Source organism: Acomys minous, assembly GCF_964271855.1.
Source record: "Acomys minous genome assembly, chromosome: 7".
Lineage (NCBI taxonomy): Eukaryota > Metazoa > Chordata > Mammalia > Rodentia > Muridae > Acomys > Acomys minous.
In genome coordinates, this window is record NC_140488.1 from 6,880,509 (window position 1) to 6,952,348 (window position 71,840).

At 44.5% G+C, this 71,840-nt stretch overlaps 2 protein-coding genes, 1 long non-coding RNA gene and 1 pseudogene across 6 annotated transcripts; 3 read left to right on the forward strand and 1 right to left on the reverse strand.

The window, feature by feature from the left end:
* Positions 1–17,680: 17,680 nt before the first annotated feature.
* LOC311601940 (melanoma-associated antigen 10-like) lies at positions 17,681–21,017 on the forward strand (the record flags this gene model as incomplete). The annotated part of the gene is made up of 4 exons (XM_084789697.1): positions 17,681–17,686; positions 18,987–19,073; positions 19,598–19,700; positions 19,899–21,017. 4 exons carry the CDS (start codon positions 17,681–17,683, stop codon positions 20,525–20,527), a joined length of 825 nt encoding a protein of 274 aa, XP_084645823.1. The 3' UTR covers positions 20,528–21,017.
* A 5,762-nt stretch (positions 21,018–26,779) lies between these two features.
* On the reverse strand, positions 26,780–40,321 carry LOC311601311 (uncharacterized protein). 3 transcript variants are annotated; one of them, XM_084788711.1, is made up of 6 exons: positions 40,190–40,321; positions 39,018–39,148; positions 37,984–38,057; positions 36,239–36,326; positions 35,840–35,960; positions 26,780–26,836 (listed from the first exon to the last, which is right to left on the reverse strand). In XM_084788711.1, the coding sequence occupies exons 1-6, from the start codon at positions 40,236–40,238 to the stop codon at positions 26,811–26,813; spliced, it is 489 nt and encodes a 162-aa protein (XP_084644837.1). In that variant the 5' UTR covers positions 40,239–40,321; the 3' UTR covers positions 26,780–26,810. The 3 variants fall into 3 exon arrangements, with proteins under 3 accessions (XP_084644837.1, XP_084644836.1, XP_084644835.1); XM_084788710.1 differs by lacking the exon at positions 26,780–26,836 and adding an exon at positions 31,420–32,055; XM_084788709.1 differs by lacking the exon at positions 26,780–26,836 and having other exon boundaries at positions 35,446–35,960.
* Positions 30,197–43,643, forward strand: LOC311601324. Its single transcript, XR_014780501.1, has 5 exons — positions 30,197–30,478; positions 38,565–38,769; positions 39,299–39,366; positions 40,318–41,784; positions 42,947–43,643. It is a non-coding gene; the product is annotated as an uncharacterized lncRNA (long non-coding RNA).
* A 10,021-nt stretch (positions 43,644–53,664) lies between these two features.
* On the forward strand, positions 53,665–54,763 carry LOC311601542 (actin, cytoplasmic 2-like; annotated as a pseudogene). Its single transcript has one exon. The product of its transcript is annotated as an actin, cytoplasmic 2-like (transcript).
* Positions 54,764–71,840: the final 17,077 nt, after the last annotated feature.

Genomic DNA, 71,840 nt, shown 5'->3' on the forward strand with positions numbered 1-71,840 from the left:
ATAGCCCTGTCCTGCTCTTAGGGTGATCCTGCCCCCTCTCAGGTCAACATCCAGAGCCCAGCCCAATTTTGGAAATGGTCACCTAGCCTCCAACCCTGGCAGCCCCTTACCTCCACACTGCAGGATCCATAGCCACGCCCGCAACACCTCACCAATTCCTGCTTCCCTAGTAATCAGGTGGATTCCTGACACCCAGGTTGGCCCTCATAACCCTGCCTGAGTCTGTCTACCTCCCTGCCTCAGCTCTAAGTACTCCTGAACACCGCCCCTCCCCCACCCCTAACAGGACCTGTACCCAAGGGATTCTACATAGCACAAAGTGTCCTTCTCTAGCTCTTACTAGGTCCAGATCCACCCACCCTTCCACCCTAACATACAAGCCCCGCTCACCACTATTGACCTCAGCAGTCACAGCCCCACCCACAAGACCAGCACCAGTCCTCCTGCTGCAGGGCACACTATCCTTACTTCCAAGTTTTCTCATAGACTCCTTCTCCATTTAGCCCTGGCCCATCCCCTGACACTCTTTTTTGACTTCCTTCAGGCTTGCTGATATGGAGCCGCGGCCCTACCCTCTTTAGAGGTTCTCAGGGTGAGCCGGATCCAATAGAGTCCCTAATGGTTAGAGCAGCCTGCTTCAGTGTTCTCATAGACTTCATGTGTGCAGAAGAACAAGCCTTTAACCCCACCCCTTGGGAAGCAGAGGCAGGGTGAAAACTGAGTTCAAGGCCAGGCTTATATTCAGAGCGAGTCCAGCACAGTCAAGGATACACAGAGAAACGCTGTCCCTGGAAAAATAGAAAAGAAAAGAAAGAGAATAGTGAAAAGAAAAAAAAAAGAAAACATGTGTTAGGGGCTGGACAAAAGTAGCTGAGTGAATGTTTGTAAACTTCCCTCAACAGTTTACAGGAGCAGCTGGCTCAGGCCTCACAATGGTACTCTGTGCTACTGTGCATCCCATCACCTAGGGTGGGTGCCTTTAGGACTGAACCTGGATGCATGGCCAGGACACTGTGAGCTGGAGGCCTGTGCTGCCTGGTGACCACAAGGCTGAGCCCACCCATGGACCCTAAGAACGAAAGCCTTGGAATCCACTTTAAGAGAAGGAATTCAGGAAGTTCTGTAGCGGACTTTGTGCCCTTTGCCCTGCTGTGGCTGTGGTCTCCCTATTCAGGGTCTGAAGCAGTGCTAGGCCAGCCCCACCTCCTGCCACCCTCTCTTCCTCCTTCCTCCTGAGTGTGGAGGCAGGCAGGTGACAAGCTCTGTGCTGCTCCTCCTGGGCCATCCCCTTCTTGCCATTAGGCTGTGAGTTCAGTGAGAAGGCCCAGGTCACATGCCCTGTGTGCCCTGAAACTCCACTGACATTGATGCTCTGCTGTTTCTCAACAACATGCCCGGCAGTGGGGTTTTGCTTAAGGACAGGCCATGCAAACCTGGGGTTTCGTGCTCTTGTGCCTGTCTGTGCAGTTTGAGAGTCTGGGGTCAGGGAGGGGAAGTGGCATTAACTGGACAGGAAGGAGGCTTCTAGAGAAAGGCCCCCAAAAGGTAGTGCCAACAGAAGTGGCCATGCCTGAGGGAACACAGAGGAGGAAGTGTCCCCTTGCCCTACTCAGGTGTCACAACTGTGTGAGTTGACATCAGCATAGAGACAGTCAGTCCTCTGATTGTCCTGCCTGCTGACTCACTCTGAGGTCACTGCCTCCAGGACCAACCCTAACTTCAGCTGAGAAGCACTTACAGAAGAGAGCATGCTGCCCCTTTTGGTCAACAAATTCTGGGCTATTAGGTCCAAAGACATCTAGTTCCCCTTCACCAAAAGGAACTGCTTCCCTTCTGTCAGGCAAAATGGGCAGATAGCTGTTTCTGATGTCTATGACTACAACAAAGCTCATGCTGGCTTCCTGGCTACTTTAGTATAACAAATGTCTGCTTAAAACTCAGTTAGATACAGAAAACACACAGGAAGTATTACTAAGCATGGTTGCTGGGACCTCATTGAATGACTTACTTTGTGATTATCAGATTTTACCTGGGTAAAGCAATCTTTATTTTCTTTTATAGATAAGGTTTCTTTCTTTCTCTTCTCTCTCTCTCTCTCTCCTTATTCCTTCTTTTCTTTTTTTCTGAAGATAAGCTTCCTCTGTGTACCCTTGTCTGTCATAGATCCACATTTTAAACCTGGCTGGCCTCAAACTCACCGAGATCTGTTTGCCTCTGCCTTTCTTAGTTCTCAGATCATAGGCTTGCACCATGACACCTGGCCCTAAAGTGACTTTTTATTGTTGAAAAAAAGGTACCACTGCCCTTAATCCCAGCACTCACTCAGGGGATGCCAAAGCAGGTGGAACTCTGTGAGGTCAACACCTGCCTGGAATTCAGAGTGAGTTCCAGGACAACCTGCCATAAAACAGAGAAACCCTGTCTCGTAATAAGAAAAGGCATGTTTCTCGAGTCAATTTCCACACACCCAAAGTTCCTATCTGGTCTAGCAGCTCTCTGGAAAGAGCCATCACCTCAGGCATATGAGACTTCCTGGGTTGCCAGAGAGGTCAGAGCACTGGGTTTATGTGAAGGCTCTGAGAAACCTCCAAGATAATAACACAAAGACTCTGAGATAATGATCACTGACCAAGGCAGCTTCACAGCTTAGCTGCTGTCACTCCACATTCCGGTTAGATACAATGGGTCTGCTAAAATTCTGCTGTGCACTATCCCTTTTGTTCTGACCCCAATTCCTAGAAGGTAGGTCCCCAAGAGCCCTGACAGAGAGACACATGGCCAGAAATGTACAGCCTCGTCCCATCTAATTGTTATGGTGTGACTAACTGAATTCTGGCTCCTTTTAGCTGTCCAGAAGAGTGAGGAGGGCAGGTCTCTGTCCATGGGTCCACAGCTTCTCATCATGAGGCCATGTTTGCTGTGCCCGGAACTCTCAGCAGCCTACAAGGTTGTGTGGAGCTGAAATCAGTAGCTCAATCGGTACTCACCAGGCTGCAGCTGAGGCACCAGAACCACGTTCCAGGCCCCAAAACCCATACTAGAAGCTCATACCTAGGAGAGAGGAGGAGGAAATATTCCAAAATGGACTTCTCCTCACTTGGGGAGGACGGTGTGACCACTGTGGGCTCAGAGGAGCCGGGGTGGAATGGTGCTGAGAAGGCAGCTAAGTAAAGGCCCTGTCAGCTCACTCTCACAGTGCAGACTCTAAAGGCAAGGCAACATTGAGCCACTATTGGCTTGCAGAACATGGCCCACTCCGTGCTGTTCCCAAACCCATCCAGACTGTCATGCCCTCATGATGGGGATGGTAAAGAGGACCTCCCTCCTGCGGTGCCCCTAATCTTGCTGACATGGCCCCAAGTATCTCATTATTTAGGGAAATGGAGAACTGCAAGGAAATGCCCTCTGTAATAAATATCTCCTGCTGTACTGTGGATTGCACAGATAAATAGCACTTAGCGTCTGTGCCCCGCCCCCCACATCATGTGTGCTTCCTCATATCGTTATTTCAGCCCAGACCCACGTAGTGTATGAACAGCATCTGAGGTCCAGGTACCAAGTCCAGGGCCAGGCATGGAGTCGACACTGATGCCCTGGCAAATGTGTGGTAAACAGAGAAAGTCCCCAGTCCTTCTGCAGTGCAAGAGCTCTGTGCAGAGGTTTCCCCAGCAAGGAAGGCTGGCTCCCACCCAGCTATTTCTTCTCTTACAAATCCTAAATGTAGCTCTGATTCCTTGAGGTTGAGGAACATGTATTTGGTGGCCAGGTGAGATGGCACACAGCTGCAATCCCAGCACCTTGGAGACAAAGACAGGCAGATCTTTGTGAGTCCCAGGACAATCTGGTCTACAACGGGAGTCCAGGACAGCCAAGGCTCCAAAGAGAAACTCCATCTCAATAAGCCAAAAAAAAAAAAAATTAAGGGGAGGACATTTTGTAGCAAGCATTTGCAGGTTCCTTTACAAAGTTTCTAGTGTCTGTCTTCCTCATGTGTCAGGCAATTTCCTACCCAGAAGCGATGAGAGGAAAGGGCTGCGCCTAGCAACCCATGGTACAGTAGTGTCCATCTCTTAGCAGACAGGCAATAGTTTGAGGTGTGCTTACACGGGCTAAGGGATGCTTGGCTGTGACCTTGGGCTGCTGATCAGAAACTTCTTGGCAACATCTCCAGAGGGCAGGGACCCAAGAGAATGGAATCTCTTGCTTCCAGATAACTGACTAGTGTGAGGAGACACCACCAGGTCAGTAGCTATAGCCTTCTGCACCCAGTTTGCTGAGGGCACAAAACTGCCGCTGCTGTCCATGGAAGGGCAAGGCTGACCCAAGGATGTAGAAGCCTGGGTTTCCGGAATAGTGCCAAGGGTTAGCTAGCATAGTACGTAGACTCTGAGCTCACCTTTAAGATGTTTATTCAGCACCACGAGATTTGTTTTAACGTAGTAAGAACTGAAACTGGCCTATTTTCAAAAAATGGTGACTTTTCCCAGTCTTTAGTGGACTGGGATATCATGAGCTTGTTTTGTTTTTGAATGGTGCGCAGATTATACTTGTGTTATCTGTGTATTGCTCCTCCTTGTCCATCTCTTCTTCCTCTTCCTCCCCTTCCGCGTCTTCCTCCTCAGCGACCTCTCTTAGGGATACGGTTGAGAGGTAAGATTTCATGATGGAATGGCAAGTGTTCTACATAGATATCACGTACCTGAGGTATGCTGAGGAGCTACCTGCTGCAGGCACTGCCCCTTCCATCTTACCAGTATCCGATGGAGGAAGTGTCCCATGATCAGATGTGCCCTCTCTGCTCAGGCCACTTGTCTCCTGAGGTGGGCAGTTGTCAGGGTCACTTACAGCGATGTTGCTCTTTTTCAGTGTATGAGAAGGCCCTGGGGAAAGGCTGCCTGCTGGTGTCTGTTTGTTGGGAACCCCCTGTTGGGACGTCATGCCATCTTTCTTGGCCTTATTTATCTGAGGGGAATGTCTGGGAGGTGAAATCCTCTTCCATTTTTGGATGTGGCCCCGCACTTGTGAATGGAGATTGTGCCTCGCTCACCACAGCCACATTAGTCAATTTGCTCCTTCCAATATTCCCCAGGAGCTCTGGCTTGTCCCTCTGGAATTGGAGTAGCCATAGAGCTAAAACAAAATGGATTAGGCTAGCCAATTTGAAACACAGCTGTACTGAACACATGACATCCTACTGGTCTTTTTTTGTGATGCAGAGAATGACAGAAGTGGCAGGCGAAAGGTATGCTGTGCTGTGGCAGGACCAGTAAAGAGAAATGACTCTTTATTTCTCTTTATAAGGTGGTGATACTGTTGGACCCTAGAGTCCACTCGGGTAGTAGGGGGTCGTCACAGGAGACCACTTGAGGACCACAGTGTTGATGCAAAAGCACAAGGTTTATTGCTCAGCACTCACCCGGGAGGGGGGTGGCACAGCACGAATCACTGTTAAAGACTTTTTAAAGGCTAAAACCACAAAGGTTAGGAGGGGCTGCATGCCCTATGTTAGGATTGGCTCTGGTGGTCGCTAGGGGTGCTTGTCTAATTATTATTGGCTACTGCAGGGGTTGTTGGCCTCGGGAGCTGTTCTTGGCAAAGAGGGGTGATGGGGAGACTTCAGAGAATTTCCTTAGTTGAAATTGTTTTTCTTGGTTGGCCACCTTGATCTCAGAACCTGAAGCTGAGCTGGCCTTCAATTCTTTTTGGGTCATTTTCCCAAGCTTGCCTGGGTCATGTTTCCAGGCTGGCTGATAGAGGGGCCTTACAATACATGTATGTGACATAAACTGGCTTCTCCTCTGCCTACCTGACTGCCTGTCTTCAGACATCTAAAGGGACAAACTGGAGTGCATTGTCAAAGTCTTGTACCCTTTAGTAAACAACACTGTCTCCTGAATGAGGAGCTTGAAGCACATTGTTAATGGGGTGTGTAGATAGGAAGAGTTTCTCTTCACAAAAAGTGGGAAACAAGGAAAAGCTTTGTAAGTTACCATGATTTTCCAGTCTTCTCCAGAGCAGAGCTGGCAAAGAAAGGTCTTCCAGCTTTCCTTCCCAAAACTCTTCCGGGGGCTCCTTCTCCAGCTGCTGCTGCTGCTAGGAAGGGATATCTCAACCCTGAGCACCTGAGGAGCCCTGGATCCCAAGCATTGCTCATCTCTCTCTTCTTCCTCATCCTCTTCTTCTTCTTCTTCTTCTTCCTCCTCCTCCTCCTCCTCCTCCTCCTCCTCTTCATCCTCCTCCTCATCATCATCCTCATCCTCCTTTATCTTCTTCTTAATATTATTTTCTTTAATCGGTTGGTTTTTCAAGACAGGATTTCTCTGTATGGCCTTGGCTGTCCTGGACTCCCTCATATTCACAGAGATCTGCTTGTCTCTGCCCCCCACAAGTGCTGGGATTACAGGCCTGCACCACAGCACCTGGCTTCCAAAATCTACTTATCACCTCTTTTCTCATGACCATGTGACAAAGCAGCAGCAGGACAAAGAGCCAGGCCTGCTCCCTTGAGGCTCTGGTCTTTTTATCCCCTCTCTAGTGTCCCCAGAATTAAACTATCTTTAGTTGGCAGAACTGCAGCCCTGCCAAGCACACAGGAGGCAAATAGTCTGTTGCTGTGGACAATCTGAAGCAGCCACATAGCCCAGGCCTGGGATTAAAACCCAAAGATATTTACATACTATAATTGGGTTTTTTAAGACAGCAAAAATCTCATTACATCTTTGTCTAATTAGGCCAAGCAGGTTTATAAGAAGTACTACATCTTATACACCAATTCCAGTGGAGAGATGGGACAAAGTCAGCAGATGTTATCATACAGTGGGACACAGTCAGCAGGAAGTTGTGCAAAGTTACACAGGGGAATCACAGGGGAATCACAGGGCACCTCCAGAGCATTATAGACTGAGCACCTAGTGACCTTTGTTCTGGTAATCACAGCCCCTTGTGATCAGAAGACTTGAGGTCACAGGATGTGGAGCCACAGCTCCTCCAAGGCCCCTGCCCCCCGCCATTACCAGCTTTACTATGCATAATTCTGGTTTTAGAGAATGAGCTACATTCCTTCCTTCCCCATACATCAGTGCTTCTGGGTGGAAAGCTCCCAAGGCCTGGCCCCAGGCTATTACTGGCTCTGATAAACAGGATCCTAATTTTGAGAAGAAGGATATAGTGCCTTGTCCATAGGTCAGGGCCTCAGGGAAAGCCTCGGTTGATCAGGCCAGGCCTCAGAAGTTCTCTCCTTTTTAATTATTATTATTTATTTTTAAAGTCCAGATGAGTTTACTGGTGTCTGAATATTCAAGAGACTTCTATGTCCTCCAACCAACAAATACCTTTCAGCACTGTGAAAAGAATTATCAATACATGTATTCTAATTACAATATTGAATGGAGGTGGAGGGTTGTAAAGCAGATTAAATCCTGTAACTAGTACAATGTATCTTTGGCTAGGTTTGATGGGAAATCTATACAATTAAAGAGAAACAGCTGATACAAATATTCTGGAAACATTCCCTACTTCATGGAGCAGAGGGACTTTCCAAGTAAATAATATATGTGGAGGGCTAACATAAGCACTGATTCCAAACACGTTACAGTTGTTTTTCCTCTCTAAAAGTCCCATAGATGATCACGAGGTCCAGAGCTTTGGCTAACGGCCAAAGGTCTAGTTAAGTCTTTTTTTTTTTTTAGACATTATAATAGGATGGGGTTCAATGAGGGGATCTCAGGATATCAACCCCGACCAGGTGGGCATGCCCAGGACAATTCAACCAGCCCCTCCTGTTGTCCATCCAGAGGCACAGAGTCCTTTAGAACCACAGACCATGTTAGAGCCATGGAACATAGCACCCAAAGGGAGATGGTGCTTTGTAAGCAGAGCATTGGCTCTTTATTGCAACCTGGGGACTATCTATCTGCTTAGGCAACCTGTGGGTTGTTAGAAACTGGAAAATTCAAGTGATGAATGAAATGGTCTTTTAAACACTATATATCAGTCTCCATGGACCCCAAAGCCATAAATTGGTCATTAAAATGCAAGGGACACATTAGGGACCTCCCAATGACAAACAAATAAGGATAGTTGATTATATGCCAGAATCTTTCAAGAGAGCAGTGAAAAGCAGCACATAAAAATCACCCAGAAGATCAGTTACATCAGTCTGATACTTTCAGCTATTATGTAATGAGAGTCAGATATTTTAAAACCTTTATTTGATATACTTCACAGCCTGTTTTTAATTGCTTAACTTGGACCTTATGAACTTTAACAGCATAATATTGCCTTTAATTTTTGTTCTTCATATGTCTTATATAGCTTATGCATCCTCTTTGTACTTTAAATAACTTAATTGGGATTTTATAGGTTATGAGAAGGCCTCTTGGTGTTTTTTTCAAATATATATCTCTCTCAATCTTTAAATATACAATCCCTTATTTATCAAAATATTTTTAGTTTATCTGCATCACATTTTTTTTATTTATTCCATGAGATTTCATAGTACTATAGAGAAAGCCCCATCCCACCTTTATATAAAATTTCCTGAGAATGCCTGCTTGGAACAACTAACTACTCCTTAAGAAATTGAGACCCAACAGAGGCTACCTACCTTTAGCAGCTCCTTATCCCTAGCAACTTTAACTTTGCTGTTGTTGTTGAAATTTGTCAGCCATAAACTGTTAGTTTTTGGAAGTACTACACTGCTGTTATGTATCCTGTAAAACTGTATCAAAATTAAACTAATCAAAACATCAAAGTCATAACATAAACATTTCTTTGGGTCCAGGAAATTGATCTCATAGGTAGTTGATAGGGTGGGTGGAGAAGAGAGGAAGGATACATTGTAACTCTCTTCAAGGACATGTTACCAGCTCACTTTTAGCCTTTATTTTTTTTGTATTTATCTCTTAGTCTGCTATGTTCTCCTTGTCCCTGTCACAGAGCCAGAAGGCTATTCTGACTGACTGACCCAGGAGACGGGGTTAAAGGATGTATGGAGAAAGAAAAAATACCTATGAACCTGAAATGGGAGGGTCAAATCCCACATTCTAGAGTCAGCCCTTTGGCTTAAATGCCACAGGTCATTTTGAGAGCAGCAGGTGCTCTGCTTGGATTGATGGGAGCTCATTAGACCATCTGGCGTACAAGAGTGTTTCCAATTAGAAGTTGTGTAGAAATTGATCAGAGCAGGACAGAAGATAGAAAAAGGACTTGAAGTAGAGACCCTTACATAAAGGTACAGACACTTCACAAAATAGCCTCGAGCCCTAGGGTCCCATTGGCCCTCAGTCCCTGCAAGTAGAGTCCCTTATATAAAGGTCAAAGAATTCCACAAAATGGTCTCAAGCCCTAGGAACCCAGAGCTCCTGAATCCCCACTTTTGCTGCTGTGTCTTAGGTGGACACCTTCCTCATGTCCACTTCCCATTGCAATTCTTCCTTAGTCAGGCAAGATTCCTCTGAGCCAACTCCTGAGTCGAATGTGCAGGCTTTATTAGCTGTAGCAGTGGCCATAAAACTATCACCATAGCTAAGGGATGCGCCATTGGAGGCCTCACAGAGGAAGATGCTCCTGCCTAGATTCCCCTGGCAGATACTGCACTGCAACCCTCTCTTTTACTCTTTCAGTTTCTTTTAGGTCTCCTGTGCTAGGTGACTGTTACCGAGGAGCTGGGCAGAAGGGATTGTCCACCCCAAACATAGAAGACACATAACAAAGAAGAATTCCATTTAATTTGGCTTGTCGAACCAATGAGTTTAGTGAGGTCACCACTGCACTGTGGATAACTCCAAAGCAGCTATTCCATTGGAGAATTCTGTGCTCAACTTATAAGCAGGCACACTATGGAAGCATTCCACTCAGCTTCGTAAGAGATTATAACACAGAGAGTCACCCAAAGCAGGGACACGGTAAAAAATGTATACCACTGAGGGCTTCCTTCGGCCTATGCACAGGTACATATGCTCTTCCAAACATTCTTACCCTAGGCAACAGTTTCATTAGGTGAAAAGAGGAGGAGTTTATCGACCAAGGGCCCCTTGAGGATCCCATGATGCCTTTTAAGTCCATGTGTTCTTGAGGCCTCAAAGCTCACCTTTCCTCTTTTGAGGACCAGGCCAAGGCTATGATGTGGGTGGTCACTTTTTGAGGAGGGGTCAGAAGGCTGAATCCTCACTTGACCTTCATTTCGCAGAGAACACCTGTAGCAGTGGGGCACTGTGACCTGCTGAGATAGAGTAGTGGGTGGGGGCTGTGGTTGCAAAGGTCAGGGAAGGGCAGTGGGTTTCAACCTTCCTAATGCTGGGACTCTTTAACACAGCCCCTCATGTGTTTCGTTGCTATTTCACAACTGGAATTTTGCCACTGTTACAAAAGGAACCACAACATAGTTAGCTGGTGTGGGGGTCGCGACCCATGGGTGGAGAACTCTGTCTGTAGGGGTGGTGAAGCGTTGTACATTCTCAGGGAGAAGCTGTGAGTGCTGAGCTAAGGAGCTGTAGATGTGTGTATGTATGGCGGGACAGAAGCTGTCTCTCCTCGGGTAGCCAGTGCTGGAGGTGTTGTGAGTGGGGCTGTGATGACTTAGGTAGTAGTGGAAGGCAGGGCTTGATGCTGAGGTGCAGCTGAGGTTGATGATGTTGGCATACTGGGTAGAGCTAGGAGCTTTGAGCAGTGACAGGTCTGCCTCTGGTCTTGCCAGTTGATGGACACATTGAGGGCTGGGTGAAGTGTAAAGTATTGACAAAACTACTGAATGCAGTGGAGAAGAGGGAGCCTGTTTGTGTGTGCTGCAGCAACTCTTGTGGATGGGGCTGTGAGTGCTTTCCTAGGTGGGCTGGATTTAGACTGGATATTCCTAGGGAGGGCCAATCGTCTTACCTATCTCCTTTTTGGAAGGAATATTAAGTGTTCAGGAGTCCAGCTCTGGCTATCTCAAGTAGGCATATTTGGAGTTATTAACAAAGTTATGCCCAAATTTTGAGAGACTCTCTGAACAGAATACCCAAGAGCCGAGTCCAAATGCAGTGGCAAGGATGTCTTTATATTGCAGGGTCGAACCAAGGACACACCTCCAATGCGCTGATGCCACAGGTGCAGGGAAGTAGCCTGGAGTATCAGTTGAGAGGGCTTATTAAATAAAGGTTTTAGACAAGGAAATGGGTTCTACAGTATAGGATTGGATTACATCTGGGCAGAAAAGCTGCAAGCAGAGAGTTACAAGACTTAGAGTTTCATGGTTGGGTAATAGGTGTAGGGCAAGTTGGCCTATAGAAAAGATTGGCTGAAGCAGTCATGGGGGCATTAGGAACTTTGGGCCTGGCCTCTCCTAATTGGTTGGTGCTATGTGACAGACCCCAGCTGCTCAGCTTGAGGAGCAGAGAGTGTGTTTGGACTTTCCCAAGGTGAGCTGATTGTGTGGCCAGTGAACATTTTTTCTGTTTAGGCAAGTGTGTGCTTAGTCTGTAATCTGGGTTCAGCTTTCGGATAGGTTGAACACAAAATGGAGTTTCCTTTGTAAAATGGAGTCTCTTTTTCAAAAGGGAGTTTGTTTGGTCCTTCCAAACAGGATAGTTTAGACTGAGGGTTTTATTTTATATTTTAACCCATTTGTGAGTGTCTGCAGATGCAGGCAGATACCCTGAAAAGGTTATTCCGTATTTGTCATATAAGCCATTCAGTTGTAGAATAATATAATTATCCGTATCCTAGATGGCATTAAACAGGAAACTATAAAAACCCAACATCTATAGGAACTCAGAAAATGGTAACATCAGGTTGTTTCAGTTCCCTGTAGGGATTATGAATGATATTCAATAAGACTACAAGTCCTGGCTCAGAGACCCTGAGTTCAATTTCCAGCTACTAAATATGTGGTTCACAACCATATATAGTGAGATCTTGTGCCCTCTACTGGAGTGCAGGCACACATGCTGTCTAAATAATAAATATATATTAATAAGAATTTTTTCGTTAAGATCCTAAGGTACAGCTTATATTTTAGCACTTTGAAGTCACATAGGTTTTTTTCTAGGGCTGTTTAGCTTTGTTTTCTATCTTTGTCCTAGTGTCAGATGGTCTCCTGAACCAGGCCAGGTATATTCGAGGACATTTTAAAACAAGCGTGCTTGGGTTGGGAGACAGAGTGTCTAATCCAACTCCAGAGCCAGCTCTTTAATAGAGTATTACAGCATGAAGCAATAGAATTTCCACCAAAATTAATGAAAAGAGATGGGGAAGAATACGCCATTCTCATTAAAGGAAAAGCCTACCAAGAGGGCATTCCAATTCAGAACATCTTTGACAAATATACAAGGACACCCAGATTTATTTTTTAAAAAACTGAAACAAAAAGCAATAGTAAAATCAGAACACAATTTTTATTAAAGATAAAATCATACAACGATGTAGACACCTCAATTGTGGGAGAATTCAGTGCCCTACTCTAGGCAATGGACAGACAACTGAGGCAGAAACAAAACAGAGAAATAATGAAATCAACATATGGAATGAATCCAGTGGACCCAATGATTATCTACAGAACTTTTCACTGAAGCACAAAAGAATAGTCTTTCTCTTAGCACCCATGGAACCTTCTCGAAAGTGGTCAGTATATAGTCGGTCACAAAGCAAACCATATACAAAAAATTGAAATTACCCATTGTACTTTCTCAAATCACCATGGATTAAGATGGATCTCAACAACAGAAATAAGAAAAACCCTACACAATCATGGAAAATGAGCAACTCCCTACTCAGTGACAACTAGGACAGGGAAGAAATGAAAAAGAAATTAAAGACTGTCTAAAATTCAATGGAAATAAAGGCATAATATAGCCAAGCTTATGGGGCACAATGAAAGCAGTACTAAGAGGAAAGTTCGTAGCACTAAGCGCCTTCAGACAGAAATTGGGGACATTCCATACTAGCCACTTAACAGCTCCTCTGGAAACTGTCACAACAAAAGAGGCTGACACACCCAAGAGGAGTAGATGGCTCCAAATAATCAAACTCAAGCTGAAGTCAACAAATTAGAAACAGAGAACAAGAGTAAGAATGAACAGAATCAAGGGGCAATCCTTTAAGAAAGACAACAAGATAGACAAAAGACACACACTTAGCCAAACTAACTACAAGGCAGAGAGAAAATATCCAAATCAACAAAATCAGAAAGGAAAAACAGAACATAACAACACACACTGAGGAAAAAAAACCCAAAGAAATATCAATTCTTACTTCAAAATGCCATAATCTACAGAATTGGAAAATCTAAACGATATGGACAATTTTCTTGGTAGATTCCATTTACCAAATCTAAATCAAGAAGACGAAAACAAGTTAAATATCTCCAAAACCCCTAAGGAAAAGAAGCAATCATTGAATGTCTCCGAACCAGGGAGGAGGGCAGGAAAGCCTCAGGGCCAGATTTTAGCTGAGAATTCTACCAGACTTTCAAAGAAGAGCTAATACCAATACTCTTCAAACTATTGCACAAAATAGAAACACAAGGAACATTGCCAAATTCACTCTATGGGGCCACAGTCATTCTGCTACCTAAAACACACAAAGAACCATCGAAGAAAAACATTTCAGGCCAATTTCCCTTATCAACATTGACGAAAAAAATATTTGCAAACCGAATCGAAGAACACATCAAAGATATCACCTGCCTATTTCCCTCACCCTCACCCTCTCCCTGTTGGGCATGGAACAATATGGAATCCCCATCAAGTCCCAGGATACTGGAATACTTGTGTCACAAAAGGGCTTTGAGCCCTTCCCCAAGTCCCCGGAATGCTGAATAAACCTCAAGGCTCCTTCCTTTCAGGAACCTCATAAATTGGCTCGTGGCCCCCCCACGTCATGGTTTCAGATATCCCCATGGATGTAGATGAGGATGCAGAGGTTTGAGGGGGCTTATGACCACAGGCACTGTGAAATTTGCTTTAGGACCCAGCACAAGATGCACACTTGCTTCACCCTTTAGGCCTGTGTGCTTGGGCTCTGACGCCCTGACTTGCACATTGACCAAGAAAGTCATGTGGCATCTCCTCTCTAGAAAACTCTGAAGTAGACCCCGTGAGCTGATTTCCACCAGGAAGGACTAGAGGGAGGGGAAGGGGCTCGTTCCCACAAGAAGACCTGCTCTGGGGCAGCACATACCACAGCCACTGAACTATACACCTGGGGTCACCCTAAACACAGCCAAACTTCCACAGCCCCCCCCCCTCGGGACCTAGTTATATCCTGTCATTCAGGCAGTCCTCTTTCCCATGAGGAATGCTTCAATGTGGCACCTTTGCAATGGCCCTAGTCAAGGAGCATATGGGGCTTGTGTGTCCATGTGGTTCCTGTTTATCATTGTGGACCCCACTTGGTTCTTGGCTGACCAAGGCTATCAGCTGCCTCATTAGGGGACCACCTCTCCTAAAGTACTCATCTCCCCTCAGTAAGCATGGGGAGCCTATCTCCCTTCCAGGAACATCACAAAATGGTGCTTAGTTTCCCAAAAACCAGAATGTGTGCTGTGAAGGGTGGGGGAGGGCCTCCAGACTGGCCCTAACAAGGAGGCATGGTCCATGCTCCAGGCACCTCAGATAATAACACTAGCACCCCCACTGCAACCATGGATGAAGATACTGGAATAAATATATACTGTGTGTCTTGTTGTAGGAAAAAGCCCCTTCCCTTCCCTCTTGTCCTTCCCGGTCGAAATCAGCCTGTGGATTCTACTTCAGAATTTTCCAGAGAGGAGAGGACAGGTGGGTAAATTTATTATCTACCTAGATGCATGCTGCTTCCTGTGGTCCTTGACCCAGAGAGAAGAAACCTCCCCTTGCCCTGGCTAGCAGACCCAAGCCGGACCAGCATGAGGTACTCATTTCTGTTCCCCATGAGACCTGCCCTCCTCGCTCTTCTGGACAGCTAAGAGGAGGCAGAATGCAGTTAGTCACACCATAACAATTAGATGGGGCGAGGCTGTACATTTCTGGCCATGTGTCTCTGAGGCAGGGCTCCTGGGGACCTACCTTCTAGGAATTGGGATCACAACAATAGGGCTAGTGCACAGCAGAATTTTAGCAGACTCATTGTATCTAGCCTGAATCTGGAGTGACAGCAGCGTGGCTGTGAAGCTGCCTTTGGTCAGTGATCATTATCTCAGAGTCTTTGTGTTATTGTCTTGAAGGTTTCTCAGAGCCTTTGCATAAACCCAGTGCTCTGACCTGTCTGGCAACCCAGGAATTCTCATATGCCTGAGGTGATGGCTCTTTCCAGATAGCCTGTAGATCAAATAGGAACTTTGGGTATGTGGAAATTGACTCCCAAGAGATGCCTTTTCTTATTTCGAGACAGAGTTTTTCTGTTTTTGGCCTGGTTGTCTTGGAACTCACTCTGTAGACCAGGCAGGTCTTGGTCTCACAAATTTCCAGCTGCTTTGGCAATCCCTGAGTGAGTGCTGGGATTAATGGCAGTGACACCTTTTTTGTGTAACAATAAAAAGAGATTTTAGGGCCAGGTGTCATGGTGCAAGCCTGTGATCTCAGAACTAAGGGAGACAGAGGCAGGCAGATCTAGGTGAGTTCGAGGCCAGCCAGGATAAAACATGAGTCTAGGATATACAAGTCTACACACAGGACAAAAGAAGGAAGAGAAAAAGAGTGAGAGAGAGAGAGAGACAGAGAGAGAGAGAGAGAGAAGAGAAGAGAAGAGAAGAGAAAAGAAAGAAACCCTATCTATAAATGAAAATAAAGATTGCTTCACCCAGATAAAATCTGATAATCACAGAGTAGTAAGTCATTCAATAAGATCCCAGAAACCATGCTGAGTAAACCTTCCTGTGTGTTTTTTGTAACTCACTTTTAAACAGACATTTGTTCTACTGAAGTAGCCAGGAAGCCTGCAGGATGTTTGTTGTGCTCATAGGCATCAGACACAGCTATCTGCCCATTTTGCCTGACAGAAGGGAAGCAGTTCCTTTTGGTGAAGGGGAACTAGATGTCTTTGGAACTAACAGTCCAGAATGTGTTGACCAAAAGGGGCAGGATGGTCTCTTCTGTAAGTGCTTCTCAGCTGAAGTTAGGGTTGGTACTGGAGGCAGTGACCTCAGAGTGAGTCAGCAGGCAGGACAATCAGAGCACTGACTGTCTCTATGCTGATGTCAACTCACACAGTTGTGACACCTGAGTAGGGCAAGGGGACACTCCCTCCTCTGTGTTCCCTCAGGAAAGGCCACTTCTGTTGGCAAGACCTTGTGGGGGCCTTTCTCTAGAAGCCTCCATCCTATCCAGTGAGTGCCACTTCCCCTCCCCAACCCCAGACTCTAAAACTGCACAGACAGGCACAAGAGCACCAAACCCCAGGCTTGCACGGCCTGTCCTTAAGCAAAACCCCACTGCCGGGCATGTTGTTGAGAAGCAGCAGAGCATCAATGTCAGTGGAGTTTCAGGGCACACAGGCCATGTGACCTGGGCCTCCTCACTGAGCTCATAGCTTAATGGCAAGAAGGGGAGGGCCCAGGAGGAGCAGCACAGAGCTTGCCACCTGCCTGCCTCCACACTCAGGAGGAAGGAGGAAGAGTGGGTGGCAGGAGGTGGGGCTGGCCCAACACTGCTTCAGACCCTCCAGGAGGGAGACCACAGCCACAGGAGGGCAAAGGGCACAAACTCTGCTCCAGAGTCTCCTTGCTTTCTTCTCTTCAAGTGGATTCCAGGGCTTTCAGTGTTAGGGTCCCTGGGTGGTCTCAGCCTTGTGCTTACCAGGCAGCACAGGCCCCTAGCTCACAGTGTCCTGGCCATGAATCCAGGTTCAGGCCCAAAGACCCCCACCCCAGGTGAGGGTATGCACAGCACCACAGAGTACCATTGGTCAGGCCTGAGCCAGCTGCTCCTGTAAAACTGTTGAGGGAAGTTTACAACCATCCACTCAGGTGCCTTTGCCCAACCCCTGACACATACTTTCTTTTCTTTTTCTTTTTTCTTTCTTTCTTTTCTTTGTTTCTTTCCGTTTTTTCTGAGACAGAGTTTCTCTGTATAGCCGTGGCTGTCCTGGACTTGCTTTGTAGACCAGGCTGGCCTCGAACTCACAGTTCTCAGCCTGCGTCTCCCTCCCAAGTGGTGGGATTAAAGGCTTGGTCTTCTGCAGACATACAGTCTGTGAGAGCAGTGCAGCAGGATGCGCTAACCATTAGGGGCACCATTGGATCAGGCTCATCCTGAGGACTTCTAAAGGGGGCCGGGGCAAGGGTCCATAACAGCTGGCACAGAAATAAGTCAAAATGGAGTGTCAGGAGATGGGTCAGGGCTGAATGGAGAATGAATCTATGAGAAAACTTGGAAGTAAGGATAGAGTGCCCTGCAGCAGGAGGACTGGTGCTGGTTTGTGGGTGGGGCTGTGACTGCTGAGGTCAATAGTGGTGGGCGGGGCTTGTATGCTAGGGTGGAAGGGTGGGTGGATCTGGACCTAGTAAGAGTTAGAGAAGGAAACTTTGTGCACTGTGGAATCCCTTGGGAACAAATCCTGGCAAGGGTGGGGGAGTGCCGTGTTTGGGAGTGCTTAGAGCTGAGGCAGAGAGGTAGACAGACCCAGGCAGGGGTGTAAGGGCCAAACTGGGTGTGAGAGGCCCCCCTGATTACTAGGGAAGCAGGAAGTATTGAGGTGCTGGGTGCGTGGCTATGGATCCTGCAGTATGGAGGTAAAGGGCTGCCAGTCTGGGAGGCTAGGTGATCACTTACAAAATTGGGCTGGGCTCTGGATGTTGACCTGAGAGGAGGCAGGGTCACCCTAAGAGCAGGATGGGGCTGTGTAGGTGTATACTAGTGTGGGGTTGTGAGAGCTGACTGAAGAGTGGTGGACTGAGCTCTCTTGCTGATCCAGGGCTTGATTGAGGTCTGGCCTTTCTCTGAGTGCTGGATTGTGTCAGTCTAACTTTTGGTCCTTACTTAATGTTGCCCAGAACCGCTGAAGGAGAAGGGGGCCCAGGGCTGTTTCTGCTGTGGCAGTTGACATGGGCTGGGCTGTGTGAGTGGTGAGATAAGTGAGCAGGGAATGCAGAGCACCAGGCCAAGGCTATGATGTGAGTGGTCACTTTCTGAGGAGGGGGCAGAAGGCTGAATCCTCACTTGACCTTCATTTGGCAGAGAACACCTGTAGCAGTGGGGCACTGTGACCTGCTGAGATAGAGTAGTGGGTGGGGGCTGTGGTTGCAAAGGTCAGGGAAGGGCAGTGGGTTTCAACCTTCCTAATGCTGGGGCTCTTTAACGCAGTCCCTCATGTGTTTCGTTGGTATTTCACAACTGGAATTTTGCCACTGTTAGGAATGGAACCACAGATACATAGGTGGTGTGGGGTTCACGACCCATGGGTTGAGACCATGTCTGTGCAGGGAAGTATTGTACATTCCCAGGGTAAAGCTGTGAGTGCTGACCTAAGGAGCTGTAGATGTGTATCTGGGGTCCTGGACAGAAGCTGTCTCTGCTGGGGTAGCTTGTGCTGGAGGTGTTGTGAGTGGGGCACACTTACATAGTAGTGGTAGGTTGGACTTGATGCTAAGGTGCAGCTGAGGCTGATGATGTAGGCATAGTGGGCAGAGCTTGCAAGCTGAGGTAGGAGCTTTGAGCAGTTACACGTCTGACTCCTGTCTTGCCAGTTGATGGACACATTGAGGGCTGAGTGAAGTGTAAAGTGTTGGCAACTACTGAATGCAGTGGAGAAGAGGGAGCCTGTTTGTGTGTGCTGCAGCAACTCTTGTGGGTCCGGCTGTGAGTGCTTTCCTAGGTGGGCTGGTTTTGGACTGGACATTCCCAGGAAGGGCCAAGCATCTTACCTATCTCCTTTTTGGAAGGAATATTTAGTATTCCCGAGTCCAGCCTTTTCCTCCTGAATGCTGGGACTAAAGGCAAGTGCCGCCAAGGCAGAAACACTTTTGGCTCTTGAGTCACCCCTGCTAGGCATTTCCAGAGCTGATTCATCTTGACTTCTCTCTCCTCTCTCAGGAAGATGAGCCTTTGGTGCATGGAGTACCGCTGGAAGCAAGAGGGAGCCAGGCGTGTTTGACAGAGGAGGTAGGTATTGGCAACAAGGTAAGCTGTCATGGTCACTAATGAACATGTGAGAAGGCCCCATCCCCCAGAGAGAGGACTGCATAAAGCATGCATGGCTCTGTGCTGATGCCTAGGGAACCCTAAGTGGGAACTGCCACTCTTGCCGTGGAAAACTGATTTTCCAGGAAGGGGAGCTAAGATGCACTTTGGATGGACTTTGGAAGCTCCGAACAGAGCAGAGAGGAGGCCAGGCCAGGTGGCCATCACTGCAGATTCCACCACAGGGCATGATGGCACGTGCTCCAGGCTCAGCCATCATGTCAGGGTACAGTATTGCCAGGTGTGGGAGTGTGCCACAGTGAGAATCCTTGCACTCAGAGGCACACGCAGGACCAGAGTCCTTTGGGCATAGGGCACCTCCCAGGCAAAACCCTGCAACAGGTTTTGAGAGCTGCCCAAGCTTCAGGTGTCAGATTCAACTCACCCTTTCTCTTCACCCCCCCCACAGGCCTGTGAGTCTTCATCCCTCTGAGCTGCAACAAGTCCATTCCTGTGTTCCCAAGGATATCAGCACGGATCCAACTGACAGCAGATACACAAGCAACCTCCCAGACAGCTCTCAGTCCCAAAGCAGGGCAAGGGCCCTGGAGCATGCCCACATCCTAGGTGCTGAGGCAGATGAGGTGGAGGCCACCGCTACCCACTAAGGGTATCTGTCTCTTGAGGATACACAGGACACTCCCTCGTGGCCTCAGAGAGCCTCCTCTCCTGACTATGCTAGGGGCCCTGTCAGTAGGGCATCATCTGTTGAGTCTTCTGTCAGCCAAGCTACAGAACTGGCTGATCCACACTCTCCCTCACAAGGTGTCCTCAACAGAAAGAGGATTAATGTGGTTCACTTCCTTCTCAAGTACACTAGGAAGCAGCTGACATCTAAGGCTCAGATTCTGTACATAGTCCTCCGCAGTTACGAGGAATACTACCCTGTCATCTTTTCTAAGGCCTCTGATTGTTTGAGGCTGCTCTTTGGCCTGGAGATAGTGGAAAGAAACACCCTTGACCACATCTACTCTGTTGGCCTTGCCCTTGGGATCACCTACTATGGGACTCAGCATGGTTTTCCAGGCGTACCCAAGACAGGCCTGCTACTAATCGTGCTGTGCATCATCTTCATAGAGGACAACTGTGCTAGTGAGCAGGCCTTGTGGCACGTAATGAACAACATGGGGCTGTATGCTGGCAGTGAGCATTTCATGTACGGGGAGCCCAGACATCTCATCATGGAGCATTTTGTGCAGGAAGGGTACCTAGAATACAGGCAGGTGCCTGACAGCAATTCTCTTTCCTATGAGTTCTTGTGGGGCCCAAGGGCCTGCGCTGAAACCACCAAGATGAAATTACTCAAGTTTTTTGCCAGCATCTTTAAGCAGGATCCCAGAGCCTACCCCTTTAGATATGCAGAGGCTTTGAGAGAGGAGATAGACAGGGTCTAGGCCAGGAGGGCCGGGCAGATGGCCCTTCTGGCTCTGCCATGCACACGTTCTACTTCCCACACGGGCAGTTCCCATCCAAACCCAGCACAGGCAGAGTCAGTCATCTAAGTACCACACCATCATGTGACACAGGGTGGGAGGAGCTGTGTGAACCACTCTCTTCTGTTCTTCCCTCTACTCTGTCCTGTCTGGGTGGCTTGAGGTTGTCTTGTTGTTATAGAATGTTGCTACCTTTACTACAAGGCTCATGAACCTGGGATGTCTTAAGTCTGCAAATGGATTTAGCAATGCCCTTGCTGTTGTTCATCCACTTCAGGAGAAGGGTATTATTGTGTAAACAAATGAGAATGACTTCCTTCTAAGTTGTACCATTTCTCAAGCTACCATGGCATTCTAAGTGGATGTTCCCAGGCAATGGGGAAGGCCTTGGCCTTTCCCTGACAAACAGAATAAAATGATCTCGATTGCTTCCTCAGTTTTCGTCTCCTGTTCTGGGCAACTGCAGTGAAGGCAAAGGGAAGGTGAAAGAAATTTCTTCTGCATGCTCTCACTGGGCACCAGCTGCTCTGTGAGAGGTCCTGGGTTAGCAGGCAGCCTTAAGGCTGGTCCACCCTCTTCTAGGAAATGGTGTCACTCAAGTGCCCCAACCCTGTCAGGAGGACAGGTGAGAACTCCCTTCACAGCACAAGTACAGCAATGTTGCCGAGGGGTCACATTCAGCTAGTAGCCCCAAGTCGGTGAAGTAAACCAAGGCCCTTATTGGTCTCAGAATTATAAACCAGGAACAGGGTCTGGGGCGGTGTGAATGACTTAGGGCTGGGAGAAGGGAAAACTGCTCCAAGCTGCTGTGCTGCTGGACTTGGTATGGCAGAATCGGGCTGGGGTCTCCTTGGTGACTGAACACTAGGATAACACATACAGTCCGAAAGGGTGTATCCCCATCACCCCAAAACAGAAAGGAAAAGTGTGCAGGCAGGAAGCCTCTCCTGGTGTTAGAGTTACAGAGGACACAGCACGTGTAGGGCATGGTTCACCTCTGCCCTCTGCACGTGTTCCTCCTCACAAACAGGGTAGAATCATGGGAAGGTGAGGCCTAGAGCTCCTAGGCAGGGCCTCTTCCACCTCTCTAGTCAGGAGAGACAGAGATGACTCCTAAGGGTGTATTAGTGTGTTGTCTACATGTGAAGTGTTCTGCACGTGTCCCTGGTATCTTCAGAGGACAGAAGACGGTGCCACATTTCATGGAACCAGTGTTCCACATGTTTGTGAGTTTGCATGTCAGTGATAGAAATTCAACCTTCCTCCTGCAATACCAGGAAGTGCTCAGCAAAGCTCTAGCACCAGGCCAATTTGTTTTTTAAAAAACAAACAAACAGACAAAAAACATTTCAATCCCTGTATAGGAGAGGTTGAGGGAGGACTCATGCATGCCTCAGTGCTGGTGGGGAGCCAGAGGATATATCTCAAGTTGGCTCTTCCTTCCACCTTGTGGTGTTGGTACCTAATTGGCTTCTGCTGCTGCTCTCTCAGGAAGATGAGCCTGGCTTCTGCTGCTGCTGCAGTATGCAGTCCAAGCTGGCTGCCTGGGAGATTCTGGCCCATTCTCCTGCCTCTCCTGCCATCTTGCCAAAGGAGTGCTAGGATTCCTGCATCAGGTGCTAGCTGCTGCATCCCACTATTTATGCAGGTTGCAGGGAGGTAATCAGACAGATCCTCAGGCATGAGCAGCTACCACTCTTATCCTGTGATCTGTCCCCCCAACCAGAAGATAGCATTTTAGCTCAGTTCTCTAGTGCAGTGGTGACCGAGATCTTAACATGTGTCCAACAAGCAGGAGGATTTAGTAAAGTTTATTCAGGAAATTTCATTCTGGCTGCTTGGCTGTCCCCTGCCCCTCCTTTCTCTGTGGTTCTCTCCCCTCAAGGAACTGCACCTAGAGGTTCACAGTCAGGTCCCCACTTCCCAGATGAGGAACTGTCAGGCATCCTAGCATTGGGAATGTCCCCTCTTCACATGGTTTTGTGAGGTTTCTCAAATGGAGAAAGCCACTCTGATCTTTCTGAATTCAGGTAGGCACTTTGCAAGGACCCTAAAGGTATCTCTTTGAGCACCAGTGGTCTGGAAGTCACACAGCTTCGTCCCTGTGGTCAGCCTAGCTCCAAATGCCTCACACTGTATAGATGAACCCCCTTTCCTTCCATTCTGGGGAACCCAGCAGAGACATCATTTTCAAGTACTCCCAGAGGAAAAGATGAGTGAGTAGCTTAAAGGGTACGCACAGGTCCTGAAAGCACACTGTGGAAGCTCTGGTCTGGTTACAACAACTTCAAATAATCTAGGACAGATGGTCTGGTGAGCTGCACCCAGCAGCTACCAACATGGGGCAGTGAGCCCCCTCCTTTCCCGATCAGGGGCCTCTGTGGATAGAAGGCATTAGAGAGGTTCCCAGAAAGAAAGAGGCCCCAGGACTTAGAAAGAGGCCCCAGGACTTAGTCAAGACTGAAGATTAGACACATGTCCATGGCCACTGACAGTCAAGTGCAGTGTGTCCTGCTGTGGGTCTGACAACAAATCTCATGTGACTTAGAGGAAGAAAGGGCAGCTCCCCAAGCTTCTGCATCCCCATCTGCATCAGGGACCTTGGGGGTTGGGGTGTCTCAGAGCCATTTTGTGAAATTCCTGGAAGGAGAAAGCCTCAATTCTCTTTTGAAGCATATGGGCGAGAACTTAGGGTGGGCTGAAGGGGCTTCTCTCAGGATAGGTGGGCCACAAATAGTGCTGCTTCATGGCATGGTTAGCAGGCCAGCCAGGAGGGCTGTGTCCAGGGGCTCCTCCTTGGGGATTTAGCACAGGAGCCTGAGAGCAGACTGTGCTGGCTCTGGTCCAGAAACAAGCACTTCAGATCATCTGGGTCACATGATCTGGTTTCCCTGAAAGAGGATCCCATCATCCCCAGGGAGAGAGTCAGACCTGAGAGTGGATGGCAGAAGACAGTGCAGAGAGAGGGCCCCACAGCTGTCCCCTTGTGGTGAGGGAACACTGTGCCAAACACGTTCCCAGTTGCTGGAGTCAGCCCTTTGCCCAGTAGGGCACTGAAGACAAACACACAGGAGCTATTTTTAGAGGTCCAGTTATCCCTGACAGTGGCTTTGCATTCGGCATGTATGTAGGACCTGAGACACGACAGCAGAAGCCCCACCCCATCTAGAAGGCACCCAAATGGTATTTCCACCTATGTGTACTTGGAAGAGCAGGCCGATCCCACTCCTCTCCAGACATTCAGTGCATGATGCCATTTGGGGACTTCAGAAAGAGAAGGGGACCAAGTTTCTGTCAGTCAAGTTGTGTGCTCTGAGTGCTTCCGGGAAACTGATCCACAGATTGACATGCATTGCAGGCAGACAGGCAGACAGGCAATGCAGGCAGACAAGCAGACAGACTGGGATAATCAAGCTACTGTGTATAGGTTTATCAGTGGTGAAGGAAACTAAGGCTGACTTGTATGAGTGATTGCCTCCGAAAGCGTCCTCATATGCCTTCTGCGACCTCAGGGTCAGCACATGTGGGGAGGGTTATAAGCAATGATTGTAGTTCTGAGTGTTTAGAAGATGCCTCAGCACTGACATACAGGAATGAGATCCTCGTCCACCCTTTCGGGTTCACCAGGGCAGGGGTGGTGGGATGGCCAGGCTATCAGGGCCAACTGACAGCACAGGTTGGACCTGAGAATCACTTTCTAGATAGAGTCTGTAGATAGTGGTAATGCAGCCTGCCACTGAGCAGGCCCCATGTTCTTGGTCTACACAGCACAGGAGGGCTTCCACATTCCCTCAGCCACGGGGGTCCTAGATGTTGTTCCTGTGGGCATCTGTCAGCGCTGCACCGTCCAGCAGAAATAAGACACCAACAACCAGACTTCTTCTGGAGATCTTTACTCAGGATTAAGCTCAGTGGGAATGGCCCCGAAGAAGGGAAGGGCCAAGCTTAAGTACAACTCAAGGGCCAGTCAGCTCATGCCAGGCGCCACCTCCTCATAGGTCAGAGCAGGACTGCTCGTCATCAGATCACCAGTTACCCTTGCACAGCCTTTTGCTATATAAGGACTTGTTTATCTTAGATAGCGCTCACCATCAGGATGGCAGAAGCCTATGCCATATTAAGGCACGGCACCTCAGAGACCCTGAGTTCAATTCCCAAGAACTAACCATGTGCTTCAGAACCATCTATAGTGACATCTGGTGCCCTCTTCTGGCGTGCAGGCACACATGCTGTCTAAATAATAAATACATGACAAAGCAGGTAGCCTGAGCAATTCAACATCAAAGACTGCTTCAGCTACTATTTCCTCAAGAAATTGCATGCCTGTTGACTTTAAAAAGGGCTATTCCCAAGGATCAATCCAAAAAAGACTGGACAAAACAGATACCGCTAGCTTTTGCAGCGCTTGGCCAACATCTTATTTTTCTATGGTTACCCAAAAGATGTTTTCCCCCAAACAGCAAAAAGTAATTTTAAGAGAACGATGTCCCCATTCCCAGTATGTGGGGTGGTGGTTTTTGGTGGGTTATCGATGTCCATTTTTGCCTAGGGAGGTTAGTTGTAAGTTAATAAAAGTTTCATTTAAGGATTTCTTCTATCATTCTTTCTCCCTTATTTTTCTATCTTATCTAACATTAGGGAATAAAGGGTGAAGAAGGGACAATATAAGGAAAGAATATAAGGTAGGGTATAGATTTATAGAATAAAAAGTAGATTATTGAATCTGCTGGCCTCAAATAATTTATATTGGTATTCAAATATTTCATATTGGTATTGAAGATTGACAGGAATTTAAGTTTTTTTCTTTTTCAACATTTGCTTTATGTATTGTATATGGTATGTTAATGGAAACTTAAATTGTATATTGTACACTGGTAGAAACTTAAGATCATTTTGTTTGACATTTATGTAATGTTTTATACATGTACAACTTATTTGAACAGGTGAAATATAACTGGTACAACTTGCTCAGTACGGTCAGAGATAGAAATTGTTAGTTGGTCACTTATAAATCTGACTAGATAATAAATTACTTAATTATAGAATAAGCTTTATTAAGTTTTTTGTATATGTTTCCAAAGGAATAGGTTGATGACGGATAGAATAGATAGATAGATGGTCTTCAAACACTTCAGAGATCCAAAGAAAATGGCATTTAATAATAAAGGGCTTTTATGACAGAGAGACACATCTGTTCCTGGCAGCACCTCGAGTCTAATCACGCAGCCATCAAGAAAAGATAGTGGCAGACAGCCACTGGTCTGAGGAACTTTGCTTATCTCTACAGCTGATGACAGAATGACCGTCGACTATGATCAAGCCTGAAACTGAGAAATTAGCTGCCCAGCTTTGCAGGGATTACGTGGGCCAATCCTCCAGGATTCCTGCTTCAGAGCAGTCTGTAAGATGCTTTGGACTGGCTAGCTGAAGGCTGGGATGCCCCAACAATGGAGAGGAACTTGTGACAGTACAGAAGCAGTCTTTAAGATGCTTTAGACTGGCTGGCTGAAGGCTGGGATGCCCCAACAATGGAGAGGAACTTGTGACAGTACAGAAGCAGTCTTTAAGATGCCTTGGCCCAGCTGGCTGGCTGAAGGCTAGGATGCCCCAACAATGGAGAGGAACTTGTGACTGTCCAGACACTCAGCTCTCTGTCCTGTCAATACTTTTGGAAGTTGCTTGCCTGCACTTCCTTCATATTAGATAGTTTTTCCTTCTGGAATCTCTTATGGGGTTGAAGACTAGATAGTAACAGTAGTAATATAAGTTTAGTGTGAAAAATGTAGATATTAGGATAAGAATCAGTAGCATAGGATAGATAGTTGAATAATTTCTTAAAAATTTTAACTACAAACAAACTGACTGTTCCTTGTAAATGTGACTTACTGGATAATTCTTATTTTGTTGTATATAACTTATTTTATTTAATAGAAAGGGGAGATGAAGGAGAGATAAACATGTTTTTGTTTAGACCACAAGTTGGGGATGAGAAAAAGACTTGTGAGAGAGCAGATGATGTTTATCCCCTTAGAAGTTAAATCACCATGTGGGGGAGATTGGTTATTAACCAGCTGAAAAACACGCTTGAACAAATTCTGAGAAGAGGTATATATGTGAGCCCAAAACAAGAGGCGGATCCTTTGGAGACTTGGGGATAATTTTGGCTATTCATTCCTGTGCCTCAAGGTGCTCCTAGAGAGAACTGCAGGAGGGAAGGCTTCGGGGCTCTGGGCTCCATTTGAGGCTATGGGTTCTGGTTGCTCCAGGTTCCTGCAGAAGAAATCCTGCTGATTCTGCCAGGATAACCATTCCTCAGAACTGATATCTTTATGGTTTCATTATTGTATTTTTAAAACTCCTTTTCCTATTATTTAGGTTAGTCGGGTTATCAGTGAGGTACTCTCGGTCAATAAGTTCATAATAAAATCTATTTGCTAAGAAAATTGAGCCTACAGGGAAGAGTCAGGCAGATATCTTGGTGACTGAGAGAAGAACATACAGTGACTAGAGGAGGGAACCAAGGGAGAAGACCCAATTGGGCCAGGAAAATAGAAGGAAAGATGCAATCAATTAGGAGGTCATCCTTTCACAGGATCAGTGCTTGCTCTGTGCCATCATAGGAGCACGGGGAAGGGGGGGTAGGGGAGGAGCTGAAGTTTGACTTAGAGATGACTAACATGTGTTTCTTCGCCTGTTCCTTGTTTTTAGGATCCTGGAGAGCTTCAGAGAACAGATGAAGTCCCTGCTGTCAATCAACTGTCTTAACCTTACCTTGTAAACCCAGGAGTCAACAAAGGGATTCATAGATGATCCAGGTAAAAAGTCAAAGTATTGTCTTGATTCTCCACCCTAAATCCCAGATGGACATGGCTAGATACTGGTCATTGGCAGGTGACACATGTGGAATAAAAAATCAGCCCTAAACCAGAAAACCAAACCACTTTTCTCAAGGCATTTACTGTGCACAAGTACCCTCCTTACACTGGCTTGCCTAGCAGACGGCATACCCAATGCCTCAGGTTTAAATCATCCCATGATACCAGCCCTCTCCTAAAACCTAGAGGTTGTTTCCTTGCTGAAGTCCTACCCCACTCCCAGTCAGGTGAATTTCCAGCTCCTCTTCCACCTACCTTCCCCACAGGCTGGAACTTGGATTACACAAACACTTGAATTCGCTATTCTAAATACTGCAATTTGCCTGTCCTGTCTGCTGACCTCGGCCTCTCTGTATTTGACATGGTTTGATTCTGTAGGGTTGTGGGTTTTGTTTCATCACCAAGGTGACTATGTGGTTAATTACCCTTTGACTTTTGGGGTCAAGGCCTCCATCTGGGCAGGAAACATCAGTGACTCCAGAAATTTCACCCATTCACCACCCCCATGTCTCTGCAGTGTCAGGACTTGTGTGTGCCATGGAGGAATGCCCAGAGGCTAACTGGAGCCACCAAGTTGTTGGTAGTGTATTGAGCAGTCTCATCCACCAAGTTTCATTAGCTCCCTGGTTTCATCAGACTGCAGCTAAGCCAGGGACCAGATCTACTGGTAGAAGGGTCTCACTCCAAGGACTAAGCCTAAACCCATTTACTGCTTAAGGTTCATAAGCTTAGGATGAGTTTACACTTGAGGCAGAAAGACAGAGCAGAGGTGGAATGCTGTCTTGCCTGATCATCTTAGCTTCTGTGCAGGGCTACATGCCAGTCTTTATTTCCCACACGCTCATGTCTCAAGTAACTGATTTTCTTTGGGCAACATTTTCCTAGTGTTGACTAAGCACCAGGGTCACAAGCCTTGAATATTTGTGGAAAGCCAGTTGAGATGTGCAAGGCCCTCACTTCTGGGAGTAGTAGGAACATCTAAGACCTGAGCCAACCTCTACCCATCATGGGAGCAGTTTAAAAGAGCACTGATGCACTTATGGCAGGTGCTGAACAAAGTCAAGAATGGTCTAGGAGAGCCAGGGGTTCTTCCCACTGGGGCACTTCCCACCTGGGGCTCTTCCCATCTGGGGTTCTTCCCACCTGGGGCTCTTCCCACCTGGGGCTCTTCCCACCTGGGGCTCTTCCCACCTGGGGCCCTTTTCTCATGGAGCCCCTTCCACTTGGGGCCCTTTCCATCTGGGGTTCTTCCCACCTGCGGCTCTTCCCACGTGGAGCCCTTTCCACCTGCATTGTGGGCAAAGATGCAGAGACAAAAGAGAACTTTGTGCTGCTTATGATATTGGCGATGCACGAGGGCAGAAAGTTGCAGAACCTTTGTATCATACCCAATGGTTCACCAAAGCTGAAGGCAGAGTGCATGCTGAGAGGAAAGAAACAACTACAGAGGGAAGGAAAAGATAGGACCAATAAGGGGGGACTGGGATTGCATTGCATAACAATAGATGATCATGCAGCAGAGCCTTGCTTACTGTTCCTGCTGAAAAGCCTAATCATTTAACATCCCCTGTGGCATAGTTAATGGAAACCTAGCTCTGAATCTGAGAGTTGATTTTTAATTTGGTGTTTGAGAATGAATAACATGTACTTTGATCAGTCTGTCCTTCTCCCTCTCCCCTAACTCCACACATAAGTTTTCCTACCACCACTCTCTGCCCACTGAATCTCTTCAGTGCAGCCAGTATGTGCACGGGTGTGGAGTCATTCACTGGGACACAGACAGCCCATGAGAGAGTCTATATTGCCAGAAAAACAACCCTCAATCTCCTTCTCCCAGCAGCCATTTGTTGTCACTGATGACCCCAGCTTGAGGTTAAAGTGTTGGGGCCACTCCATGGTGATGTGTAATTTGGGTGGCAAGAGTAGTCCTAGGTCAGTTAGTGCAAGGTAAGGCTTCTGGCCACACACATTAATCCTTCATCAGGCGAGCAGGCTCTTGCTTCAGTTAGTCAGAGAGCCTGAGGTGAGGGTTATCAGTGGGGTCTATCAGGCTGTCCTCTGACAGAGTTAGAATCCCAGCAGGAGCTGGGAGTGCAGCAGGGGCTCAGGAGCAAGGCTTCAGGTGGCTTGAGATCACAGCGGGTGGGACAGTTATTAACAGGAACATGTCTCCAGCCCAGTCAGGGTGAACAATACCCACAGGCTACAACATGTCAAGCCTACTTTCCCCTTCATTGTCCGCAAGATACACTTCAAAACATTGCTCAATACACAGCCCTGGCTATTGGCTGCTACTGTGGCATGAAAAGATGTGGAGGAAGGGTGTGGACTGAAGCTGATAGTCTTAATAATACTCTTCCTTTTTTATTATAAAATGCATTTGGGACTAAGAATCTTTATAAATGTTGGATGCCACAGAAAACTCATGAATATGCAGCTGTAAATCTGTGTATATATAATATTCCATTATATATAAGCCAAGTCTTGTCCTTTCTATGTGGAAATGAGCAAGTGTAGAAGTTAAATTAAACCATGTCTGGAAGCTCTTGTGAATTTCATCATTTCCCCTGCGTGAGCCACACTAATATGTAACTCCTGAGCTCTCCCTGGAGGGTGAATTGAACTTGGCCTCATGTTGAAAAGATAAACAAGGTCAAACTGACTCTACCACCCCATGTCTCCTCACTGGGTTATAGTGAGGTGCTTTCAGCTTGGGGCCACTTTATTGACATTGTTGTTGGAGTGGAGAAACACAGGAGAGCTTACAAAGCCACCTACTTTGAATCTTAGAGCTAATGACTACTGTGTTGAGGATGGAGAAGGCAGGCTAGGTCCCGGGGCTTCCTTTCCAGGCTCTTCAATCTAGAAGGTGTTGCAGCTGTTCTGTGGTGTTCGAGAGAAGGACCGAGCTCCTGGGTTGCAGCTGTTGACTCCTCTGCTCACAATCTCTGGAGAACTTCTCTGTGCCTCTACTTACCCTCAGCTGGTAGGAGTTGAGCATATGCAGGAGGGGCAACAACTACAGCAGGAAACTCTGGTGAGTGTCAGCATTTGATGAACTACCTGACAAAGTGAGTGTGACTGTGCTCAGCCATTGCAGGGCTGCTCAAGGAGGTTATCTCCAAGAATAGCCACATTCTAAGCAGTGGGCAGAAGCAGTCATGCCCACAGGTGGCCTCAGGCCTCCTGGAATTCCCATGCCTTCCTAAGAAGTGCTCAAGCTTACCGCTGTCCTCAGAAGTCCTGTGCTTTGTGAGGAAAGTGTTCTGCTCCCCAATGGCATATTCTTCAGCTGAAGAGCAGATTGCTAAAACAACTTTGCAAATGCAGAGCTTAGGCTGTGATTCTGAGAACTATGGATGCTGTCCAGCAAATTAGAGTGAACTCCAAAGTCACACTGGGACCAGGGTGCTTGAGTAGCTATCAAAAGCCCACATGCCACCACCATCCTTCTGTTGCCCTCAGGGCCATACCTCTTTAAGACCTCATCTCCAAATGGGGTGATTTCTGGTAGAGCTATCCATGCCCCTGACCCCCCCCCCACTCCTACCACTCTTAATATAGTGTGGAAATGTTCTTCTTGGTACATGACCAACAAGCAAAATCACCTTTGTGGCCACAATTCTGGGGAGATGATCCCTGAACTGTACTGGCCAGCCAATCTAGCCTGCTTGTGAGCTCCAGGTGCAGTGGTAGACACTGTCTTTAAAAGTAAGATGGGGATAACACACACACACAAAGACAAATCAACCAACCAAAAAGGTTGCAGGTGCAAAAAGGGTGCCTATATTCATAGCCACAGAGGAGGGTTCCAGCCATTGGAGTCTGTAAGTGTAGAAAACAGGCCAATGTGCCAGGAACAGGTACTGCATGAAATGTTTCTCTCTAGAACATAGGCTCTTCATCAGGACATAAGTGTGGGTCTACCAAGTCAGAAATATTCCTAGGATTTCAAAGTCAGCCTCACAGACACAAGACTTGCAGTACAATATAGTGTTTATTAAGCAAAGACATACCCTTTTTTGAACAGATATTACTTCTCAAATTGGTTGTCTGGAATATAGGTTACAAAGTGGCATAGGACCACAGAAGACATATATGAATAAATCAAGATTAAGGCCCGAGATTTAAAAAAAAAAAAAGGGCGTGATGGAACAATATTTTTCTGCATTTCAAACCTCTGTGGCATTTCTTATTTTGGCAAAAACATTAGTACCCTAGAATTCTGCCCATTGAAGGCAGCTTGCCCCAGCAAAAGCACAGATGTATATACGTATACTTGAAAAAGTGTGGAGCAAGCAGATGGAAATGAATAGTAGTTATCACACACTAATCTGGATGTAATAGTTTGCTTTTGCAGCTTCCTTTCCATTAAACTCATTATGCTTAAGAAACAACTAAAAACTAAACTTATGAGTAAAGAAAATAACCCACCCACCCTCTCACATCAAGGGACTCTTGTATGTCCCTTTCCCATATAGACCATGGACTTAGGTCTTCTGCCTCATCTTCCCCTTAGGGGTGAGGATTGATGGTGTTCTCTTCAGTCAGAAAATATGCAGAATTATCTTGACCAGGCTGCCTGGTCTCTCTCAGGTAAGCAGAAGAGGCATGCTGCAAAGAAAAAAAAAAAAAAGCAGGGAGAGTGGTAAACTGAAATATTCTGTGGTGATAGGAGTATTCCTTTATTTCAAGCCAGTGAGCCACTGACAAGTATCTTTGCATTATTGGTTTACAAGGTACTAGCAGAGGAGAGAGAGAGGCAGGGGGGGATGGAGAGAGAGAGATAGATAGATAGATAGAGAGAGAGAGAGAGAGAGAGAGAGAGAGAGAGAGAGAAACAGAGACAGAGACAGAGACAGAGAGACAGAGACAGAGAGAGACAGAGACAGAGAGACAGAGACAGAGACAGAGACAGAGACAGAGACAGAGACAGAGACAGAGACAGAGACAGAAAGAGAGCTTGGAAAGTTAGGATTCCTGTACTATTCTTCCTTCCAGATGCCCCTTGGCTTAATGGCCGTCCTGAGAACCCAAAACTTCCTTTTAGTCTGCAGCATATGTGTCTGGCCCTCCATTCCCCAGCTTTTGTGAAGTCAGACCTAGCCAAAGTCTCAACTTTAGCCTTGGATTGAAGTCATTTCTGCACTTACACAGTGGAAGTAAAGGTGTCAGCTCCCACCAGGAAGTGGAGGAGGACAAGCACAAAGGCAGTGTTACAGGTATCAGTTGTAGAACTCTTTTTTGACTCTATTTTGAAGTGATTCAGGACCAAGTAAGTGGAACCAAATGGGGTGAATGAGGAAAATAGATTCAGAAGGAGTTGGGTTTCAAGCAGACAGCTGAAGACCAGGACAGGAGTGAGCAGAAAGGAAAGAGCCCAGTCAGAGTCATATGTCCACAGGATGAAACTCTTGCCTTCCTACTCTCTTTCCCAATGAGCTATCTGAAACCCGACGTTCACTGCCTGGACGATTAGATCAATTTGCTGTCAACTCTGATTCTTAGAGTTCCACTCAAGAACATCATTGTATTGGTAATGGGCACAAAAAGGGCTACCTTTTGGAGTCTACTTTGCTAGTGAGCCCGTCAGACCATTTGCCAATTTTAATCTCGGTATGAGATCATAGGGACCCAATTTCTGGTGACACTGATGGTTCATTTGGTCAAGGCATGTATATGAAAATGGTACACATTTAGCTATCTAGAATTTCTAAACATTTAAAATGAAAATACTTTTGATGTCTTGCTTCTTTGCCAGATTGAATGTTTCTGCTCCTTATAAGGCTAGCTGGGACTTTACATGAAGAGCTAAATCTGCTGGGTTATTTTTATCAGGACCAGTTTTATTCTGTAAGTGTAGCCCTTAAAGATGGTCCCCAAGGTCTGTCTGCCCTGTCTAACATAAGGCAACTCCATAGATAAATGCTAAGCACACTCACTCAGCAAAGGGAATTTTAAGGAACTTTTTCAACATGATGAGACCTATCCAAGGTAGGTTCTAGACTGTATTGCAGTATTGCAAAATGGATAATCTCAGTAAGGAATCTGGATTCAGTGTTGAGCTTGGCACTAAAGTGAGGTGTGGCTGGGGAAGACTGAAAATCAGATTGTATTTAGGAATCATTTATGCAGCTCAGTCATACAAGGATCTTTGTAGCTGTTACTACTGCAATAAAACCCAATGGTTTTACTCAGCAGTGAGTTCTACCATCACATGTGTGACTTCCTTCACATTGATAATGCTTTCAACTCTGCATACCAAATAGAGAACATATTGCTGGGGCATTCTCCTTATGAAGAAGAGTCCCAGATCAAAAGAAAAAAGCTATAGGGCATTTCAACTCTATCATACAGATTCCCTCTTAGACTGTAGAGCCACAAGTTGAAATAAGTCACAAATGACTCTAAGTCTCACAGACAGGAATTTACACAAGCAAACTGAAAGTTCCATGCAAAACCTCTGAAAAAATGTCTGTAGTAAAATTATTCATAATTATCAAAAACTTGAAAGCAATTCAGATGTTTTTCTGCTGATGGAGGGATTAAAATTGGCAATATAGTCATAATGTGGAATAAATGAAAGTGATCCATTGTTTCCTGTGACATGAAATTTGCTAACTGTACATTTCTAAGAAAAGGAGACAGATGAAAATGTCCTCACATTGGTAATAAGAATGAAACCAATGTTGTTTTGATTATGTAATGTGTGACATTAAGGGCATCACAATGGAATGGATAGGTATTCTTTTTTGCTTTTGTCCATCTTCCCGTGTATTGCCCTTTCTATTCCAATTACTTTATTTTTGTGACAACTTCCATGAATCCCAGGATGGCCTTGAACTCATGGCATAGATAATGGCCATGAACCCCTGACCCTTCTGCCTCTCCCTCCTGACTACTGCATTGAAAATTTTCTCTAAGTCCAAAATTAGTTCAAAATGAAAAACATTTACAAAATATAAGCATCAGGATCAGGCAGAGTGCCCCACCAGATACATCCCAATTGCTCCACGCAGCTTCAGAATGCACACTTCACAACAATGCTATGGATACAAGCAAATTGCACTTCTTCAATCATTCAGTTAGTTTTATATATTCCATTTTAGTCCTTTTGGAAAATTCTAGTTCCCTGACAGTTTCAGTGCTCAGAGCTTTGACTAAACTTTTCTGCTATCAATCACTTCCAAATCACTTTTGCATCTTAATAGTATATTTGCAATTTTCTGGTTCCAAATGAAAAAATAAAATAAATATCAGTAAGCCATAGCAAGCACTCCAGATGCTGCTAAATTTCAATGTCTCTTGCTGGTTATCTGGCTTTGCTCCTCTGACTGGAAAGGCTAGCTGTGGGATCTTATAAGGATTGCTCCACAGCTGGTTTAACAATAATGAATATAATTCCACAGAACAACCCTACAAGGTAACTTCAGATAAGTACGTTAAGTGCAATCACTCTTCATGTAAATGTTAGAAATGGTCACACACACACACACACACACACACACACACACACACACACACACACACCTACCTTTGTGCTGTTTTCAAAGAACTATTTGGAAAGGAGATCTGAAACTTACAGAAATAATGGAAGTGGTGCTACTAAAACTATTTGACAATTAAACCTACATTTGAAACTGAGGAGAAAAGAAAGATGAACCATAATAAGTGAAAATGTCACAATATAACTTATCTGCAATGAGATCCATGTCTCAAGTGTTGCAGGTTTTATACAATGGTATAATTAGGACTTTGTTATAGAAACACATAAAAAAAGCAGCAGTATTTTGGAGGGATTAACCACCTTCACTGCTACTTCCATTACATTGTCCTGGCAACACACATGCCTATAATTCTGTCATCTCTGCACTCAGGAGTGGAGCTAAAGGGCCCGCTCTGACTTCTAGGACAGGGTGAACAATACATAAAAAATTTGCGGCAAAACATCAACAAAACTAACAACAAAAACATGTTGTTACACTAAGACACTGCAAGGACATAAACAATAAAGTGTTATTTATTCAAAGACAGATCTATCACAATGTTTGCAGTATTAAAATCAAAAGCAAGTGAATAATACAAATTCAACAGAAAAAAAGGAGAGTCTGCACATTTCTAACTGGGGTTTCTAAAATGTGTAAGATCAGTGATTGCTTGAATCTATGAGAAGATATTTACTTATATTTCTCTGAATCATCATCTCAAAGATTTACAGAAAATGAGCAAAATTGGACATGACACCTGTGATTTCACAGTGTTATAAACAGAACACTATTTTAAACCTCCTAACAACCTTGAAGGTCATCTGATTTATTTCATCCACTTCCAAGTAGCTCATTGTACCTACTCGATATCAGGGGTGTAAAACCCGTGGAAGAAAGGCTTGTCCTCGTACCTGTGCACTTCCTTGTAGTTGCACTTATGTTTCTGCTTGTGCTCAACCGAGCTGATTTCCTGGTCTGAATTGTTCCAAGTGGCCTTTGCTGAGTGGCTGGTCGAATATCTACAATCTCAACCTGAGATTCCAAAAGAAGAGAATACATTTGACTAGCGGGATAGAATAAGACACAAATAATAGGAAACACAGGCAGAACTCAAACACTTTAAACATAATAACATACTTCAAGCAATTGAGAAGCCAACACTGTGTGTGTGTGTGTGTGTGTGTGTGTGTGTGTGTGTGTGTGTGTGTATGTGTGTGTTTGTGTGTGTGTTTGTAACAGACATGAAGTAAATAACAACATTAGAGGGATAAAGGTTCATAGTTCTACACAACGGTGGTCAGTGTACATACTTCTGAGTCTGAATTAGGATGTTCCATTTTCGCAGCTTCATCCTGGCAAATTCTTTGCAATTCATTCTTCTGGCGTCGTTTTTCAAGCCTCAATAAAGCCATAAAGAAAGAATTATCAAAATGTGTGTTGTGTACTGGCCAGGAAACTTGCTCTTTGTTGGATAGCTTTCATTGCACTAGACAGGGTTATATAAGCTGATGGAGGGAGAAAAAAAGTCAGTGACAGTTTTGCCAGCTGTGAACACTGTCATCAACAATAATGACTGGCATGGCAAAATATGCCCACGTTTACAACAGTTGCATCAATGCTACGTGGCAACCGAGCAATTTCTGAATGGATTGATGGCCATACCACAGGAGGAAACATATGTCTGGTATTATAAGTCTGATCAAGAACACAATGCTGGGGAGTTCACCAGCCCCAAGAGTGAATCTACTTGCCATTACCTTGCTAAATGGGCATAGCGTCAATGTGCTCTCTAAATTAATGTCTTTATGCAATTCGTCTTTATGCCCATGGATTAGTGCAGTTCTCAGATCTCATCAGAGAAGTTCATTTATGCAGTATTCAGTGGTTAAAATTGAAACTCACAACTAGTCAAGCTATAGAGAATTAAGTGTTATTGGCATGTTTAGATATACATGGTACATCTGTAAGAGCCGCTTCCACACAAGGCTTAGGGAGTATTGCAGAAGGTAGGGCAGGAAGGCTGTAGGAATCAGAGATCAGGGAGATAACAGTGTCATGTGGACCATGACGGGAAGACTGCACTCAGGAGCTCATAATAGTGGCGTGGCCACATGAGACCCACAGAAGCCCTACCTCCTGTAATACTGCTCCAAAGAGTGTTTATTCTAATTGACCTCTTTAGAACAATATAGAAATATGATCCAATGAGAAGCCACTGTTAGAACCCAATCTCTGCTCTGAACACAGTAAAGACATTCATAAACAGAAAGAACTCTAGCTCAAGGACGGGAACTAGCCACTCAGATGTTTGTTTTGATAAATCTCTGGGTATTGTGTTTATTTCATACTCCATTATCTATTTTTCTCTTTATGGATTAAGCTTAACATCCAAATGGTATAACGAGAACACTTTTTTTACACAATGAGAAAGACCAAGGACAACCTATTTTAAGTAAAGCAAATGGTTTCAGAAGGTCTACTCAGGTTACATATGCTCATGGTAAGGTTTTGTCAACTAGTTCATATTTTATTTGCTTTCTCAGTGTCTCTACTTGTACAGACAGAGTTGACAGAGGATAACTGTGAACTATTGATTATCCTTACTCCATATCTCAAATGCTATCACGTGTGCTTTCAATACTCCTGTTTTTAAAAATATGTATTTCTTTATTCAGTGTGTGTGTGTGTGTGTGTGTGTGTGTGTGTGTGTGTGTGTGTGTGTGTGTTCATGTATGTCACTTGTGTGGAGGACAAAGGAAAACATTCAGGAATCAATCCTCTCTTTCTACTACGTGGGTTCTAAGAGTTAGGCTCACAATCTCAGATGTACTGTGTATATTTTTTTCTTGTTCCATTATTGGACCAATCTAGAAAATAATGCAACAGACACCAGTTACATAGTTCCTCACATACATGAAAATACACAGATTTGGAAACCAGCAAATTGGTCATCTTAGATTCATTTGAAATCCTTAGTTGATCATGTATTGTATGCAATTTCTTTAGTAAAAAAGTGTTTCAGCTCTGCGTTACTTACAGCCATGATACCTCTTACCTGGGGCACTTCACAGGAATGTCATCATCCGAGTCAATAACTATAACATTGGATTGAATTTCAGTGGGGTGTTCCTGCAGAAAGATTAGCATATCCATTTCCGTTGTTGCCATCATCATGTTGGCATCTTTGAGAGTCAAACCCACAGTCAAGCCCCAGCCTAATTTCCACTCAAATGTCTCTGCATACTAAAATATGCTTGACATATATAGCATCCATTACATATTCTAGTTACAACTGATCCACAGGTCAGTGTGAGGAAGACACCACGTTTATAGGTATAAAAACAAAGTATACACAAAATGATTTATCCCAAGCCTAGTAGATCCAGAAGAGGAATTTCATTTTCACTCAAGTTCACCGCTCACGATTTTATGCCATCATACTGTAAAGACTGTAAAGACTCTTCTGACTGCTGTCCTTCTGTTCTCATCTTTTATAAAATACACACCAGTATAGGAACAGTGTCCTAGAGGCCTAGAGAGAAAAACTGGAGTAAATCACAAGTAGACGTCCTGGTGCCTTGATGAAGGCTAGCGGAATATGGATCGGCCAAGTAAGATTCATTTTCTCTTTCTCAGAAGAGGAAGCAGATCTTGGGACTGAGTCCTACATCTTTGAAGTCTACATTCTCATGGCAGATGACAGACAACTTCCTTCAGTTTTCGCTTCTATACAACGTTCATTACTGTTTTCAATATGGAGAGGCGGTTTATTCTAAAACTGAATGTGGGAGTGATGGATCTGCTACACCACCACAAGAGGATCATGTACCACAGGCCAGAGGTCTTCATCTAGGCTGCTAACACTGCCCTGTCCATGGTGTTCTACTTATGCCCCCATTGGTGCCAAATCCTTGAGATTCCATCCACTGTAATCACTGTAATCAGTCCAGATTCCTGCCATTCACCTCCTAAACAAATATACAATTGCTCCTTCCTCACTGAATACTGAGTCCCTCTGCACTGATGTCCAGCTGCTGAAAGCAAAGATGATGTGCCCTTCAAAGTGAGGGAGACATAAAACATACTCACTGATTCGTGTGGCTTAGGAAGGATGGAAATGGTTCCCACGAGATAGTACTGTTGCTCCCCTAACAGCCTTGGAGCTGATGACCGAATGTTTCTGCTGTTAGGAACATATTTCTTCCAAACCATAAATGACTCTAAAGATGACACAATGTCAATTAATTTAAAAAGTATACTGGATAAATAAGGTGGCAGCTAAATAATACATCACAATGCTGTTTGCCACCCCAATGGCATTTTTCAAGATTTTGAGCCATGGTATTTTTCTTGTCTTCTTTCATTGACAGCCAAGCTCTGCAGATTCCCCAGATGGTCATCACCAAAATATGAAAACCAAATGTAAACTTGTGCTGAGGTCAGTCTTTTGCTGTTGCTCAATTGATTGTTGTGGAAGTCTCTAAAAAAACTGTGTGTGTGTTTGTGTCTGTGTGTGTGTGTGTGCATGCATTTTTCCATATGTTTTAAAGATATTTCACCTTTAATTTCTAAGAAACATGAAAAATATTTTAATTAGCATTTGGTTACCTGAAGCACAAACTATACCTCACCTCTGATTGTCTTGTATATTTTATGGCTCTGAAGCAGTTAACTTTTTATATGTCAATTTCTCTGCTTGCACATCCTTAAACCTTAAAAATTAAACATCAGGCCCCATAGCATACATGCCATAAATGTGGAAATAGCATAGATTTGTCTAGTGAAAATGTTAGAGAGATGACTTCTTTCCCCAGGTTAGTGTGCAGAACTTTAGTGTTTATATTTTATATATTGGTCCTTGATAGGATGCTAGAATTCTAGACCCCCAACCCAACCAGTAATTCAATCTGTGGTATGATTTACAAGCTACACAATCCATTTGTAACTTTAGGTGTTCATAGAGTTGCCTTTAAGCTTGGCAGTGCATTAACCTTTTCTTTTTTTATTAAGTTTTAAAAATATTTTGTTTTCTAAGGTGAGACAGCCATCATTTACCGATGTCATCTACCATATTTCTATATGGGACCACTTTATAAAAGTCACTACTATTTTTTTAATGCCTAATAGGCATAGCCATAAATTGTGAGTCTATTGATGTTAGATGTTTTGTAAAGGCCAATAACACAAGAACATGTATGCTAGCAATCAGGGAATACATCACACCTGATCATCATGTATATATCATGGGATGGATTGCTTACCATCATAATAATTCTGCAGGTACAAGATGAATTTCACATAGGCATACATTTTGTTTTTTTCATATTTGCCTCTCTCAGCATCTCTTTGCTGGGCATTCTGATACGCATTTCCTTTTCTTACCCAACAGCAAAATTCAACAAGACTTCCAACTAAGGAGAGCAAGAGGCAAAGTTATGTAGTCTGCGGGATTATTTCACACAATGAAAGTCTTCCTTAGTTAAAAGAACATTTTAAAGAACACAACTTTCTTCCCATGAACACTGATACTCACTGAGCTATCATTGTTGTATGTGTAGACTAGTATACTGGTATTTATATAGCACTACTAAAATCAGAGAATTACTTCTGTAATTAGGGCTTAGGATAAAGAACAAGACAGAGTGGAGGATGATTATTCCATAAAATAATTTTCTTGATTCTTTGATAATTTCATATACGCATGTGATATATTTTGGTCAAGTTTATGTCCCATGCCTCCCAAACTCTCCCAGATCCAGTTTCACATCTACTCATAACCCTTTGGGGGACAAATGACCTTTTCACGGAGTCACTTAAGACCATTGAAAAACACAGATATTTACATTAAAATTCACAGCAGTAGAAAAATTAGTTATGATGTACTGGTGAAAATAACGTTATGGTTGGAGGTCAGCACTGCATGAGGAACTGTACTAAAGGGTCACAGCATTAGGAAGATTGAGAACCACTGGGACAGAGCATGCTCAGCCAGCCAGGGACCACGTCATTGAAGAAAACCCACTCACCTTCCCCCAGTATCCACGAAATGTCACTAGCTCCTTGGCTGAGAGTCAGGGCCCATGAACTACTACTCCCTATTCCTCCAGAGGAGATAGTTTTTTAATGTAAGAAATGTTGTGAATGAAATTATAGGCTATAAACTTAAATGAATATATGATCATCAGCTATATTACCTGATATTTTTTTGACAAAAATTGCTAAGGGGTAAGAGAGAAAGAAATTATTCAACTGAGTGTTACTGGTCACTCAAAAATCCAAAATTAAATTGAAACAAAACAAAGCCATGTATACATACCTGCATTTGCCAAAGGAAGTTGGAGAATGATCTTCTGAGATATTTCATCCTTTTGTTCATCAAGAATAATATCTAATAAAGTCTTTCCCACAATATCTTCCTGGAGAGAGTGAGAGAGAACAGCCTTTGCTTTCTATACTAATACTATTAGTCTGCCCTGTGAACCTAGCTCTGCCCTTGCCCACCTATAGGTATAGGTAGGTGCTGAGCTTCAACCCAATTGCATTGCCCTCCAGTAACTGCTCCATGCTACAGCCCATTCTGGCCATGGTTTTCCTGTGTATTATCTACCTCAAACAGTTGAAGCCTTTCCTATCCATCTCGGAGACCACCAACGCTGTAACCACCACCATGTACTGTTTCCAGAATTTGTTTTTATTGACTTGACACGAAAACCAGTGGAGAAGATGATGAAATATGGGCATAGTTGGATACCAATGGGTTATATGAGGCTAAAAGTAAATCACCCGTAAACAGAAAACCATAATGACCCGCTTCTCCAGAATCTGGAAGAACTTACTAGACGGTGGCCAAGAAGAGGTAACACATTCTGTGATATAAAAACGACTTTTCCATCTATGTTCATGATAGTTGAAATGTTTTCCAATGGCTAATAAAGACATAATAATAATATAATTCAATAGTGGAACAATAATAAAATGATAGCTTTATTTCTAAGTGCATAAATAATTATAATAGAACACTGAAAATGTTTTCCATTTCTTACATATCGTTAAGGTAGGACCATACCTAATTAAATTCTTCCTCCTACACAACAGAATCTACTTAACCTTAGGCATGAGATACTTATCAAATGATGTGTCACTTACACAAATGTCAGTGTGCACCCAATTAACACTAAACATGGGAATTTTTAGACATGAAAAGTGCACTTAACATACGAACATAGATAACATGGGTTTTTTGAAGTTTGATGTGATCTGAGAAGTGAAATGTAAGCAAAAGGTCTCCAAAGAAAATTATCATAGAAATATCAATTTGGGGGCTGAGGCTATAGCTCAGTGGTAGGACATTTCCCTAGTGTTTGTGAGGACCTGGGTTCCATCTTTAGCATAAAAGGAAAAGAAGACATCAACTTATAAGTTAAAATACATGGTAAAACACAGCCAGAGAGTTTTGTATGTGTTTATGTTGGTAGAGTACTTACCAGGTGCAAAAGGACCTGGTTTATAATCCCAGTAACAGAAAAAAACAAATAAACAATGACAACAACAACAAAACAACCACCCAAATCAACAACTACTACAACAACAACAACAACAACAACAACAAAACTAAAGTAAGCCTAAAGCCAGGACCTGATAGGACTCTGACTGCAAGTTTTAGGAAGATTTTCAGGGAATGTCACTGAAAGGTTAAAATGAAGAAACTATATGACCAGTCCTCAACATATTAGAGGATACCATAGACGCTAATGGTTCTTCTTCTAGATATACATGAGGAAAAAAGCAGCGCCTCAAAGAACTGTGTTTGTCCACATTCTTGGCAGCATTATTCACAATAGCAAAAAGGTGAAGGCAATCTACTATGGTTTGGATATGGCCAGTCCTGCAAGCACTCATGCCTTGAAAGCTTGGCCCCCATTGCACACTGTGAGAGGTGGTAGGGTCTGTAAGAGGAGAAGCAGAGTGCTAGGTCACTAGGGATACTGCTTACCACTCTTTGGCTTTCTGTCTTACAGTATGGTTGTTCTCTCACTTGCTACCTCCACTGTAAATCCAGCTCCACCATGAAGCCATCTCACAAGCGATACAACCAAGCGGCCATCCACGACGGAAGCAGAATTTTGAACTTGCACTAAATAAACCTCATTTCTTAGAAGGCAGCTACGCTCACCACTATACCACCAATGCCACATCAAGCTTTTTGTCTTTATAGAGTAACCAAACTTAGCAGTTTTATTTACCGCAGAGAAAGCTTAACATATACTCCAAGCAACTGACAGATAAAAGGCTCTGAAAAATGTAGCATAACAAGTAGGTAAATCTTATTTAGCCTTTACAGGGAATTCTGCCACCAAATATTTTAGTGAGTGAAATAAGCCATTCCAGAAAAGAAGCATGTTTCATTTTATGACATCTGTAAAATAATTAAATTGTAAGGAGAAAGAAAGAAGTGAAAAGCAAACCATAAAAATAATAAAAACTTTTAAAAAGAAAATGAAAATCAGCTCTTTGAAAAGAGAAATCCTGGTGATAAGCCCCTGATAAAGTGAATTGCATAATGAAAACCACAATCTTCAAAAAACAAGTTTATTTTATGTGTATGAGTGGGTTTTTTTCCCTGCATACATGTCTGTCCGACCCTCTGGGACTGGAGTTACAGAGAATTGTGAGCTGTTGCATGAGTGCTGGGAATTAAACTCAGATCCTCTGCAAGAGCATCAGTGCTCCTTTTTTTGGGGGGGGAGACAGGGTCTCTCCATGTAGCCTTGGCTGTCCTGGACTCACTTTGTAGACCATGCCGGCCTCGAACTCACAGTGATCCATCTGCCTCTGCTTCCCTAGTGCTGGGTTTAAAGGCGTGTGCCACCACGCCCAGCTAGCAGCCAGTGCTCTTAACTGATGATCAACAATTTTAAGAACAAAAGGTAGACATCATTACAGAACCTTCAGCCATAATAAATATGACTCGAGAACGTTATCATCAATTTTATGCCAGGACAATTGAAATTGATTGGATAAATAAGTTCTTAGGAAGTAGTTTACCAAAGATAACTCATGAAAGTAGAAAATTTGGATCATACCTTGATCACTATAGAATGGAACCATTACTTTCACATATCCACTTATTACCTGCTGTGGTTTCAAACTGGTTTGAGTGTATCCTCACCCAAAGGTTCACACACATGGAGATATTTGTAGCACAGAAATAGCAACTGACCAGCTCCTGGATTCATTATGTGTTAATCCAAAAGATTATGCTGCTTTTATTGGTGTCAGTGTATTGACACTGCTAGGTAAGTGCTGTGACTGAGCTATAACCCCAGCCTCAGTTGAAATTAAAAACAAAAGACGAAAGAAAAAAACTCCACCTTCTTTTCATGGCTCAAAATAATGGCCCAAGCTACACCTCGTTCCAGAGGCCTTAATTTTTTAAACATTTTTTCTGCTTAAAGACAGCTGTGCTCATACTTACAGAATGTTTGTGGCACGAAAAGCTTCTCTAAGAAAAGGTTTTCCAGGGAAGTTACTCACACATGACAGAAGCTAAAAGGTGGCAGAGGAGGCATTTCCCCCTGCACTTGTGCCGATAAACATCCCTGTGGTTTATAGTCACCTTCTATAGTAGTTCAAATATGCATTAGGTTTTATACAACTTATTGAAAGACTTCAAATGATAATTTTGAGGCCTCTACACAACACAAATTTCATTATATGATACTTACCAGTCCTTTTTTTTTTTATATAATGAACTGCATAAAAGGAAGAAAGAAGTCCATACGTGGCTTAGGTTTTCATTTAAGAATGTGTACTGTTGTAATACTTGTTGTTTTACTTGAAGGCCTTTAGTCTTCCAGCTATGCTTTGAGATGTGCTGTAGTGCATCTTGTATTATACACAATCTACACATAGAGTACACAACAAAAGCACCCTTACCATAACCGCCGTCTGATGGTACTCTTTATGGGTAGTGAAGACAGGAGCTTCATTTTTTTCAAAATTGGCCCTTACGTCTGACATTCCTTCTCAAAAAAGAAATGCGAGATGTTATATTAAGATAATGAGCAGTTGATATTAGAGTTCTCAAAGTTACGAATTAGAAAAAAAGTATTAGTTTTTGAATGGAGGTGGGATTTGTGTATATCATAGCTTATAGTGGAAGTCAGAAGAGAACTTTGGGAAGTTAGTTCTCTACTTTCACTTTTATGTGGGTTCTGAGGAGTGAACTGAGGTCATCAGGCTTACATGGCATGTGCATTTAACCACTGAGCTACCTTACCAAGGCAAAGTTATAATTAGTATCATAGAGAAGACTTAATCTGTGGAATACAATTCGGATTAAAAATGATGGCATTGAAAATTCACCCAACAACGTGCAATTTTCCATTTGGTTCTGTGAAAACTCAGGATCCACAATATGCCAGACAAGGTTAACAACTCTGCATGGATCCATACCACCAGTCCCTAACTAAAAGCTGGAATTCTACTCTTCATTTCTGGACAAAGGCCTTACACTAGGGGGATCTTCAGGCCATTCCCAGGTCTGCTCAGTGAACACCACACCTCATCTTGTCCTCTGTTCCCCTTCACAGCCATACCACCTCTCCTCCTTGACCTGAGTCAGTAAAGACATCAGTAACACAGCCTCCCACCTCAATGTTTTATGTCAATAAGAATTAGCTCCTCTACTCACAAGAGAAAGAAATAGTCGGGGTGTACAACGTTTGTGCTGGGGGATTCTGACTCTAGGTCAAGAGTCTCACAGCATGCCCTCAGAGTGCACTCAAGTGCCTTCACTAACGAGGCAATGAGAATAGGGTGTGTAGCATTGGTGCCATAGGATGAAGAGTGTAGCAGCTATGGCCTGGCTGATGATGACTGAAGAAGAAATGCAATGTGATGGAGTGGACACAGGGCCTAGAAAGTATTTTAGGATGTTTAGCCACAAAGAAGGCATAGAAATAGGGAAAGCCATAGAGGAATAATGTAGTCAAGAAAATAGTTGCTTCAGTGTATTCCATGAGATTGTTAACTGTGGTATAAATAGTATTGCTCAAGAAGAGGACAGACATTTTATAAGCACCAAGTTAGACAACTAAGCTTACATAAGGTATATACTTAACTACATAACTTTAGACTAGACTAAAAACTTATATAACTGAAATGTGAAATTATGAAATCCACAGTTTACAGTTGGTGAGTTCCCCATCCCTATATCAATGATTGGTACAAGATTAGACAAAAAAATAACTCAGTATTTTGCCATTACAACGGAGCTCCGAGTCAACCTTACCTTATCACCCACTTGAAGTAAAGTGGTCTTATGTCTACTGTATCCAGGCAACTCTAGAATGCACACTGATTAGGAGATTGGCTGAGAACATAAAAGCCACTGACTATGATTGGTCCTAAGAGGCAGGGCTGTGATTGGTCAAAACACAAGTTTAAGTGACTGTGGTTACTGTTAAGAGCAAGGCTGTGATTGGCCTAAAACACAAACTTCAATGACTATGATTTGTTCTCAGAGTCAGTGTTGTCATTTGTTCAAACATAATCCTTAATGAATGTCATTGGTGGTTAGTGGTGAGGCTGTGATAGGTCTAAAATGTAAGCCCCAATGACAGTGGCTGGTTCTACAAGGCATAGCAGTTGGGCTCAATGAGTCTATAGGGAGACATTCAGCAGTTGCTGCTTTCCTGATTTGATCTTTTAAACATATGTCTCTATATGTTATATTTTGATTACTTTTATTTTATTAAATGTTTCCCCTGAATGTATGTATACCATGTGTATGTCTGACACCTATAGAGATCAGAAGAATGTATTATCTCATTGAACTTGAGTTACAAATAGTTGTAGGCCACTATAATGGGTACTGCGAACCAAACTCAGGTCCTGTGCTGGGGCAAAAAATGTTCACAACCACAGAACCATTTCTCTCTCCTCCTCGAGTTATATTCTGTTGCCTCTCTGCATAGTACCACACAGAAAAGACCACTGTCCTGGGACACCAGAAAAGGTCCATAGAGCAGACAAGTCTTTAGGCTAGAAATGTTCCCAGTCTTTGGCTAAGAGCTCTAAAGCTAGCTTGTGTTACTGGCTAAGAAATGCCCCCAATTCTTATGCCTATGCAAGAGCTATAACACTAGCTGCTGCCAAAGGATGAGACAATTCAATATCTGAGCCTGCCTTGGATTACAAGTCTAACTACAAAGCAGGAGTGGACATTCTCTACTTCCTAGGATCAGACAATAACTGGAAGGCTCAGTAGGCAAAGAGTCTCAATACCAGAGGCCTGCACAAGAGCTGCCATACTGTAGGGTGTCACCTCCTGTTGCTCAGATTACTCTGGACATTTTTCATTTTTGTTTTATTTGCTTTAACATGGGATACAGTGTAACCTAGCTGACCCCTCAACTCACTTTAGGTCCTTAAACTACTGATCCTCCTGCCTCCAGTCCACAAGGACTAGGATTAGATGCCTCTGCCACCATGTAAGATTCTTCATGGCTTAGATGGAACACACATCATCCATATCACCATCCCAGTATTTTGTGATAACTTTGTGAAGTCTTTTCCCCATTAATCTAGCTGTGGAAAATAAAAAGCCCCAAATCCTGCACAGTAATTTATGAGTAAGAATAAAATACAGAATGGGCCTTTACTTACTGGATATCAAGAATTATTATAAAGCTTCAGTACTCGAGATTGTTGACAACACTGAAGACATGTAAAATATAAGGAAACAAATGTGAAAGACACATAGCACCAATAAGATCCTTGCCAGGCCTTCCACCCGCTGCCACACTGACCTTTTTGTTCTCAGCATTATCTACAGGGCCTAGAGGCATATGAGCTCTGTTTATGGCAAAGGAGGGGAAGGACAAGTGGAACCTCAAGAACAAGGCCTTGCTCCACCTCTTGGCAGGACCTCATATTGCTCTCTGATCTTCAGCAAGTGAATTGGCATATCTGTGCCTCAGTTTGTTTATCTGCCAAATAGGAATGAGGCTAAAAGTGCCTGCTTCAAAGAGTTGCTCAGAGAGTCAGTGAAGTGATCATTTAAAGCTGGCCTGGTATTTACCAGTGAGCTTAAGACACAGTGAGTCTGACTTGCATTCTGTACATTGGGTGCCTCCTCTTTCTTGGAACTAGGGACCATGTATCTTTCGACATCACTGGAATCTGGCACCGGGGCTTGTGGGGTGCTACTGGAGAGGTCAAACTCTGGCATATCAGGATATCCAACTGAGTTCAGTCCATTACACTGGACTCCCTTTCTCAGTGGGGCTCTCCCTTCCCCTGATCTGAGACCTACAGATCCTCTCAGGAGTATCATGTAGCCCTCAGGGAGATTACAACCCCAACCTTTTCCTGGTAAGAAACTGTTCAGCAAGCACGTCCAGCCTCTAGCAAATGACCTTTATTATTACCTGGAAGTTCTTCCTCCATCCGTAGGATAATTATGAACTGTGTTTTCCTTCTTGTGAAAGGACCCCATGCTACTGCATGTTAATGAGATACTGTATCCCTGCATGTAAATCAAGTGTCCTGGCACATAGTGTATCAGACACCCTCAAACCTCTCCCCACTGCCCAAGGTTTACAAATAAAAATCAGCTGGCTGACTGGCTGGCTGGCTGGCTGGCTCTCTTGTGCTCACGCCATCCTTCTACCATGACCTTCTGAGACTCCATTTATTCTGGGGAAGAATCACTGTTGAATGCCTGAGGCTTGAGTGTTGATCAAGGCAGGCACAGTGATGGCAGAGCTGCTACATTGCTGATAGCTAGGTGCTGACAACTGCTAAAGCAACACCAGCCTGTGTCTCACATGACCTGTCTGCCAGCCAGTTTCAAACATCTACCTGCTTCTTCTGCCATGCTTGGCACAGCAGCTAGACAAAGGGCTATAACATGTTTGGTATCATCATGGCCATGTAGAACTCCAAATTCTCCACTGCCTTCTGATATCAGAGCTAAACTGTAACACTCCATGGAAAACACAATTTCCTCCTCCCCTGGTAAGACCAGGAAAGTCACGTAGGACATGGGCCTCACCCTAAAGCACTTTAGCATGTCCTGAGAAAACCAGGACCTTTGACCTCAAGGTCCATTCCTTTTCATTCAGGAGCAAGAGGCATCTGGACAGAGCCATTGTCTTATCCACAACAGGTATTTGCTAAATCTTTTTAGATCAAAAGTTGGATCTGCTACCTCCCTCAGCAAACCTTGACCACCCTGTCCTCCCTTGTCCCTCAACTTCACCAGTCCTATCTCCTCCTCTTCCTGTTTTTTCTCTCCCTTATGCCTTCTTGCATTTCTGCCTATACCTATTTGCAGCCACATTAATTATTTTCCTGACATGCGTTCATCAAAATCGAACCTCTCTGTGAGTCTTCCTTTCCAAGCCTCACTTCACCTTCAAGTCCTGACCTTTACTCTACAAAAGACTCATGTTTTCTCTGCAAATTCTTCACCCTCTACACACTAGTCACTGGTTAGATTGTAGTCTCAGTTGTGCTCCTTCAGTCCTTTCCATGGTGGCCCTCACCTCACTGCTCCAGACTGTGACTGCATTTGGAGACAAGGTCTTTAATGAGGGAACTGAGGTAGAATGTGTGGGCACTGGTGCAGTGTAACTGCGGTCCCTATTACAGGGGGCAGATAAGACACAGTCATATACAGAGTGTGATCCTGTGAGTGCACTCACTGTAGACCGCCATCTACAAGCCAGGGAGAAAGATCTCAAGAAAGAACCAACCCTGGCAACATCTGGACCTTCAACTTCCATCTTTAAAAACTGAAAAAGCAATATATTTTTCTGTTCAAATCACTGTACTTCAAGGCTTGCCTCTGATATCCCAAAGTCACATATCCTGTATTGTTCAGTGATGTCATATGTCAGGTACACTTCTAGGTCCTACAAATAGAGATGACAATGAGCCAAGCACGAGCCACTACCTCATGGACATTAGGCCAGCCTCTCTCCAGGAAGTCAAATATGCAGGAGAGTGAATGAAGACTGGCTGTATGGAGAAAAGTGGAGCAGAGTAAGGTAGCCATTGAGGGCTCTACTGAGAGGATGCGCTTTTTGCTGAAACCTGAAGGACATGAACTATCTTGTTTTGGATACACAGACATACAGAAGTAAGCACCACCAAAGCACAGCTTCCTCTAGTATGTTTTAAGGTAGGGGTGGGAATCATGCAAGGCCTCCCAGGCCATCACAGGAGACTTTGACCATCAGTTTAAATGGCATGGAAAGAAACTGAAGGCTATGAATCAGGGAGCACCATAATCTTTTCTATCTTCAAGTAACCTGTCAGACTTATTTCCTAATGAAAATGAGATGTCACACGTAGAAGTTAGGACACTTTTGGGAGGCTGCTGGAACAATCCAGGAGAAGCGTGACCCTGACTTGTATCAAACAGAGGGAAGGAAATAAAATTCTAGATGGAGTTTGATGGAAGAAATGTGAATATTAGATGACAGCATGAAATTTAATGAATACTTACAAACTGGAGTCAAGGAGAGTGCTCAGAGTATTAGTCAAAGAAACATGAATGATGGAGGTGGTTTAACTGAGATGAAGAAGACAGGGTAGAGCTGGTTACATAGAAAGGTCTAGAGTCCTGAGTCAATATCAAGGCTGGAAATGGGAATGGGCAATTATCATTTAATTACTACTAAGCCACAGGACAGGCTCTTGGCAAGGTTCTGTATGTGGTACAAGAGAAGCACCTTCAGAACTAGGCCCTGAACAATCCTACATTTTAAGGCAGAATAGAGGACAAGGAGGAAATGCAAAAGGTGAAAAAGGAGGATGGGCTGGCAAGAAGTGAAACCACCAGGCTATGGGGGAAACCAACAAATGGCAGCATGAAGATTGGAGAAAGGGGGGGGCAACTGTAATCCCAATCCCTCCCTTGAGAGATTTATACAGGTGGTTGAGTTTAAGAATACCCTGGGCTTGGTAGGAGTGCCAACCCAGGCAGATATTCAGCAGGGATGAGTATAGTCTAGTGATATGAGGGGAGAAAACTTGCAGTAGTCTCCTGGGAGACAGAAGGGTGGATGCTCTCTGGAACTTTGGCGTGATTGCAGGGCTGCATCAAGAACCCATCTGAGGATTAATGGCCCTTACTTTAATAAGAGAGTATTTACTCAGGGTGTCTGTGTGGGTTTCTGCAGCCACATTCAATTGCACTGGTGCAGGCTCAGAGTTGTGGTGTTTCCACATGAATATAAGGAAATGACACAGGACTGCCAAAAAAAAGTATGTGGATTCAAGGAAAATATTCACACAACTAATTGTCGACTCCTGGCTGCACAAGGAAGGCTAGAAGGAAGGAAGGAGGGAAGGAAGGAAGGAGGGAAGAAAGGAAGGAAGAAAGGAAGGAAGGAAGGAAGGAAGGAAGGAAGGAAGGAAGGAAGGAAGGACCAAGCCATAATTTGGTAAGAGCCAGGATTTGGTGAACCAGACCCAGAATCTGTACCTGGCTGTTGGGGAGCTGAATGCAAAATAGGAAGAACAGAGAAGAAAGCAGCTGTGGTAGTGAGGAGAGAAGTATGCTGCCAAGTAGGACCACAAAGCATGTGTCAACACAAAATCACCAAGAATGTGTACATCCCATGCCTTGGATTCACTGCGAAGCTGAGAGATGCCTCACCCATGACTGTCCCCTTACCCCACAGCCTCACTGCTCCCTTAGGCTCCCTTGCCCTGTCCATCACCCCAACACTGAGCTCCTCCCTCAGCTGCACTTCTCATCCCTTCCTCACCCATGTCCTTGAGCCTTTTCTCCTTTTTAAAATAAATAAATAAATCGCAGCACTCCTGTACTCCACTTGATTTATAAGTTGAACTTTCTGAGAGGGGTGCCTACATAGAAGGGGTTAAAAGGTCCAGGTTGCTTAGCCATCATTTGGTAACTAAAAATACCAAATACTACACAATCAAAAACCATTGGAAAACCAACACAGTTGAGTGAAAAAGTCCACCCTTGAAAACTTTGTTCCAGATACACAAGTCATTTCAGGCTATGTGATAAGGTTTATTTTAAACAAAATTGATTTGCATTTCTCTGATGACTAACGAGGCTGAGCATTTCTTTAAGTGTTTCTCAGCCATTTGACATTCCTCTGTTGAGAATTCTCTGTTTAGTTCTGAACCTCATTTCTCAATTGGCTTATTTGGTTTGGTGGTGTTTAATTTCTTGAGTTCTTTATATATTTTGGATATTAGACCTTTGTCAGATGAAGGATTGGTGAAGATCTTTTCCCAGTTTGTAAGCTGTCGCTTTGTTCTACTGACAGTGTCTCCTGCCTTACAGAAGCTTCTCAGCCTCATGAGGTCCCATTTATTAATTGTTGACCTTAAGGCCTGGGCTGTTGGTGATCTGTTCAGGAAGTTGTCTCCTGTAGCTAGTCCCATGAAAGACTTTACTTACCAGGAAAGTGTGTCAGAGGGGAGGACATCCTATAGGGACTTTAGGTGAGAGAAGCATGGGAGAAAGGGGAAATAGAAGGATCCAGAGGGTCCTAGAAACCTACAAGAAGAACATTATGACAGGTGGATCTGGATCCTGGGGTCCTGTTCAAACTATAGCACCAGCCAAGGACAAAACATGCAGTAAACTTCCAACCCTACCCAGACCTCGCCAATGGACAGGACATTCTTCACTGTTGAGTGGAGAGGGAGGTCTGACTTTCAAACAAACTCTGGTGCCCCATTTTTGACCACATCCCCTGCATGGGGAGGCCTGGTGGCACTCAGAGGAAGGATAGAGGCTACCAAGAAGAGACTTGATACCCTATGAGCATATACAGGGGGAGGAGGTCCCCCTCAGTCACAGATATAGGGGAGGGGAGTAGGGGGGAAGCAGGAGGGAGGGAGGAATGGGAGGATACAAGAGATGGGCTACCAATTTAGATGTAATATGAATAAAGTAATAAAATATTTTAAAAAATAAAAAATAAAAATAAACAAAATTGAGTCTATGTTTGGACTACAGTCTCATTCCTATGACATTTGATTATATACATGTATATTCCAAACACCAAAATCTGTATCTCTTCTTGCCTCAGGCATATGAAAGAAAGTAGACTGTTTGGCACTCTCCACTGCTTCTGGCATCCACTGGGGACATTGAGTGTTAGGCCCCAAGAGTAAGGGGAGAAAAGTGTATTTGGACACAGGGAAGGTTCTTCGCTGTTGCTAAGATCCACGTGGCTCCTTCTGCAAATGTCACAGCTACTGGATAGAAGCTCAAGACAGGGTACCGAACTGGATGTCTTTGGAGTAAAATATGTATTAGAAGAGTTAGTAACACTCTGGAGAGACAGCAAGGATGAGGGTGCTCAAGCCCGTCTGTGGATTTGGAGTCCCTTTTTATACATTTTATACATTTCAGAGGAAGGGAAGCAGCCCCATGCCGGGCAACTTATGAGCAGTCCATGCTACACACTATGATCAGGCTGTCTGTAATTCCTAGGTGGCAGGGATGAATGTGTGACCTTTAGGGTGTTGGGGAAAGGGGAGGAGAGAACCATTTAGTTAATGTGTTTCCATCATACCTGTGTTTGCAACACTAACTACTGATAGCTTGGAGTGTGCTGATCTTGGGCCTGTATGGAAAGTCAACTATCATGGCAGCTTTAAAAAAAAAAAGTATCACTTCAGAAAGATCTTTGAAGGAGAGTCTTGCATTAAAAGATCCATGATGGGTAGAGTCCTCATCCCCAGTGAGTGATCTCGCAGCTCTTCTGTCGCTGGTCCATACCTGCCACACCAGAGCGTGATGGTGTGTATGGATCAGAAGGACTTCTATGTGGGCGATGAGGCCCAGAGCAAGAGAGGCATCCTGACCCTGAACCCCACTGAACACGACATCGTCACCAACCGGGACAATATGGAGAAAATCTGGCACCACACCTTCTATAACAAGCTGTGTGAGGCCCCCGATGAGCACCCTATGCTACTTTCCGAGGCCCCCCTGAACCCCAAGGCTAACCGTGAAAAGATGACTGAGATCATGTTTGAGACCTTTAACACCCCAGCCATGTACGCAGCCATCCAGGCTGTGCTGTCCCTGTATGCATCTGGTCGTACCACTGGCATTGTAATGGACTCTGGAGACGGGGTCCCCCACACTATGCCCATCTATGAGGGCCACATTCTTCCTCATGCCATCCTGCATCTGGACCTGACTGGCCGGGACCTGACCTCGTGAAGATCCTGACCAAGTGTGGCTACAGCTTCACAAGGAGAGCTGAAAGGGAAATCGTGCATGACATCAAAGAGAAGCTGTGGTATGTTGCCCTGGACTTCTAACAAGAGATGGCCACTGCTGCATCCTCTTCCTCCCTGGAGAAGAGCTATGAGCTTCCTGATGGCCAGGTCATCACAACTGGCAAGGAGCAGTTCCGCTGCCCTGAGGCTCTTCTCCAGCCTTCCTTTCTGAGTATGGAATCCTGTGGTATCCATGAAACTACATCCAATTCCATCATGAAGTGTGACCTTGATATCTGCGAAGACCTCTGTGCCAACACAGTGCTGTCGGGTGGCACCACCATGTACCCAAGCATTGCTGACCAGATGCAGAAGGAGATCACTGCTCTGGCTCTTCGCACCATGAAGATCAAGGTCATTGCTCCTCATGAGCACAAGTACTCAGTATGGATCGGTGGCTCCATCTTAGCCTCACTGTCCACCTTCCAGCAGATGTGGATCAGCAAGCAGGAGGTCAATGAGTCCAGGTCCTCCATCGTCCACCACAAATGCTTATAGATGGACTGTTACTAAGCTGCGTTTTAACACCCATTCTTTTGACAAAACCTAACGTGCCCAGGGAGGAAAAAACAAAAAACCATGAGACAACATTGGAATGGCTTTATTTGTTTTTGTTTTATTTTTAATTTTTTCTAAAGTTTTTTTGTTTGTTTTGGCACTTTTGACTCAGGATTTAAAATCTGGAATGGTGAAGGCAACAGCAGTCTGTTGGAGCAAGCATCCCCCAAAGTTCTACAATGTGGCTGAGGACCTTGATTGTACATTTTTTGTTTTGTTTTTTGTTTCGTTTTAGTCATTCCAAGTATCCATGGGATATGGCTACAGGAAGTCCCTCACCCTCCCAAAAGCTACCTTTAGTCCCTAGAGGAGGATGGCCAAGTCCACTCCCTGAGTTCACACTGGCGAGGTGACAGCCTTGCTTCTATATAAATTATGTACTGCAAAATTTTTTTTAAACCTTCTGCCTTAATACTACCTTACTTTTGTTTTTTAATTTTTGAATGGTCAGTCAGCCATCCGTGCTCCCCATTTGTTTTTTGGTCCCCTCAACTTGATGTATGAAGGCTTTGGTCTCCCTGAGGGTGGGCTGAGGTGTTGAGGTAGCCAGGCCTTGCCTGTACACTGACTTGAGGCAATTTAATAAAAGTGCACACCTTACCAAAAAAAAAAAAAAAAGATCCATGAGGAACGTGGGAGGCCCACAGTTCTTGACCATTCATTCTATACGAGGAGAAACACTGCTGCTTCAGACTAAATAGGGCACAGAGATTATTATATGAAAAAAGGCTGTCTGAGCACCAAACACCCACATGCAGAAGGCATCCAAAGGCTGATGAAATAATATCCTGGAACTATGCAGTGCCTTATATGGGTGACAGAAGGGTGACTAGGGTGGGAGTGTGGACCCTGAGTGCGTAGCTGCTGCTGGTCAACAGAAAGGGTGAAGCCACCAGCCTCGTTCTTTCTAGGTCTTGAAAACGAACAGGATTTGGTTTCCTTGCATTTAAAATTTGTTTGCAAAAATGGTGGCTTGATTTCATTGTACTCTCCCTTTGTGAATAGGAGTGCATATCACCAGTATTCCAGATCATCATCAAAGTTTGGGAGCCACTGAAAGTCTCTTGACGTTCAGAGCTGTGCTAGCTAGAAAGGCATCGTACCCTAAAAGGGACTATACCCAGAACCGAACCTACACTTAATTTATTTTTAAAAATATATTTTATTAATTTTTTCATATTACATCTCAATGGTTATCCCATCCCTTGTATCCTCCCATTCCTCCCTCCCTTCCATTTTTCCCTTACTCCCCTCCCCTATGACTGTGAATGAGGGGGACTTCCTCCCCCTGTATATGCTCACAGGGTATCAAGTCTCTTCTTGGTAGCCTGCTATCCTTCCTCTGAGTGCCACCAGGCCTCCCTATCCAGGGGATGTGGTCAAATATGGGGCACTAGAGTTCGTGTGAAAGTCAGACCCCACTCTCCAGTCAACTGTGAAGAATGTCCTGTCCATTGATTGATCTGGGTAGGGGTTCCAAGTTTACTGCATGTATTGTCCTTGGCTGGTGCCATAGTTTGAGCAGGACTCTTGGGCCCAGATTCACTTATCATAATCAATTAATTTTCTTGTAGGTTTCTAGGACCGTTTGGATCCTTCTATTTCCACATTCTCCCATGCTTCTCTCACCTAGGGACTCAGCAGGATGTCCTCCCCTCTGTCCCACTTTCCTGGTAAGTGAAGACTTTCATGGGACATGCCCCATGACTCTTTCTGCTTCTGGGTTAACTCACTCATTATGATCATTTCTAGTTCCATCCATTTGTCCACAAATTTCTGCAATTCCTTGTTTTTAATAGCTGAGTTTAAATGATGAAATTTGAGATTTTGGAACTGATAAATTTCAGATAATAGTGATTCTTTTTAGATGCTGCTATAATAAATGGATGAAATATTTGGGAGCTATAGATGGGATGAACACAATTGTACATGAGAGAAACCTATAAGAACATGCTATAGATAGCCCAGTTACAGTCTCTCCAGAGTATCCACCTTCTTGTCTCCATATCCAATGAATATGTTACAAGTCCAGTGAAAAAATAAAGCTGCAAATGTTATTACATGCAATGATTATCAAATCATAAAATATGGACATGAGACGCTCTCTGGGTTGGTCCACTACGGTCCTTAGCATACTGCAAAGGAAAAGGATGACAAAAAGAGAAATGAGCCAGAAAAATGTCATGTGAGAGGGCTGTACCTCCCGTTGCTAGATCTGAAGATGGTGGAAGGATCAAGGAGATCACAAACCAAGGCATGCAGAAGGTTTCAAAAGCAAAGTTTGGAATGGACAACCACCTTGCTGACACCATGGTTACATCCCAAAGAGACCTATGTTGGGTACCTACTATGCAGAATTGCAATATAATTAACTTGTCCTGTTTCAAGGCACTAGGTTTATGGTTAGTTGTTACAGCAGGAATACAGAAATACACATGAGAATAGAAACATTCTACTAGCGATTCTAAGCAATGCTTTATGCTTTTTCTTAATTGATTTTTTTTTTACCTTACATCCAGATCGCAGCCCCCTCCCTCCTCTCCCCTAGGTCCTGCTCTCCTACCCTCTTCTTCCTTTACTGCTGCCCTTTTCGTCACCCACTTCTTACCAACCCACCCTGGCACATCAAGTTGCTTCAGGACGAAGCACATCCCCTTCCACTGAGGCCAGCTAGTGGAAAGTGATCCACAAGCAGGCAATAAAGTCCGTGTCAGAGACAGCCCCTGCTCTGCATTCAAGGGGACGCACATGAAGACCAAGCTGCCCATCAGTTACATATGAGTCAAGAGCCTAGGTCCAGCCCATGCCTGCTCTTCAGTTGGTGATTCAGTCTCTGTAAGCCCCCATGGGCCTAGGTTAGTTGACACTCTTGGTCTTCCTACAAAGTTCTTGTCTCCTCTAGGTCCGGCTATCCATCCCTCCACTCTTCCACAGACTTTCTGAGCTCCACCTAATGTATGCCTGTGGGTTTCAATATCTGTTTCCTTCCGCTGCTAGATGGAGTTTCTCAGAGGACAGTTACGCTAGGCTCCTGTCTGCAAGCATAGCAGAGAATCATACATGGTGTCAGAGGCTGCTTCTCTCCCAGGGGTCGATCTCACATTGGACCAGTCATTGGTTGGACATTCCCTCAATCTCTGCTCCATTTTTATTCCTGCACATCTTGTAGGCACAATAAATTTTGGATCAAAGGTTTTCTGGATTGGTTGGTGTCCCCTTCCCTCCACCGGAAGCCCTGACTGGCTAGGAGGTGGCCTCTTCAGTCTCGATGTCCCCTAATGCCAGGAGTCTCAGCTAGAGTCACCCTCATATACCCCCAGGAGCCTACCCTGTCGTGACTCTTCAGCTCGTCTCAGAGATGGCCTCTGCCCACAGTTTCTTTTCTCTCTGAAAGCCCTCTGTCCTCCTGGCCCTGCTCTCCCCACATCTGATTCCTGCCCGAGCTTCCCTCAGCACCCTCTCTTTTATCCTGTACCCTCTCTTCAACCACTTCTGCTCTCCATTCTACTTCCTCTTCTGAATGAGATTCAAGCATCCTCCTTTGGGCCCTCTTTCTAATTTAGCATCTTTGGGTCTGTAGATTGTAGTATGTTTATTCTTTACTATATGGCTAATATCCACTTATAAGTGAGTACATACCATGTGTGTCTTTCTGAGTCTGGGTTGCCTCACGCAGGATGATCTTTTCTAGTTCCATCCATCTGACAATTTCATAATTACCTTGTTTTTAGTTGCCTAGTAATATCGCACTGTGTAAATAAACCACAATTTCTTTATCCATTCTTCAGTTGAGGGACATCAAGAATGTGTCCAGATTCTGGCTATTATGAGTAAAACTGCTATGAACACAGTTGAGCAAATGTCGTTGTGTATGGTGGAATATGTTTTGGGTATATGCGCAGGAGTGGTAAAGCTGGGTCTTGAGGTAGAGATATTTCCAATTTTCTGTGAAAGTGCCATATTGATTTGCAAAGTGGTTGTACAAATTTGCGTTCCCACCAGAAATAGAGGAGTGTTCCCCTTTCTCCACATCCTCACCAGCATGTTATACATTCTGGTAGGTGTAAGATGAAATCTCAGAGTCATTTTGATTTGGGTTTCTTTGATAACTAAGGACATTGAGTACTTCTCTAGGTGTTTCTTGGACATTCGCTATACCTTTGTTGAGAATTCTGTTTTGCTCTATACCCCATTTTTAAAATTGTGGTGTGTGTTTTGTTGGTTTTTAATTTCTTAAGTTCTTTATATATTTTGAATATTAGCCCCTTGCTGCATGTAGGATTGGCAAAGATCTTTTCCCAGTCTATAGGCTGCCAGTTTGTTCTGTTGACAGTGCCCTATGCATTACAGGAGCTTTTCAATTTCACAAGGTCCCCTTTATTAATTGTTGATCTTAGAGCCTGAGCTGTTGGTGTTCTGTTCAGGAAGTTGTCTCCTGTGCCAATTAGCTCAAGGCTGTTCCTCACTTTCTCTTCTAATATATTTCGTGTTTCTGGTGTTATGTTGAGTTCTTTGATCCACTTTGACGTGAGTTTTCTGTAGAGCGATAAATGTGGTTCTATTGGCATTTTTCTATATACAATCATCCAGTTAGACCAGCATCATTTGTCGAAGATGCTCTCTTTTTTCCATTGTATGGCCTTGGCTTTTTTGTCAAAATCAAATGCCCATAGATGTGTGGGTTTACTTCTGGGTCTTTGATTTGATTCCATGGATCAACCAGTCTGTTTCTATGCCAGTATCATGCTGTTTTTATTACTGTTGCTCTATTGTACAGCTTGAGATCAGGCATGGAGATACCACCAGAAGTTCTTTTATTGTATAGGATTGTTTTAGCTATTCTGAGCTTTTTGTTTATCCAGTTGAAGTTGAGAATTGTACTTTCATGGTCTGTAAAGAATTGTTGGTAGTTTTATGGGAATTGAAAATAGACCTCTTGAAACTGAAAAGCTTCTGTAAGGCAAAGGACACTGTTAATAGAACAAAACAGCCGTCCAAAGATTTGGAAAAGATCTTCAAGAATCCTACATCAGATAAAGGGCTAATATCCAAAATATATAACTAACTCAAGAAATTAAACGTTAACAAAATAACCCAATTTTTAAAATGGGGTGCTGCTTAAGCAGGGAATTCTCAACAGAGATCTCAAGTAGCCTAGAAACACTTTTTAAAATGTTCAACATCCTTAGTCATCAGGGATATACAAATCAAAACGACTCTGAGAGTCTGTCTTACATTAGTCAGAATGGCTAAGAAAAAAGAACTCAAGTAAAACTAAGCTACCTGGTCTTCAACTCCCTCAGAGACTTGAGAAGAAATAAACTTGATTATCTGAATGTGCCAGGAGTGCAGGTTAGTAACTCTCCAAATGAAAATATAACAGAGACAGTTTTCTACCTGAATAGTCTCCCAAAACTCTCTATAACGTTGAGCATCTTCTTCGGCCTTCTGGCCCAATATCTCTGACAGAAACTTAGTTTTACAATGAAGCTTAGTTGTTTAGGGGTTAAGATGTATTTAGGTCTAGCTAGGTGTTCTAAGTTGATAATGACAGTATGTGATGGAGACCGATTTACATTCAGAAATGTAGATGCACCAAGATAGGAAAGATGTCTTCTTCAAGGCTGTCAAATACAAATAGCTAAAACACTAAGAATGTAACATTTATATAATTCCTGATTGTGTCATGGTTCTTCTTGCTATAGATAATCTATTGTGTATATATATATATATATATATATATATATATGTTAAAATAATTTTTTTAAGATCCTAACGAATGGCTTATATTTTAGCCCTTTGAGGTCACATAGTGTCTTTTCTTGTGAAGTTTAACTTTGCTTTCTATCTTTGTCTTAGTGTCAGATGGTCTCCTGACCCAGGACAGGTACGTAGGAGGAAAATTTAAAACAAGCATGCTTGGGTTGGGAGACAGGGTGTCTAATCCAACTCCAGAGCCAGCTCTTTAATAGAGTAGTACAGCATGAAGCAATAGAATTTCAACCAAAATTAATGAAAAGAGATGGGGAAGAATATGCCATTCTCACCAAAGGAAAAGCCTACCAACAGGGCATTCCAATTCAGAACATCTTTGACCAATATCCAAGGGCAACAAGAGTTATTTTAAAAAATATTAAAAAAATCCAAAACAAACGTGTTATTAAAGGTAAAAGCACAGAACGATGCAGATACCTCAATTGTGGGAGAATTCAGTGCCCCATTCTATCCAACGGACAGATCACTGAGGCAGAAACATAATAGAGAAACAATGAATCGAATGGATCCAATGGTTATCTACAGAATTTTTCACCCAACACAAAAGAGTACTCTCTCTTCTTTGTGCCGCATGGAACCTTCTCGAAAATTGGCAGTATATAGTCGGACACAAAGCAAACCGTATACAAAAATTGAAATTACTCATTCTGCTTTCCCAGATCACCATGGATTAAGATGGATCTGAACAACAGAAATAACAAAAACCCTACACAATCATGGAAAATGAGCAACTCCCTACTCAGTGACAACTGGGCCAGGGAAGAAATTAAAAAAAAAATTAAAGACTGTCTAAAATTCAATGAAAATGAAGGCGCAACATACCCTAGCTTATAAGACACAATGAAAGCAGTACTAAGAGGAAAGTTTATAGTACTAAGCGCCTTCATACAGAAATTGGGGACATTCCATACTAGTTAATTAACAGCTTCTCTGGAAGCTTCCACAACAAAAGAGGCTGACACACCCAAGAGGAATAGATGGCTGCAAATAATCAAACTCAAGCTGAAGTCAACAAACTAGAAACAGAGAACAAGACTAAGAGTGAACAGAAGCAAGAAGCAGTTCTTTAAGAGAAAGTATGAAGGGAATCAAGGGGCAGTCCTTTCAGAAAGTCAACAAGATAGACAAAAGACACACACTTAGCCAAACTAACTAAAAGGCAGAGAGAAAATATCTAAATCAACAAAATCAGAAAGGAAAAACAAAACAGAACAACATCTCCATAACCCCTAAGGAAAAGAAGCAGTCATTGTATGTCTCCCAACCAGGGGGGGGGAAAGCCTCAGGGCCAGATGATTTTAGCTCAGAATTCTACCAGACTTTCAAAGAAGAGCTAATACCAATACCCTTCAAAATATTGCACAAAATAGAAACAGAAGGAACATTGCCAAGCTCACTCTATGGGGCCACAGTCATTCTGTTAACTAAAACAGACAAAGACCCATCAAAGAAAAAAAATTCAGGCCAATTTCCCTTATGAACACTGATAAAAAAAATACTCACAAACTGAATCCAAGGACTCATCAAAGATATCACTGGCCACGACCAAGTAGGCTCCATCCCAGGCATACAGAAGTGATTCAACATATAAAAGCCCATCAACATAATCTGTCATATAAACCATGGAAGGAAAAATGAAACATGATCACCTCATTAGATGCTAAAAATCATGTGGCAAAATTCAACACCACTTCATGATAAAGGCCTTGGAGAGATCAGGGATAAAAGTTCTGATAAGATGGAACACTGACTACTTACTAATTACTCCCAAGCACAAGATTTTAATTTCCCTTTGGTGGTATACTGAATATAGACCTGAGGGTGCCTCTCATCATGCTAGAAACAAGTCTGCCCAATCTGTATACCAATTCTTCTGAGTGAGAAAAGAATGTCCACGCTTTTACTGGGTCTCAAAGGCATAAGCCTACCCCAGATGTCTTATAGACACAACTTTAACTTTTGTCCCTAGTCTGTATGTGCCTCAACAAGTTTTTACCTGGCTAACAGACTCCATCCAGAGCTGCTGAGAGCTGGACCTACGGGAAGTTGATATAAACCAATCTCAAAGATGGGAATACTCTCTGTCTCTTCAGCTGGATCAGCTAAACAGATGCTTTTGGTAAGTGCCCCATTACCTAGCCTTTGACTACCTTTTCAGCCTTTCTAGGCCCCACTAACAGCGCCCCTAATGTCACTAGAGAAAAAAAGTGACAGAAGAGAATGACATTGCCCATTGTCCCACTTTATAGGCTGAAATGCTGAGTCAAGGCCAACTCTCTGGCAGGAGGGACAAATGGCCACAAGGAAAAAAGCTCTTAGTTCTGTTTAAACCAGTCATCCTTGCCACTGCATTTGGACTCGGCTCTTGGGTGGTCTGGTCATAGAGTCTCTCAAAACTTGGGTAGAGCATTCATTGTTAATAACTCCAAATATGCCTACTTAAGATAACCAGAGCTGAACACTTAATATTCCTTCCAAAAAGGAAATAGGAAAGAGGATTGGCCCTTCCTGGGAATATCCAGTCCAAATCCAGCCCACCTAGGAAAGCACTCACAGCCCCACCCACAAGAGTTGCTTCAGCCCACACAAACAGGTTACCTCTTCTCCACTGCATTCAGTAGTTTTGCCAACACTTTACACTTCACTCAGCCCTCATCTTGTCCATCAACTGGCCAGACAGGAGGCAGACCTGTCACTGCTCAAGTCTCCTACCTTGGCTTGCAAGCTCTGCCCACTATGCCTACATCATCAGCCTCAGCTGCACCTAAGCATCAAGCCCCGCCTTCCACTACTACCTAAGTCATCACAGCCCCATTAAAAACAACTCCAGCAAAAGCTATGGCAGCAGAGAAAGCTTCTGTTCTCCCACCTGCACCTACAGCTCTTTAACTCAGCACTCATAGCTTCTCCCTGTGAATGTACAATGCTTCACTGCCGCCTACAGACAGGGTTCTCATCCCATGGGGCTCAACCCCCACAACAGTTATGTATGTTGAGGTTCCATTTGTAACAGTGTCAAAATTCCAGTAATGAAATAGCAACAAAACACATGAGGGGCTGTGTTAAAGAGTCACAGCATTAGGAAGGTTGAAACCCGCTGCCCTTCCTTGACCTTTGCAACCACAGCCCCCACCCACTACTCTATCTCAGCAGGTCACAGTGCCCCACTGCTACAGGTGTTCTCTGCCAAATGAAGGTCAAGTGAGGATTCAGCCTTCTGCCCCCTCCTCAGAAAGTGACCACTCACATCATAACCTTGGCCTGGTGCTCTGCATTCCCTGCTCACTTATCTCACCACTCACACAGCCCAGCCCACAACAACTGCCACAGCAGAAACAGCCCTTGGACACTCTTCTCCTTCGGCAGGTCCAGACAACACTCAGTAGGTATCAAAAGTTATACTGACACAATCCAGCACTGAGCTAAAGGCCAGACTACATCAATCAAGCCCTGCTTCAACAAGAGAGCTCAGTCCACCACTCTTCAGTCAGCTCTCACAACCCCACACTAGTGTACACCTACACAGCCCCATCCTGCTCTTAGGGTGACCCTGCCCCCTCTCAGGTCAACATCCAGAGCCCAGCCCTATTTTGTAAGAGATCACCTAGCCTCTCACCCTGACAGTCCCTTACCTCCATGCTGCAGGATCCATAGCCACGCCCCCAACACCTCACCACTTCTGCTTCCCTAGTAATTTACTGGGCCCAACACACCCAGGTTGGCCCTAACACCTCTGCCTCAGTATGTCTACCTTTCTGGCTCAGGTCTATGCACTCCAGAACACCGCCCCTCCCCCTCCCCTGCCAGTACCTGTTCCCAAGGGATTCCACAGTGCACAAAGTTTCCTTCTCTAACACTTACTAGGTCCAGATCCACCCACCCTTCCACCCTAGCATACAAGCCCCGCCCACCACTATGACCTCCACAGTCACAGCCCCACCCACAAGAGCAGCACCAGTCCTCCTGCTGCAGGGCACCCTATCCTTACTTCCATGTTTTCTCAAGAATCCTTCTCCATTCAGCCCTGGCCCATCCCCTGACACTCCTTTTTGACTTCTTTCTGGGCCTGCTGTTATGGACACTTGCCCCTGCCCTCTTTAGAGGTCCTCAGGATGTGCCTGATCCAATAGTGTCCCTAATGGTTAGAGCAGCCTGCTCCAGTGATCTCACAGTGGTCTGCAGAAGACCAAACCTCAAATTTCAACACTCAGGAAGCAGAGGCAGGCTGAGAACTGAGTTCAAGGCCAGCCTGGTCTACAAAGTGAGTTCAGGATAGCCAAGGATACACAGAGAGCCCCTGTCTCTGGGGGAAAAAAAGAAAAAGAAAAGAAAGAAGAAAGAAAAAAAAAGAATAGATGTGTCAGGGGCTGGACAAAGGCACCTGAGTGGATATCTGTAAACTTCCCTCAATAGTTTTACAGGAGCAGCTTGGGCAGGTCTAACCAATGGTATTCTGTGGTGCTGTGCATCCCCTCACCTGGGGTGGGGATCTTTCGACTTGAACCTGGATTCATGGCCAGGACACTGTGAGCTGGAGGCCTGTGCTACCTGGTGACCACAAGGCTGAGCCCAGAATGGGACCTTAAGGCTCAAAGCCTAGGAAACCCCTCGAAGGGAAGGAAACTCTGGAGCAGAGTTTGTGCCCTTTGCCCTCCTGTGGCTGTGATCTCCCTCCTGGAGGGTCTCAAGCATTCTCTGTGTACTTTAAACAACTTACTTGAGATTTTATAGGTTATGAGAAAGCTTCTTGCGTTTTTGTTTTTGTTTTTTGTTTTTTGTTTTTTTTGCAAATACCTATCCATCTCAATCTTTATATACAAACCCTTATATATCAAAATATGTTTATTTTAGCTGCATCACATTTCTATCTATTAATACCATGAGATTGAATAGTACTATAGAGAAAGCCGATCCCACTTTAATATAAAATTTCCTGAGAAGGCCTGCTTGGAACAACTAACTACTCTTTTTTCTTTTCTTTTCTTTTTTTTAAAAGATTTATTAAGTACACAATGTTCTGCCTGCATGTAAGCCATCAGGCCAGAAGAGGGCACCAGATCTTGTTATAGATGGTTGTGAGCCACCATGTGGTTACTGGGAATGGAACTCAGGACCTTTGGAAGAACAGCCAGTGCTCTTAACCTCTGAGGAATCTCTCCAACCCAACTAACTACTCTTTAGGGAATTGAGACACAACCGAGGCTACCTTCCTTTAGCAGCTCGTTACCCCTTACAACTTTAAGTATTTTGTTGTTGTTGTTGATGAAATTTGTCATTGGCAAACTGTTAGTTTTTGGAAGTACCACGTTACTGTCATGTATTGTGTAAAACTGTATAACAAGTAAACTAAACATAACATCAAAGTCACAACATAAACTTCATGTGTCCATGAAGTTGACCTCATAGGTAGTTGATAGGGTGGGTGGAGAAGAGAGGAAGGATGGATACATTGTAACTCTCCCACAGACAGGGTTCTCAACCCATGGGTTGCACCCCTCAAACCAGCTATGTATGTTGTGGTTCCATTTGTAACAGTGGCAAAATTCCAGTTGTGAAATAGCAACGAAACACATGAGGGTCTGTGTTAAAGAGTCACAGCATTCGGAAGATTGAAACCCACTGCCCTTCCCTGACCTTTGCAACCACAGCCCCCACCCACTACTCTATCTCAGCAGGTCACAATGCCCCACTGCTACAGGTGTTCTCTGCCAAATAAAGGTCAAGTGAGGATTCAGCCTTCTGCCCCCTCCTCAGAAAGTGACCACTCACATCATAGCCTTGGCCTGGTGCTCTGCATTCCCTGTTCACTTATCTCACCACTCACAGAGCCCAACCCACAACAACTGCCACAGCAGAAACAGCCCTGGGCCCCCTTCTCCTTCAGCGGTTCTGGGCAACATTAAGTAGGGACCAAAAGTTAGACTGACACAATCCAGCACTCAGTGAAAGGCCAGACTATCTCAATCAAGTCCTGCATCAGCAAGAGAGCTCAGTCCACCACTCTTCAGTCCGCTCTCACAACCCCACACTAGTATACACCTACACAGCCCTGTCATGCTCTTAGGGTGACCCTGCCTCCTCTCAGGTCAACATCCAGAGCCCAGCCCTATTTTGTAAGTGATCACCTAGCCTCCCAGACAGGCAGCCCCTTACCTCCACACTGCAGGATCCATAGCCACGCCCCCAACACCTCAACACTTCCTGCTTCCCTAATAATCAGGTGGGCCCCTCACACCATGGTTGGCCCTCACACCCCTGCCTGAGTCTGTCTACCTCCCTGCCTCAGCTCTAAGCACTCCTGAACACCGCCCCTCCCCCACCTCTGCCCTCATCTGTTCCCAAGGGATTCCACATTGTACAAAGTTGCCTTCTTTAACTCTTACTAGGTCCAGATCCACCCAGCCTTCCACCCTAGCATACAAGCCCCGCCCACCACCATTGACCTCAGTAGTCACAGCCCCACCCACAAGACCAGCACCAGTCCTCCTGCTGCAGGGCACCCTATCCTTACTTCCAAGTTTTCTCATACACTCCTTCTCCATTCAGGCCTGGCCCATCCCATGACACTCCTTTTTGACTTCTTTCTGGGCCAGCTGTTTTGGACCCTTGCCCCTGCCCTCTTTTGAGGTCCTCAGGATGAGCCTGATCCAATAGTGTCCTTAATAGTTAGTGCATCATGCTGCACTGATCTCACAGACTGCATGTCTGAAGAAGACCAAGCCTGTAATCCCACCACTTGGGAGGCAGAGGCAGGTGGAGAACTGTGAGTTCCAGGCCAGCCTGGCCTACAAAGCAAGTCAAGGACAACACAGGGTACACAGAGACACCAGTCTCAGAAAAAAAAAAAAGAAAAGAAAGAAAAAGAAAAAAGAGAAAGAAAAGAAAAAATGTGTCAGGGGCTGGACAAAGGCAGCTGAGTGGATGGTTGTAAAATTCCCTCAACAGTTTTACATGAGCAGCTGGGGCAGGCGTGACCAATGGTACTCTGTGGTGCTGTGCACCCCTTCACCTGGGATGGGGGTCTTTAGGCCTGAACCTGGATGCATGGCCAGGACACTGTGAGCTGGAGGCCTGTGCTGCCTGGTGACCACAAGGCTGAGCCCACCCAGCGACCCTAAGACTGAAAGTCCTGGAATCCACTGGAAGGGAAGGACACTCTGGAGCAGAGTTCATGCCCTTTGCCCTCCTGTGGCTGTGACCTCCCTCCTGGAGGGTCTCAAGCAGTGCTGGGTCTGCCCCACCTCCTGCCACCCACTCTTTGTCCTTCCTCCTGAGTGTGGAGGCAGGCAGGTGGCAAGCTCTGTGCTGCTCCTCCTGGGCCCTCTCCTTCTTGCCATTAGGCTGTGAGCTCAGTGAGGAGGCCCAGGTCACATGGCCTGTGTGCCCTGAAACTCCACTGACATTGATGCTCTGCTGCTTCTCAACAACATGCCTGGCAGTGGGGTTTTCCTTAAGGACAGACCATGCAAACCTGGGGTTTGGTGCTCTTGTGCCTGTCTGTGCAGTTTGAGAGTCTGGGGTCAGGGAGGGGAAGTGGCACTCACTGGATAGGATGGAGGCTTCTAGAGAAAGGCTCCACAAGGTCTTGCCAACAGAAGTGGCCATGCCTGAGGGAACACAGAGGAGGGAGTGTCCCCTTGCCCTATTCAGGTGTCACAACTGTGTGAGTTGACATCAGCATAGAGACAGTCAGTCCTCTGATTGTCCTGCCTGCTGACTCACTCTGAGGTCACTGCCTCCAGTACCAACCCTAACTTCAGCTGAGAAGCACTTACAGAAGACACCATGCTGCCCCTTTTGGTCAACACATTCTGGACTGTTAGGTCCAAAGACATCTAGTTCCCCTTCACCAAAAGGAACCACTTCCCTTCTGACAGGCAAAATGGGCAGATAGCTGTGTCTGATGCCTATGAGCACAACAAAACTCATGCTGGCTTTCTGGCTACTTCAGTATAACAAATGTCTGCTTAAAAATAAGTAAGTTAAAAAAAAACACACGGGAAGGATTACTAAGCATGGTTGCTGGGATCTCACTGAATGACTTACTTTGTGATCATCATATTTTACCTGGGTAAAGCAATCTTTATTTTGTTTTATAGATAGGATTTCTTTCTTCTCTCTCTCAGGATGTTGTCCCCTGTGCCAGTATGTTCCAGGCTCTTCCCCACTTTTTCATCTAAGTGACTTAGTTGTCTCTGGTTTTATGTTGAGGTCTTTAATCCACTTTGATTTGAGTTTTGTGCAAGGTGACAAATATGGGTCCAGGTGCATTTTTTTACACATAGACATCCAGTTAGACCAGCACCATTTGTTGAAGATGCTATCCTTTTTCCATTAAATGGATTTGGCTTCTTTGTCGAAAATCAAGTGTGACCATATGTGTGTGGAATCATATCTGGGTCTTCGATTTGATTCCACTGATCAACCAGCCTGTTGCTGTGCCAGTACCATGCTGTTTTAATTACTATTGCTTTACAGTACAGTTTGAGATCAGGTATGGAGATTCCTCCAGAGCACCTTTTATTGGACAAGATTGTTTTAGCTATTCTGGGTTTTTTGTTTTTCCATATGAAGTTCAGAATTGACCTTTCAATGTCTTTAAAAAATTGTGTAGGTATTTTGATAGGGACTGCATTGAATTTGTAGATTGCTTTTGGTAGGATGGCCAGTTTTCCTATGTTAATTCTCCTGATCCATGAGCAAGGAAGATCATTCCATCTTCTCAGGTCATCTTCAATCTCTTTCTTCAGAGTTTTGAAATTTTTTTCAAACAAGTCCTTCACTTGCTTAGTTAGAGTAACTCCTAAATATTTTATATTGCTTTTGGCTAATGTGAAGGGTGTGGCTTTCCTAATTTCTTCCTCTGCAAGCTTGTCATTTGTGTATAGGAAGGCTACAGACTTTTTTGAGTTAATTTTGTATCCAGACAATTTGCTGAAGGTGTTTATCAACTGTAGGAGTTCTCTGGTGGAATTTTGAGGGTCACTTATGTACACTATCATATCATCTGCAAATAGGGATAATTTGACTTCCTCCTTTCCCATTTGGATACCCTTGATCTCCTTCTGTCGTCCTATTGTTCTGGCTAGAACTTCGAGTACTATATTGAAGAGATATGGAGAGAGTGGGCATCAATAGAAGAATGGATAAAGAAACTGTGGTACATATACACTATGGAATACTATGTAGCTATTAAAAACAAGGAATTCCCGAAATTTGTGGATAAATGGATTGAGCTAGAAATGATCATAGCAAGTGAGTTTTCCCGGAAGCAAAAAGTCTCAAATGGTATATACTCACTTATATCTGCATATTAGCCCAAGGGGCATGTCCCACAAAAGCCTTCACTTACCAGGAAACTGGGAGAGAGGAGAGGACATCCTATTGGGAATCTAGATGAGAGAAGCATGGGAGAATGGCAAAGTAAAAGGATCCAGAGGGTCCTAGAAACCAACAAGTAGAACATTACGATAGGCAGATTTGGGCCCAGGGGTCCCACTCAAACTAAGGAACCAGCCAAGGACAATACAGGCCATAAACTTTAAACCCCTACCCAGATCTAGCCAATGGACAGGACATTCTCCACAGTAGAGTGGAGAGTGGGATATGACTCTCTCACATACTCTGGTGCCTCACATTTGAAAATGTCCCCTGGAGGGGGAGACCTGGTGGCACTCAGAGGAAGGACAGCAGGTTAGCAAGAAGAGACTTGATACCCTATGAGCATATACAGGGGGAGGTAATCCCTCTCAGGAACAGTCATAGGGTACGTGAATAAGGGGATAACGGGAGGGAGGGAAGAAAGGGAGGATACAAGCGATGGGATAACCATTGAGATGCAACAAGAATAAATTAATAAAAAAAATCCCTAAAGAAAACTGAAACAACCTGATGTTAGCATTTCTGAGTTCCTGTAGATGTTGGCTTTTATAGTTTCCTGTTTAATGCCATCTAGGATACGGATAACTATATTATTCTACAACTGAATGGCTTACTTGACAAATACTGAATAAGCTTTTCAGGATATCTGCCTGCATCTGCAGACACACACAAACAGGTTAAAATGTAAAATAAAACTCTCAGTCTAAACTATCTTGTTTGTAAGGACCTAACAAACTCCCTTTTGAAAAAGAGACTCCATTTTGCAAAGGACACTCCATTTTGTCTTCAACCTAGGCAAGGGCTGAACCCAGATTCCAGACTAAACACACACTAGCCTAAACAGAAACAATGTTCACTGGCCACTCAATCAGCTCACCTTGGGAAAGTCCAAATACAGTCTCTGCTGATCAACCTGAGCAGCAGGTGGTCTGGCACATAGCAACAACAAATTAGGAGAGGCCAGGTCAAGGTTCCTAATGCCCCCATGACTGCCTCAGCCAATATTTTCTATAGGCCAACTTGCCCCTACATCTATTACCCAACCATGAAACTCTAAGTCTTGTAACTCTCTGCTTGCAGCTTTTCTGCCCAGATGTCATCCAATCATATACTGTAGAACCCAATTCTTTGTCTAAAACCTCTAACAAACCCCTCTCCATTGAGAATCCAGGCCACTTCCCTGCACCTGCTGCATCAGGGCATTGGAGGTGTGTCCTGGGTTCCAACCTGCAATATAAACACAACGTTGTCACTGCATTTGGTCTTGGCTCTTGGGTGGTCTGTTCGGAGAGTCTCTCAAAATTTGGACATAACATTGTTAGTAACTCCAAACATGCCTACTTAAGATAACCAGAGCTGGATTCGTGAACACTTAATATGCAATCCAAAAAGGTGATAGGTAAGATGATTGGTCCTTCCTGGGACTATCCAATTCAAATGCAGCCCACCTAGGAAAGCACTCACAGCCCCACCCACAAGAGTTGCTGCAGCACATACAAACAGGCTCCCTCTTCTCCACTGCATTCAGTAGTTTTGCTAATGCTTTACACTTCACCCAGCCCTCAACATGTCTATCAGCTGTCAAGACAGAAGGCAGACCTGTCACTGCTCAAAGCTCCTACCTTGGCTTGCAAGCTCTGCCCACTATGCCTACATCATCAGCCTCAGCTGCACCTAAGCATCAAGTCCTGCCTACCAATACTACCTAAGTCATCACAGTCCCACTCACAACACCTCCAGCACAAGCTACCCCAGCAGAGACAGCTTCTGTTCTCCTACCCGCACCTACAGCTGTTTAACTCAGCACTCAAAGCTTCGCCCTGAGAATGTACAATACTTCACCCCCCCCCTACAGACAGGGTTCTCAACCCGTGGGTCGCGACCCCAACACCAGCTATGTATGTT

Bases quoted from the DNA above. Each gene is read 5' to 3' on its own strand.
- LOC311601311 (XM_084788709.1), bottom strand. From the start codon at position 40,238: ATGTATGCCTATGTGAAATTCATCTTGTACCTGCAGAATTATTATGAT. The intron at 38,058-39,017 runs GTGAGTATGTTT...ATCTTTCTGCAG, and splicing joins TTCCTAAGCCACACGAATCA to GAACACCCCACTGAAATTCA. The intron at 35,961-36,238 runs GTATGTACACTG...TTGGAATCTCAG, and splicing joins ATCCTAATTCAGACTCAGAA to GTTGAGATTGTAGATATTCG.